The sequence below is a fragment of the Chrysoperla carnea genome, chromosome 1, assembly GCF_905475395.1.
Source record: "Chrysoperla carnea chromosome 1, inChrCarn1.1, whole genome shotgun sequence".
NCBI lineage: Eukaryota > Metazoa > Arthropoda > Insecta > Neuroptera > Chrysopidae > Chrysoperla > Chrysoperla carnea.
This window is the reverse complement of record NC_058337.1, coordinates 129931767-130003003: the sequence shown is the minus strand read 5'-3', so window position 1 is coordinate 130003003 and position 71237 is coordinate 129931767. Positions and strand designations below refer to the sequence as shown.

General features: G+C 29.8%; 9 protein-coding genes across 10 annotated transcripts; 4 read left to right on the top strand and 5 right to left on the bottom strand.

Moving 5' to 3' along the window:
* Positions 1 to 6105: 6105 nt before the first annotated feature.
* LOC123294935 (leucine-rich repeat-containing protein 4C-like) lies at positions 6106 to 8668 on the top strand (the record flags this gene model as incomplete). The annotated part of the gene is made up of 3 exons (XM_044876137.1): positions 6106 to 6370; positions 6542 to 6736; positions 7118 to 8668. Coding segments are annotated over 3 exons (1140 nt in total), but the record flags the coding sequence as incomplete, so codon positions are not given.
* Positions 8669 to 14526: 5858 nt separating this feature from the next.
* Positions 14527 to 20156, bottom strand: LOC123302223. 2 transcript variants are annotated; one of them, XM_044885077.1, is made up of 7 exons: positions 20020 to 20156; positions 19434 to 19759; positions 18967 to 19160; positions 17074 to 17197; positions 16832 to 17010; positions 16091 to 16316; positions 14527 to 14816 (listed from the first exon to the last, which is right to left on the bottom strand). In XM_044885077.1, the coding sequence occupies exons 2-7, from the start codon at positions 19747 to 19749 to the stop codon at positions 14626 to 14628; spliced, it is 1230 nt and encodes a 409-aa protein (XP_044741012.1). In that variant the 5' UTR covers positions 19750 to 19759; positions 20020 to 20156; the 3' UTR covers positions 14527 to 14625. The 2 variants fall into 2 exon arrangements, with proteins under 2 accessions (XP_044741012.1, XP_044741005.1); XM_044885070.1 differs by lacking the exon at positions 14527 to 14816 and adding an exon at positions 15114 to 15480 and having other exon boundaries at positions 20020 to 20118.
* Positions 20157 to 23713: 3557 nt separating this feature from the next.
* LOC123294910 (modular serine protease-like) lies at positions 23714 to 33623 on the top strand. Its single transcript, XM_044876102.1, has 14 exons — positions 23714 to 23747; positions 26082 to 26093; positions 27124 to 27169; positions 27244 to 27363; positions 27441 to 27572; positions 27635 to 27754; positions 28296 to 28442; positions 28674 to 29146; positions 30042 to 30251; positions 30665 to 30835; positions 31095 to 31216; positions 32574 to 32753; positions 32815 to 32974; positions 33415 to 33623. The coding sequence occupies exons 1-14, from the start codon at positions 23714 to 23716 to the stop codon at positions 33621 to 33623; spliced, it is 2136 nt and encodes a 711-aa protein (XP_044732037.1).
* A 1349-nt stretch (positions 33624 to 34972) lies between these two features.
* Positions 34973 to 40175, bottom strand: LOC123294901 (flap endonuclease GEN). The gene is made up of 9 exons (XM_044876091.1): positions 39597 to 40175; positions 39225 to 39432; positions 39074 to 39163; positions 38828 to 38972; positions 37892 to 38195; positions 37029 to 37194; positions 36799 to 36967; positions 36489 to 36704; positions 34973 to 35622 (listed from the first exon to the last, which is right to left on the bottom strand). Exons 1-9 carry the CDS (start codon positions 39752 to 39754, stop codon positions 34973 to 34975), a joined length of 2106 nt encoding a protein of 701 aa, XP_044732026.1. The 5' UTR covers positions 39755 to 40175.
* Positions 40176 to 41553: 1378 nt separating this feature from the next.
* On the bottom strand, positions 41554 to 44070 carry LOC123294892 (zinc finger protein 112-like). Its single transcript, XM_044876081.1, has 5 exons — positions 43428 to 44070; positions 43239 to 43382; positions 43050 to 43193; positions 42192 to 42956; positions 41554 to 41729 (listed from the first exon to the last, which is right to left on the bottom strand). The coding sequence occupies exons 1-5, from the start codon at positions 44068 to 44070 to the stop codon at positions 41554 to 41556; spliced, it is 1872 nt and encodes a 623-aa protein (XP_044732016.1).
* Positions 44071 to 46619: 2549 nt separating this feature from the next.
* LOC123294882 (zinc finger protein OZF-like) lies at positions 46620 to 48080 on the bottom strand. The gene is made up of 3 exons (XM_044876069.1): positions 47165 to 48080; positions 46847 to 47092; positions 46620 to 46750 (listed from the first exon to the last, which is right to left on the bottom strand). Exons 1-3 carry the CDS (start codon positions 48078 to 48080, stop codon positions 46620 to 46622), a joined length of 1293 nt encoding a protein of 430 aa, XP_044732004.1.
* Positions 48081 to 50391: 2311 nt separating this feature from the next.
* On the top strand, positions 50392 to 56393 carry LOC123298551 (V-type proton ATPase 21 kDa proteolipid subunit). Its single transcript, XM_044880585.1, has 6 exons — positions 50392 to 50566; positions 50655 to 50703; positions 50763 to 50846; positions 51866 to 52013; positions 52116 to 52367; positions 55145 to 56393. Exons 1-6 carry the CDS (start codon positions 50500 to 50502, stop codon positions 55175 to 55177), a joined length of 633 nt encoding a protein of 210 aa, XP_044736520.1. The 5' UTR covers positions 50392 to 50499; the 3' UTR covers positions 55178 to 56393.
* Positions 56394 to 60138: 3745 nt separating this feature from the next.
* Positions 60139 to 62112, bottom strand: LOC123305134 (translocon-associated protein subunit delta). Its single transcript, XM_044886760.1, has 3 exons — positions 61953 to 62112; positions 61619 to 61876; positions 60139 to 60426 (listed from the first exon to the last, which is right to left on the bottom strand). The coding sequence occupies exons 2-3, from the start codon at positions 61859 to 61861 to the stop codon at positions 60166 to 60168; spliced, it is 504 nt and encodes a 167-aa protein (XP_044742695.1). The 5' UTR covers positions 61862 to 61876; positions 61953 to 62112; the 3' UTR covers positions 60139 to 60165.
* Positions 62113 to 62354: 242 nt separating this feature from the next.
* Positions 62355 to 67927, top strand: LOC123302473 (DNA polymerase interacting tetratricopeptide repeat-containing, protein of 47 kDa). The gene is made up of 7 exons (XM_044885400.1): positions 62355 to 62609; positions 64484 to 64601; positions 64666 to 65030; positions 66481 to 66598; positions 66666 to 66828; positions 66897 to 67061; positions 67273 to 67927. The coding sequence occupies exons 1-7, from the start codon at positions 62448 to 62450 to the stop codon at positions 67355 to 67357; spliced, it is 1176 nt and encodes a 391-aa protein (XP_044741335.1). The 5' UTR covers positions 62355 to 62447; the 3' UTR covers positions 67358 to 67927.
* The last annotated feature ends 3310 nt before the right edge of the window (positions 67928 to 71237 follow it).

Below are 71237 nucleotides of genomic sequence, written 5' to 3'. Positions count from 1 at the left end.
TATGGAAAATAATGTCGAATTTTTATAAATAAATTTTGTCGTATGCACATGGCCTTCATTCAACTATGATATGCCAAACATTGACGTATTATTTTCAAATGTTTGATCAATTGTTTTTGATTTCACGTGTCACCAACTGAAATGCCGTGGGCTAAATAAGTTTAAGAGAATAACCGTAGCGGAAGTTTACTGGACATTTTAACTGAAAAAGTCTATTGATATTTAAACAGATTCCTTTCGTATAATTTAAAAAAACCGACTCAGTGGTCGTGTGGGCTAAAGCGAAATCGACTTTAAACGATTTGCTACTGACTGGGAGGTTGCGGGGCCGAATCCAAGCAGCGGAAGTCTGGCGAATCCAGGCAACGGCAGCTATAATTATAATTAATGGGATTGTAAATTGATCACATTGTCGTCGATTAGATAAGCGCGAAGTAACCGATTTCTACCACATCATAAAGTTAATTGTGTACATATGGATGTTATAGTTTAAAGTAAAATAAAAATTAAAAATAATGATGTGGGTGGCCTCTGTTATAGATGGATATCTGAAAAACGAAAGTTAAACCCCATTATTATTCTAATATAAAAATGTACAAGAAAGTTGTATATCTAAATCACAATTTTCATCACTCGTAAGGGACCATCCATAAATTACAATTTATGATTTATGATTTTTTATTCCCTCCCCTATTTTTGTCACTGGTGGTCACATTTGTGAAAGTCCCTCCCCCTTGGTAAGAGTCATAAATTTTTATAAAATTTAGAAATAATTAAATTAAAACAGTAGTTTCAAAATTTTTTTACTTTCGAAATTTGTATGAAACAGGTATTTATGTTTCATCGATGCAAACTAAACAGACATTATTTCAACATTCATAGTTTGTATTCTATGCAAAATGTGACCAAGTTTCAATTTCAGAGGAAGAAGACTTGATCTACGTTCTAAAATTGTTAATGGCGAGAAAAAAACTTGGAAAAGAGTGGCAAAATTCACTCAAATGAAAATTATGAAAAATCCGATCAAAACGAGTCACAGTTAAATAAAATGGGTCAAACCATCCATTTCTAATAGCAAAAAAAAAAAACACTGAATTTTCAAGTTTTACAAAAATCTATAGCGCCAGTAAAATATATATAAATTTTAAAAATTTATAATTGATTATGTAAAATGGGAATAAATTGCCATCTGTGAATGGGATATAAAACTATTGCTAAATTTTAGAACACAATCGCCACCTGTGAATGGAAATTGGAATTTTTCTTAATATAAGGCAAGAAAAATAAATTGGGTTGAGTTTCAAGTTTCGTAAAATTCCAATGCGATTACATCACGTACTTTTACCGATTCACTATCTGTATTTCTTTTTTCATTGATGTGTGTAAAGAAGCTTCACTTCAATAAATAAATTTGAACGAGTTGCAGTCTAAGTATGCATTAAGTATCTTTTCAAATGACAGTTCAATAAATACATTTCCCATCGCTTCCACAAAATTTCAAGTTTATGTTAAGCTACCTCTAAATAACCATAATGATTAAGTTACTTTGTTAAGCAAAGTAAATTTCTTTCTGCTTAGCTTTCTTCACCTTCGTTTTTTTACTGACGTAATCGAATTTAAAAGCAAATTCCTAGAATCGTTTTTTCTGCTATCAGCTTGGAATCAATCCGCATGATAACGTATGTTATTTGATAAAAGAATCTTAAATATTAATTCACTTGAGTTAATAATTACATTAATGTTGAATGCAATTTATTATTTAACATTTTTTGTTAACAATATATTATAAATAAAATAAATTATATTAAATATTTACATAAAACCAATAATACACTTTTATTTAGAAAGCGTTTAAATTTCAAATAATAATATAAAAAAAAATGATTAAACAAATTAAAAAAATAAATTGTATCAATTATTTATTTTAATATTCATAAAAATAAGTGTGTAACAATACATTTTTACGTATTCTAATCATTGGGAAACTTTGAATGAATTATCAAAAAAATTGTTATTTTTTTAGATTTTAAATAGCCTTGTATTATAAAACATTTAAATGAACGTATTTTTATCCAATTTTAAAACAAATAAAATTAACCAAATTTAAAAAAACCCCAACGTAAATCATCAAATCTTGAATTAAATTTTAATATTAATTTATTTCCTTGTACGAAGTTATGTAATCGTGAAAAAAATTCCATTAAAAAAAAGATTTCGACATTAATGTTCTTGGATTATGTAAAATTCTGGACTATACTGCGAGATTATCTTCTCTATCATTTTCCTGCTCTTGCCTTGGGAAGATGGACCCCGGTCTGAATTCAGTTGGCAGCAAAACACTCTTGATGATCTTAAACAGCTCCAAATGCTTATTGGTGTAGTAATCGGAAATGGGCCTATCCATTTTTTGTATCAAAACGGCATGTCTCACCTCAAGCCAGATACTCGAATCAAGCCTAATCTAATCTAGGAAAACGTTAATTTTTATTCGATTTTATCTCTAAAATGTCAGCGCTACGAATAAAAAAAATGTAAACAATACCTGTTTTTTAATTGCGATAGTTTTCCTATTTTTTATAATTTGAAATATATCAAGGTATAATAAGTTTAGCCCCAAGTTTACAACGCTTAAAAATATTGATGATACTAATAAAATTATGGTATAGGTATTCAGAAAATCTCCTAATTAGTTCATTTTCGATCGTCTGTCTGTCTGCCAACACGATAACTCAAAAACGAAATGATATATCTAGCTGAAATTTTTACAGCGTGCTCAGATCGTAAAAAGTGAGGTCGAGTTCGTAAATAAGCAACATAGGTCAATTGGGTCTTGAGTCCGTAGTTCGTATACATCACTGTTTTTTTTACAAACTGTTTACAACCTTATAAACAACTGTGGAAAATTTCAAAGATGCATTAATTTTTTTATTACCATGATATTCTATTTAATTTGATTAGACTATATGTGTATGGTTTACAAGATTGTAAACAACATTTCCGTTAAACATTATGTATCTATGCGAGCTATAATACATATAGTTCTTTTCGATAGATAGAGTTTATCGCTAGATAGAATCTTTCTTAGTACTAAATTTAAATAATAAAAAAGAATTAAGCAAAATCAAATCATTTGGGAAAAAAAAGAAACACTTTTTCTAGAAATTAACTTATCCGAGCACGTCCGAGCATTGCATCCAATATTGAGATAAAGACCTGATTAAGATATTGCGAACTGATGAATAAAAATTGATGCGTCATATATATTTATTTACTGTTATTTTCAATTCATGATTAATTTTATACAAAAAAAAAATAATAATAAATAAAAAATCACGTTGAACTTATTGAAATCAGATAAATTTGCATGAAAATAAAAACGCGAAAACAAGTTTTATATTAGATTTATTATCCTCTAGTGATTTTAATAAATAAATTATATCAATTAATCATCCAAAGTTTGTTTGGTTATATAAAGTAATAATTATCGGTCAATGATATTAAAAAAAAAATTTTTAATTCTCAATATTAACATTTAATTATTTTAATAATCGTAATTTTATTACCGATTTATTTAATAAAATCATAAAATTTATCATTAAAATGAAAAATCATTGCATTTACTGTATCAGGAAAAACAACGTGTCAGGAAAAATAATACGATTATGCCTGCTATAAAAATACAAAATGGGGCGTAAGTGTTCCAGTTCGCCTTTAAAAAATTACAAAGCTTATAAATAATTAATTAAAAATACGAGGAGGATTTTGTTTTTTGCAAATATCTCGAAAACTATTACAGATATCGGAAATTAGAAAAAAGGTTCTTATACAAGCGGAAATTTCCTAATAAAAGTCCTACTTCCGAAATTCTACTATCAATATTAATAATTTTAATTTTTATTAGATTAAGATATCCAAATAAACAAAAATTCGTTGGGAAATAAATTTTCTGCAATTTTTCAAATAATTGTGAAATTGTTTTTATATAAATTGGAATTTTAGATAAAATCCCTGATAAATTGCAAACTAAATACCAGAGATTTTTCCAATCTTTGGATCTATTTTTATAAAGCTATAAAAAAGATTTTCGTTGGAAAAATCCGTCATTTTAAGCTCCCAAAACCTGTATTAGCGAGTCGTTTTTCCCTCATCGATACCTCTATAAGCGACAGTCGAGCTTTATTTATTTATATTATTTAGGAAGAACTATAGCTACAATCATATTACATATTTACTGCATTCGTACTTGCTGTGGCTTGTTATTGCTGCGTACCTCTAAAAGAGAGAAAAGCCGCCCATGTACCTGCATTAGCGAGAAACTCGGGTTAGTGAGAACTCTATAAACGAGAATGAGATTGTGCTCCCTTGAACTCTCGCTTATCCAGGTTTGACTGTAATAAAAATGTTTTATTAAATATTTCATTTTTTATGGTTAGAAACTACAGAAAAATAAGTTTTTTACATTTTATACTCCATTTGTTTAAATAATTGTTACAAGCAAAATCATTATTTAGGTATTTTTAATATGAAAATAAACTTTTTATTTTTATTTCAATATTTTGTGTACTTAAATAAATCAAAGTCTCTCTATATGATAATTTGAATAACTTTTGTTATATTAACACATTATACCACTAAACATTTGAATGTAAGACTATACCACTTCAATGGAAAACGCTCATTACGTATTTTCGTTTGAACAAATAGAAAGAAACGAGAAAATTACACAGAAGCTGGGGCTCGAACTCGGGTATCCGATCTGGGATGTAAACAACTCCGTCAATCCTGATTTCTGTGTATGACCAATTGACGAACTCATTTACGAACCCGAACTCACTTTTTACGTCCTGAGCCCGCTATAAAAATATATATAATATGACGGAGGGACAGGCGGACAAAAACCTTTTTATGATAACCGATAACAAAATTTTGTTAAATCATCAATATTTCTAAGCGTTACAAACTTGGTACTAAAATTAGTATACTTTGATATGGAACTTTTACATTTTTGGTGTTGACCTTCCCTGCACCAACACCAAAAATACATGTCAAAAAACCAAAACAAGTCTGAACAATGAAAATCAATTTATGGCATATATCGGTTTTATCTTGCGCCAAAAACAGTAATCAACAAGAACTTCCCTAAGTTGGGAAGTTAATAATCCAGCACATATTTTAAATAGTTATTTGCAACTTTTTCAACTAAATTATGCTAAAGTAATAAAAATTTAACTTTTTGTTTGTTTCAGATATAAAATGAAAAATCTACGAAATCTACGCTTACCTATCTTCCTTGGCTACGTTTTGGCATTGTTTTTCCAGCCAGCAACATCATTAAATGACGCCCCACAATGTTCCGAATTCGAAATTGGATTTATAATATGTGACAAAGCAACATTGGATATATTTAAATCATTTTCAAAAACGTATTATCGTGATATACATACGGTTCATTTTATCAACAGTAACTTACCAAAAATTCCACCACATGCATTCTACGGTTTAAATTTAACAGCCTTGCAAATATTAAGTTTTGAAGGGAATCAAATAAACCTGGTTGAAAATAATGCATTTATGGAATTACCTAAGTTAAAAGAATTATATTTAAATAATAACGAATTAAAAACTTTAACAAATTTAACATTTAACAATTTAACAAATTTACAAGTTTTAGATTTATCATTTAATAGTTTAACAAATATTGAATTAAATACATTTCAGAATTTAACAAATTTACAACATTTAAAAATTGATCATAATGATTTTACATTATTAAAATCAAACATGTTTAATGGTTTAAAAGACGTTCAATATTTAGATTTATCAAATTTAAAAATTGTTAATTTTGAGCCAAATTGTTTTGAATCATTAGATAATGTAGAAATATTAAATTTAACCAACAATAAATTTGAAATACTTCCAAGTAACTTTTTAAATGGTTTAAAAAGTTTAACACACTTATATTTAAATAATAATCATATTCGAATTTTAGAAGATAAATGTTTCGAAAATATTCCAAATATCGAAGTAATTAACTTAGAAAATAATGATATTAAAACAATAAATAATTCATTATTTACAAATATCGAAAATAATTTAGTTGAATTAAATGTACAAAATAATCAAATTGAAACAATATCAGATTTTGCATTTGAAAATTTATTAAATTTAAAATTATTAAATTTATCAAATAATAATTTACAAACATACCATGAACAAACTTTTAAAGGTTTAGAAAATTTAAAAATTTTAGATTTAAATAATACGGGATTAAAACAATTCACACCAAAAGCATTTTTCCAACAAACTTTTGTCGATGAATTCTACGTTTCGAATAATAATATTCGAATAATAAATTCTAATTCATTTTTAGGTTTATCCCAGCTAAAAAATTTAAATTTAGATAATTTAGGTATACAAATTTTAGATAAAAATTCTTTTACTGGTTTAATTAATTTAGAAAATTTAATTTTAACAAATAATGAAATTATTAGTATTTCGAAAAGTGTTTTTACCGATGATTTAAAACAATTGAAATATTTAGATATTACAAATAATCCATCTTTAACGAGTATCGAAATCGGTGCTTTTCAATCGTTAAGTTCTTTAGAAACGTTAAAATTACCATCGAAAGTATATCATAATATCGAAAAAGGATTTTTTGATGGTTTAAGTTCGATAACAAATTTATCTTTAACGAATTGTTCCATTAAATATTTAAATACAGAAGCATTTTATGGTTTAAAGAACTTACAATCATTAAATTTAACATCAAATTCAATTGAAATATTAAATTCAAAAACATTTTCGGGTTTAGATAATTTACAAAAATTAGATTTACGTTTTAATCCGATTTTATTATTAAAATCTGATGTATTTTATGGTTTATTTAAATTAAATGAAATTTATTTACCACAAATGAAATTATTAACGTTAAAAACACGAACATTTAACGGTTTATCAAATATTAAACAATTAAATTTAACGAATTTTAATATACAACAAATTGAACATAATGCATTCTTTGGTTTAATACAATTAAATTATTTAGATTTAAGTAATAATTATTTAACATTTTTAGATGAATATATTTTACCAAATACTTTGCTAAAATTAAATTTAATGAATAATAATTTAACATCAATACATGTTAATGCATTTGAATCACTATCAGAGTTAACGGAGTTAAATTTATCGAATAATAATTTACAAGTTTTAAATTATACACACTTGGAACCATTAAATAGTCTTCAACATTTGGATTTACGAAAAAATAAATTTACGGATATTAACATCGAAACTTTAACTTGTTATTTTAGTCGAAACTTAAAGAGAATCCAATTAGAGAATAATAATTGGTCATGTGATCGATTATTAATGATTATAAAGCATTTAAGTGCGTTACATATTAATTTTGATCCAATTAATCCAGATCGAAGTTCACCGAATATAAATGGAATTTTATGTGATAATTCTACGTATCGTGTGGAACTAGTTCAAGAACTTGGGGATGATGTATGTAAAAATATCCCTAATCCAGGTCCTCCTGTACCATTTACAACACCATCGAGTATTGATATAATGGATCAAATTGATCATATGCAAGATGATTTACAAATGGTGAATGATCGATTAAATCGTGTTGGAATTATTAATACATTGTTAATAGTTGTTTTAGTTGGGTATTGTACATATTTTACGATTTATCAGATACGTAAGGCTAATGTTTATGCACGATTACGGCCGTATTTACAACGAAATCGTGATGCTCCAATTGATATTACGAATCCAACTGCGTGATTTTTAGTTTTTATTAAAAATATAAATAAGAAAAACACCCAACGAAATTCTACAACAAACTTTTTCGTGGGAATATATAGCTTTCGTTCAAATTCTCGATAAAATCTTCTTAATCCAAAAATTCCTAAGGAAAAATTGCTTATTTTTATTCTAAATTTATTCAAAAATACTACCATACGAATATTATGCCGAATGTAATCCCACGAAGGCGTATGTTATTACTTACGCTTGAGCTTCGACTCCAAATATATCAACTCGAATTTTTAGAACATGCTATTTGTTGCGATTTGATTTACTAATTAAGATCTGCTAGATAGTTTGTCCAAAAGCCATTTCCCATTACGAAAGCACATAGGTCCTTCTTTGTTAATAGATGTTTGAAATTTCGACACAAATCGGGCGATACTTTGCTAGGGAAGTCAAGTACATTTTTTTTTTTACTTTATTCGGTTAAATCAAATCAAACTTGATTTGAAATAAACTTTTTCGTGTGTGGTGTATGTACATATTTTTTATATGAGAATTTTCTTTGAATTCGCTTATTCGTGGAAACAATCATCCCCGAAGATGGTGATTAAAGTTGATCTAATGGAAGAATCTGTAAAATAATAAAATTTCGATAATCGCCAAAAATAGACCCAAAGCCCAGTTGGTTGAATTTGTCGACTATAGAGGAGATGGTTGGGTTCTGAAGTTCTTAGCCTTTGCGTTCAAAAATGGAACACAGAAATTTTTTTCGGTTTATCTTTTCCGAGTCTATTTTATCCGATCTATTTTCTCCTAAATCCAAAATTTCTTGCAAGATTTCAAGCAAAAATTGTTAATTTAGTTTGGCCACACAATGCCTTCCAAAATCATGGAGATTTAATAAAAAAAATTAATTTTTAGTAATTTATTTTCTGTGAAAAAATAAAAATATGATAAATATTTAAAAATAATGTAAACGCTTATTTTTTGTAATATATTTTAAAAAATTCTGTAAATTTTTATATTAAATCAACCAAAAAAAATTGTAAAATATATAATAAATTTTTTAAATAAGTTGACGTATAAAGCTTTTATTTTGGAACCTTTCACTCCAATTAATTTTCCAATAAGAATCCTGAATCAACTCAATTGAATGAAAAAATATAATTGGTTTTAAGAGAACTTCAAAAATAACAGGCAAAGGGATATGACAAGAATTACATCATCTGAGCATAGCCCATATAGCACTTGACCTTTTCGGAAGGATCGCAAGCATATCTATCATTTACTTGTCCAATACAATTTATACGAGTATTTGCGCAGTTACGTACCACAAACCATAAAATTTTAAGAATCGTTATTAACAATCTAAGCTACACTATTGATCAAGAAACTAATTGCTCCCTCTGCAGCTTAAACGAAAAAGAGAGTCTTGTTCATTTGCTTTGTATCTGCCCGGTTTATAATTACGAGCGTTTCATCTTTTTTCAAAAAGCTAGCTGCAACCAAACTGATCTGGAAAAGATGTTACATGACATGAGCATCGGACATATAAAAAGAGTTTTCTGGCTTGTTAGAACAATATTGTTGATACGTTCCTTCCTACTAGATCAATAGCGATTCCATCGATAACTTCTGGGCTGATCATGTTTCTCTTTTGCATGTAGAAATTAAATAATTAATTTTCGTTTTTCCCTCCTTCTTTTTAACATTGAGTTTGTTTTTTTCTTTTTTTCTTATTTCTAAAACTTGAATTTCCTTTATAAAGAATTGTAATATTCTTGTTAGAGTTCAAATCTTTCCGCCAAACTCGTCCGTCATATATTGATTGATCTAGTGATTAGAGTATTAGTTTTCCTTACTCTTTCTAATAGATATCTATCTCTATCTCTGTTTCTATGATACAGTATTGACATGTGTTCAATTTATATAATTTCTAATCTGTTTATATTAAATTAATCGTATCAAATAAAATTGTGTTTATCATTAATTATTTCTTATAAATAATAACTCCTTCCACTAACGCATAAACCTTAATAGGTTATGGGCCCAGTGGTCAGTTAATTATATGCAAAATTGTAGTGAGAAAATTGAGGTTACACTAACACGTGCCGTCAATTTATAAGAAATTAATTATGAGTATAATTAAGATCTGTGAGCTGAAAAAGGACAATTATGATTCCTGGAAAATTCATGCTCAAGCTTTGCTAGTGAAGAATGGTGTTTGGGGCTATGTTGATGGTACAAAAGTTATTCCATCATGCTCAACTGGAGCTGATGCCGCCACGAGGCAAATTGAACGTGATCAGTGGATTGAAAAAGACCAACTAGCAAAAGCAGATCTAATTTTGTCTATTGGAGCAGATGAATTGCATCATGTTGGAGATTGTGAGACTTCCAGAGAGGTTTGGCTTAAATTAGCTAGTGTTTTTGCACCTCAAGGTCCTTTGAAGAAGGTACAGTTATTGAAGACTTTGTTATTCACTAAACTTCAAGAAGGAGGTGATGTGAGAGAACACATTCGACGATTTTTCGGTGCCTTAGATAAGTTGGCTGCTATGAAAATTAATTTTCATCCAGATGTTGTGTCCATTGCATTGCTTTACAGCTTGCCTGCTAGTTTTGAGCAGTTTAGATTGGCAATAGAAGCTCGTGATGAATTGCCATCAGCTGATATTCTAAAAGCAAAAATCTTAGAACATGCTGACACACAAAATAGTGATGAAGTGGTACAAGCAGCAGGTGCTATGGCTAGCAGAAATAATAATAAGGCAACTAGGTTCAACAAGTTTAATAAGAGCAATAGTAAACCAAATAAAAATCGTGATATAAAGTGTTATAATTGTGGAGCTCCTGGTCACAAATCACCAGATTGTAAGGAACCAAGGAGAAATAATAATTCCAATAGACGTGGTCAGAGAAGTCAGGCAGCAAATACAGCAGATGAGTCATACGCTGTGTGCTTTGGAGCTGTTTCTCGAGTTAACAATCAATGCAAGTTAATATCAGATGAACCATGGATTTTAGATAGTGGGTGTACTAGTCATTTGTGTAATGACCGAACCAAGTTCGAAGATTGGAAAGAATCAGTCGGTGGACAACTACATTTAGCCAGTAATTCGTCAACAGATGTACAAGGGTCAGGAAAGGTTGTGATACCTTTGCATAATAATGGATATCCAAAGGTGGTAGAATTAAAACATACCTTATTTGTTCCTGATCTTAGATCTAATTTAGTATCAGTTGCAAAAATTACTGATAGTGGTCATAGTGTCACTTTTACCAAAGATTCTGCTGTAATTATGGATCAAGAAGGTAGGGTAAGACTCAGTGCAATTAGAAAGAATAATTTATATTTTCTTTCACAGAGTTCCCAGTTTGCTAAGGTATCTGCTCATGTTAGTCAAGATGATCTACGATCATGGCATGAGAAATTGGGTCACTTAAACTACAGAGATGTGACAAAAATAATCAAAGATACCATAGGTCTAGATGCTGGAAAGATTGAGATTCCTGAGTGTGACATTTGTATTAGAGGAAAGATGACCAGTCTACCATACACAAAGAGTAAATCACCATGCAGTGAGCTGTTAAAAATCGTACACTCAGATGTTGTTGGTAAAATGCGAGTGCAATCGCTAAATGGGGCTCAATATTTTGTTTCATTTATAGATGATGCCTCTAGATGGTCGGAAGTATACCTTCTAGGACGAAAGAGTGGAGTAATTTCGGCGTTTGACCAATATAAGAGTCATATGGAGAACCAGATTGGGAAAAGAATTAAATATCTCCAATCAGACAACGGTAAAGAGTACCTGAGTAATGAATTTGATGGTCTACTTAAGAGATATGGTATTCAACGTCGGCTTACGATTCCACATACGCCTCAACAAAATGGAGTCGCAGAGAGATTTAACCGTACTATTGTTGAGATGGCGAGATGTCTGTTACTGCAATCAAAACTTCCCCAGACATTTTGGGCTGATGCTGTAGCCACAGCTTGTTATATACGTAACAGATCGCCAACGTCTGCTCTGGGTGGAATGTCTCCATATGAGAAGTTGAAAGGAAGGAAACCCGATTTATCTGAATTACATATTTTTGGATCTCCGGTATATGTGTTAGACAAGCTTCCAACTAAAGATAAGCTTGCTCCGAGATCAACGAAAGGTATATTTATAGGTTATCCACGTGAAGCAAAAGGATTCCGGGTGTGGTTACCTGATGCCAGAAAAACTGTGATTGCTCGAGATGTTAAATTTGTAAAAGACAATTTAGAGTTGTCTAAAGAAGAAAAACTGGTAGATTTCGTCGATGATGAAGATGAAGATAGTGAAGATGCCTCATCAAGCAGTGATAATGTGATACAGTCTGTTGAGACTACAAATAAGCAGGGACTTAGCCCGAAGAAAAGTCCGAAGATAAGTAAATCAAGTAGCAGCCCGTCTAGTCAAACTAAAACACCAAGATCTGCACCATTAAATCAGCAACCTCCAAGGGGTCGTGGCAGACCTAGATTTTTACGTACAGGTTTCAGAGGCCGACCAAGAAAGATATTTAGCAAATCACAAACTAGTGATGGGGGTATTCCAGATGGTGAAGTTGGTGATGATAATGTTGATAATAATGATAATGATAATGATAATGATGAGCTATTTGCTGGTGTAGCAGAGGTTTCCATAAATGAAGCTTTAAATAGTGACGAAAAGGAAGCCTGGGAACGAGCAATTCAAGCTGAAGTAACGAGTTTGATCAAAAATGATACATTTAATATTGTCAAACACAACCAAGGACAAAATATAGTTGGATCTCGCGTTGTCCTCACAAAGAAGTATCTACCAAACGGTAATACAGATCGTTACAAAGCCAGGATAGTTGCTAAGGGGTACAGTCAAAGATTTGGAGTTGACTATCAACGTTTGCCCCAGTAGCAAGACTAGAGTCTATTCGTCTGTTAATGGCTATTTCCGCTAGATATGGCCTTCAGGTGCATCAAATTGATATAGTTACTGCTTATCTGAATGGTCAACTCGATGAAGAAGTTATTATGGAAATGCCAGATATGTTGGAACAAATGCTTCATCGAATTAATCAAGGTAATGATCAAAATATGAAGTTCAAAGCTAAGAAACTTTTAAAAGCTATAAAGGATGGTGGTGATGCCTGTAAACTCAACAAAGCTTTATATGGTCTTCGTCAAGGTGGAAGAAAATGGAATGAAGCTATTGATAAAAGGTTGAAAGAAATTGGATTAACTACAACGTGTGGCGAACCATGCCTTTATTATGCTCAACGCAATAGTGATGTATTGTTTCTACTATTGTATGTAGATGACATTTTAATTGCTTCAAAAGATGTCAGATGGATTGAAGAAATTAAACAAGGTCTAGGAGAAACATTTGAAGTTAAAGATCTTGGATTAGCAAAGTCATGTTTAGGACTTGAAATAACACAAACCAAAGATAAAGTGGTGCTACAACAAAGAAGCTACATCCTAGATATTCTTCAACGTTTTGGTATGAGCCAGTGCAATAAGGTTTCGACTCCGTCTGAATTAAAAGTATATGAAGATGTCGAAGAAGACTCAGCTGATAATTCTCAAGAAAAATTTCCTTATCGTGAACTTATTGGTGCTTTAATGTATTTATCAGTAGCTACAAGACCTGATATATCGAATACTGTAGCTAGATTGGCACAATTCACGACCTGTTTTAAAAGGTATCATGTTGTAAAGGCAAAAAGAGTCCTAAGATACCTAGCTGGAACCAAAGACTTGGGTTTAGTATATACTAAGTCAAATGATTCAATTGTTGGCTATTCTGATGCTGATTGGGGAAATGATCCTGCAGATCGTCGCTCATTTTCTGGATATAGTTTCATATTGAGCAACGCAGCTATTTCATGGAGATCTCAGAAGCAACAAACAGTTGCATTATCTACAGCAGAGGCTGAATATGTTAGCCTAGCAGAAGCTTTCAAAGAAGCTCTACATCTTCGAAGCTTAATGATTGAGATTGGTCTAAAAGAACTCAGCAATATCAGACTTTATACTGATAACAGAGGTGCTGAATGTATAGCCAATAATCCTATGTTTCATAAGAGGACGAAACACATTGATATAAGATATCATTTCATCAGGAGTGCAATAAAGAACAACTTAGTGGATGTTCAACATATTCCAACTCAAGAGATGACTGCGGATGTCTTAACTAAGCCATTATGTCGTACTAGTCATGAGAAATGTGTACAAAAATTAGGATTAAAACTAATTGACAGACTCTGATGACGTTCGATTTGAGAGGGGAGTGTTAGAGTTCAAATCTTTCCGCCAAACTCGTCCGTCATATATTGATTGATCTAGTGATTAGAGTATTAGTTTTCCTTACTCTTTCTAATAGATATCTATCTCTATCTCTGTTTCTATGATACAGTATTGACATGTGTTCAATTTATATAATTTCTAATCTGTTTATATTAAATTAATCGTATCAAATAAAATTGTGTTTATCATTAATTATTTCTTATAAATAATAACTCCTTCCACTAACGCATAAACCTTAATAATTCTAAATAAAGTATTATTATTAAAAAAAAAAAAAAAATTAAAAAACTCAATTTTGAAGAAAATATTATTTTTTTACGAAGTTTTCCCTTGAAATATACGATACACAATTTCAACTTTCTGGATTCTTTATTAACGAGTAAAATTTGGGATTTGAACAATCAGGCTGTCAAAGAATTCTCAAAATAAATCTTAAACTTAACATATTATTTATTATTCCAATAATACTATTTACAACAATTATTCTAAAACTTTTAAACAAAATTAACAATTAATCTAATCATCTCTATAATCAACTCTTATATATCTAAATATCCTTTTTTATCAAAATATGGCAATAAATTTGACATTGTAGCTCTGTACGCTGAATTATTATACATAAAATCCACAAATCCTTGATCCACATCATCACTAAAAATACCATCAAGTGAGGCATCGTCTCTGGGTGGTGCTCGAATTATTGGCATTATAACAGCCGACGCTACAACACCTAAAAAAGAATTCGAATACTTTAAACAATATTTTTTACCATTTTGACAATACCTAATAAGGTACAGGGTATGTGCGTTTTGTTATCGTCAAAGAACTTTTGATTATCCTTGGTCGAACTTCAGAAATGTTTACAAGTTAAAAAGTTTGGTAATTATTATTTTATTATATTCAATTCTGATGCAAAACGATTCCAAAAATGTTTACCAAAAATCTCAAAAAACCGGCTCCTACTTCCATTTGATGTGGCTATATATGAACACTCTCTCTTGCAGGAAAAAAGGAAAAAAGCACGCAATCATTCATTTATTTATATAAATTTTGTTTTAATATAAAGCGAGTGAAGTTTCACTTCTGTCTTTTTCTCAAGAACCCATTTATTTTTATTATTTTCCAAAAATACTAAATTACATCAATTCTTTGTGAACATATTAATTTAATTTAAAAGTGCGTCTTATAAAAATCGTGCGTGTCTTAAAAATCTAAATAGCCTTTCTTATCAAAATATGGTAGTAAATTAGACATTGTTTTTCTATACTCTGGAGCATTATACGTAGAATTTACAAATGTCTGATCCATATCAGCACTAATAATGCCTTCAATTGATGCATCTTCTCTGGGTGGTGCACGAATTATTGGCATTATAATGACCGAAGCTAAAACACCTAAAATAAGAGAGTACGTTAGATCTCTTGCCACTTTTTTGAAGTGCATAAACCATTCCATATTCATTTGATTTTAAAAAGTAAATAATTTTTATTTTAAAAGTTGATTTTAGGCAAATGCCCACCTCTGGGCCTTCTGCACCAGTTTATTCGTATGAGGTAATTTTCCAGGACTTTTCGCAAGCTTCAGGGAGTTATTTCAGCTATATTCTTAGCTTTTAGGTGCTCCAAAGTTGCGAGTTTTATTGATATAAACACGAATCTTAAGAAAACACACCTTACCCCGTCTTCAACGCTTAAAATTTACTCGAGATTTTGCACAATGATTCGAATTGTTCGGTCACTAGGAGAATTTAATTGGCTACAATCTTCCCGTAAAAATCTATACACAGTTCCTACGGAATTGCTACTTCTATATAACAAGTGAACAATTTAAGCGTTGAGCGTTAGTCAAGCGAAAGTTTCAAAGCATTCTAATTTACAGAGTTGCAAACATATAGGAAACTGAAATTGGATCACCATTTTTTAAGCCTTATATTTAAAAAGAAAAAGCCATTTTCCTTAGGATTAGTAAAAAATAATGAAAAAGATTACTTGATTTTAATCTTACCATAAAAGCCTCTTTTATGAAACTCTGCAACTAATTGATCATATGTAGGAACTCGTAATTCGTCCGGTGAACTTCCTAACTGAACAATCGTTTTAACTAAAGAAGAATGATAATGCTGTAAAAGTTTTTCCATATGATTGATGCGAACTTCTTCGGCTGGACTGGTGAATATGAAATAGTGTAAATCTATTACTGGTGATGTGAAAATACTCATTTGAAAATCAACCTGAAAAAGAATTTTATTTTTATCTGTGCACTTTCGGGGGGCCATAAATTCTCTTGGTCGAAGATTCTTTAGTTATGATTATAATTTAGTCGTTTTAAGAGAAAAAAAAAACACACACACACACAAATCAATGGTATACCCCAGCGGAAATCTGGTCTTCTGAACATTTATTTTTGATCTCCGACTAAAAGAGGGATGTTATAAGTTTAACGTGTTTATGTATCTGTGTGTCTGTCTGTGACATCCTACGTTCTAAGCTATGAACCGATTTGAATTTTTTATGTTTGGAAGGTAATTTGGTGGAATTGTTCTTAGCTATTTTACAAGTTAGATTTTAGCGTTCAGTATCCGATAACAAATAGAAAAGGGGTGATGATAATCTTCAAACAGCTGAGCAGCTTTTTTTAAAATATAGCTAAGAACACTCTCGATCAATTGATCGGACATGATTGTGTGTCGGGGGTTTCTTTAAGTTTTTAATTTATGTATTGTTATTAAACATTTTTTACGCTTACGAATTTCATTTTGACGGGAGTAACTTTATCTTCTGCATATTTAAACAACATATTATTAATCCATGTGTCTCCATGACATAATACATTAAATCCATTAGGATCCTTTTTTGTTAAGGCTATACCATGTTTAACAAATTTCGGTTGTATTTTTTTCAATTTTTCTACATATTTTTCAAATCCTGTAAAATCAAAATTACATTTAAGTAAAGCTATCTATTCTTTTTAACTCTTTTTTGTTTTACCAGGCCATTGTTCTGCAGCCATGATCAGCCCTTTAAATCCTTTGCTTATAAAAGTTTCAACAAAAGCTTTACCATGTTGATCGTTAAATAACCCAAAATCATAAAAATCCATTGTTTCTGGTTTCTATAAAACATTTAAATGAAATTAAAAAAATTATTATGCAAAACCATAAACTTTTTTTTGTGTCTGATTTCAAAATATCTAACATTAGGAAAATCATTTTGATATGCAACAACTGGTGTCTAAAAATAGAATCAGGATAATTAAAAGGGTTTCAACAGGCGTTAAATAAATAGAATGGTATTAAGAAACCATAGTAATTTACAACAATACTATTCAAATGTATAAATGAAGAGTCTATAAATGATAATTGCTGTATTTTTTAAGAACTAATTCTGCTTATGTCTGCCCTTCTGACTGCTTAATGTATTGATTTTTACAATTGAAATTCGAATCTTTTATTATTCCCTGCTCTTCCACTTGAATGATTTATATCGATTAAACTTGTTTCAAAATAAAAAATAATCGCAAAACGCCCATAAACTTATAGTACGAGATCCCGCTGCAGATTGGTGTACCCATCGACTTTTTGTTTAAAACCAAATTTTTATGTTTATTTATAGTTAAGAGAATATATATTTACTAGGGTGCCTATCAAAATTTGGCCGCCATTATTTTTAATTAAATTATTTTTAATTGATTTTTGGTAAAAAATTTCCCCTATTTATTTTTTAAATAAAATAACGTCTACATCACGGTAATTAATATGAAGATTCTAAAAAATCACGGTTGCCGTTGCGCACCTGGCCGCACCTCTTTGCAGCCAGGTGTAAACAGGTATGATTTCGATAAATTTATACCCCTATAACCTATTTTTATTAATTATATGTCAAATTGAAGCTAATTTTTTTCTATTAATTATCATATAAAGTTGCCTAATTAAATCTGGCCGCAAATAAGGGTTGCTGGCTGTTAAAGATAATAAATATTTAAGGTAGAGTGAAAGAGAGTTAGCGCGTAACATCATTTGTCAGACGAGGACAGCGATTGCCGGCTGTGCGACGCTTTTAAGCGTCTAATAGAGATATAATATTTAAGTTTGAATCATTCAAATAATTTGTAAATGGATTATTGCTTCATCAAAATGTTAAAAAAATCACCCTCTAAAAAATAAGGAGTTAGACAAATTGCTAACTAGATCGTCGATATATCAAATCAATATTAATTTTTTGTTGCAATTTTTAAATTTGTCATTTTGAAAAAAATTACATATTTTTTGGAGTATTTATTATAAGTCGTCTCTATTACTCCCCAGTGGTTGAGAACACTAACGTTCGACGCATGCGCAATGGCTTAAAAGCGTTGCACAGCCGGCAATCGCTGTCCTCGTCTGACAAATGATGTTACGCGCTAGCTCTCTTTCACTCTACCTTAAATATTTATTATCTTTAACAGCCAGCAACCCTTATTTGCGGCCAGATTTAATTAGGCAACTTTATATGATAATTAATAGAAAAAAATTAGCTTCAATTTGACATATAATTAATAAAAATAGGTTATAGGGGTATAAATTTATCGAAATCATACCTGTTTACACCTGGCTGCAAAGAGGTGCGGCCAGGTGCGCAACGGCAACCGTGATTTTTTAGAATCTTCATATTAATTACCGTGATGTAGACGTTATTTTATTTAAAAAATAAATAGGGGAAATTTTTTACCAAAAATCAATTAAAAATAATTTAATTAAAAATAATGGCGGCCAAATTTTGATAGGCACCCTAGTAAATATATATTCTCTTAACTATAAATAAACATAAAAATTTGGTTTTAAACAAAAAGTCGATGGGTACACCAATCTGCAGCGGGATCTTAGACTATTATTATATCTGTACCTCCTTGTATAATAACGCCGAAGCTGCATGTAGCTTTGCTAAATATTCCATAGCCATTAAGGAATGCTTCATATCCAAACCAATTTGACGATTTGCCATTCCAAATCCAAGTAATGATAAATCTTCCAAAATTATAACCGAATGTGTCTTAGTTTCAGCAAACAAGCATTGCGCTGATAAAGCTCTAATATCACCTACGGAAAGTTTTCATTTATATAATTACAGAGCTTATCGTTAAATTAAAATAAATTAGGGCCTATAAAAATAATCTGTAAGTTCTTATAAGAGGCCAACCCAACAATTTTCTCATTAAATAAATATTTCAATATCTGGAGTTATTTTATAAAGTTAGTTAGTTTCATAAAGTTATAACAAAATTAATCATCAAAGTTGAAACTTTGGTACAAATAGTTTCAACTCTTAGGCAAATTTAAAATTGCCTAGGTGTAAAATTAAATAATATTTACCTAATTTCTTGTTCAATTCTGGCAACATATCACGATACATTCGCATTTCTTTTTCAAAAATCAACATATCATTTGCAAAATCAGTTTTCAGGCCTTGATCAGGTACTAATTTAACAATTAACATCATTTTCTCACGAACACCATCTCCGGTGGTATAATCCACGCTTGCCCGATACATATCTGATGTAAAATTTTCACCAGCAGCTAACGCCGCCTTAATGTTGAACGAATTTAAAGCTATGCGATCATCTTTCAGATATGTTCGCAATGATTTTTCAAATAAGATTTTATCAATCCATTCTGGACAGTGACCCATTTTTACGATCCTGCAAGAAATTTATCTCAAACTATTATTTCCATAATACTAGCCGGCAAAAATTCGAAGCGACAAAGTTCAAAATTTTATAATAATATTCTCTTTTGTATTGTTTTTGACAAATTTCAAAGCTTTTTTTTAATTTTGGAAAAGTGGTTTACCTTTGAGGCATAAAATGGTGGATTTAAAAATATTTTAAATTCTAAACTTCTATTTTTAATTTGACCCTTTTATTTGCGCCGATCAATATTGAATATATTTCGCACTTACCTCTTTCTGGAAAAAACTTAAGAAAATATCCTAACTTCGCACGTATTTATTAAATAACTCAAAATACAACCACTAAATCAATAAATAACATAAAATCTTAAATAATTAACATTAAACATAGTAAAAATGGCTAAAATAACTAGGAGCTCGAATTTCTAATTTCGAGAAAACCACAATTTTTTTTAAACTCATAGCTAAAAATTCGTATTTTATATAGATTTAAAATCAAGGTTGGAGAAAAACTAAAACTATAAATTTTATTCTTCTTAATACAGAAAAAATTTCGCTAAGAATGGGATAATCAAACCATAAAGGGTCCATAAGTAAAAAGTTACCAAAATACTTACATTTTTATACCATGTATATATGAAATATACATAGTATATTAAGTTTAGTCCCAAGTTTGTAACGCTTAAAAATAATGATGCTAGGAAAAAAATTTTGTCATAGGTGTTCATAAAATCACCTAATTAGTCCATTTCCGGTTGTCCGTCCGTCTGTGGACACAATAACTCAAAAACGAAAAAAGATATCGAGCTGAAATTTTTACAGCGTACTCAGGACGTAAAAAGTGAGGCCAAGTTCGTAAATGAGCATCATAGGTCAATTGGGTCTTGGGTCCGTAGGACCCATCTTGTAAACCGTTAGGGATAGAACAAAAGTTTAAATGTAAAAAATGTTCCTTATCAATTAAACAACTTTTGTTTCAAACATTTTTTCGTAAACATCACTGTTTACCCGTGAGGGCGCCAATTAGGCGGAAATTTTATAATATGTACTATACTTGATTATCAGTTATATATGTGTCACATGTTTGTATGTGTTATGTGATAAAGAAATCAACACTGACTATGCATGGTATTTCAACAATTAACTCAGTCAATTGTTTGTTTTCACTTGTTTATCTTTTCTCCGAAAATTTTTTGGAGACAACATATCTTGATACGAAAATATGTTTTACTCTACAAAAAATTGATTCAAAAATTAAAGTATGTAATTTTTTTGTTTAAAAACATTCATTTTTTGTGTTTTTAGTGAAAAATTTCATCGTTAAGGGAATAAGAGGTCTTAAATACAAAGTTACTTTTTCAAACATTTTCCAATTTGTTTTATATAATTTGACCCTAGGTACAATTTACAATCAGAAATCCTGCATAGGGGAAGATATTCGAAGTTTAAATATACTCTCGAACACGATTTCTTTTTACATGTAGTGACAGTCACATTTGCATTTTGTTAAATAAATCATATATCAAAAATATACCAAGTTCTATGAGCAGATTTTTTTACTACAGGGGGATAAATATAGAATTATCATAAAACTATACTGAAACTGAAACCGTTAACATAATAGTATAATATGACGCAAAATTAAAAGCATTTTGGGTCAAATGTAGTGTCAGTCACATATTGAATCATCCTAATTGCTCATAAGGAAACTATTTACTTTAAAATAATTTTTTTCTTTTTTAGTTGCATTTTAATTTGCATGATTTTCAAATAAATATAAATGGTTCTTGATATTTTCTAGATAAATTTAAAATATGAAAATAATAAGTAAGTAATTACAGTTTACTAATAGTTAATTAGAATTTCATGTTTATAAAATTATGATAGATAAATGGCAGATTTGATCTGTCATTCCATATGTATTGAGAGTTTGTTATGGTATCGTATCATTAGATTATAATATGACTGACAATATTCGTTAAATGATTTTTATGCAGATACGTAATCACAATTTGGATAAAACTTCAATTTTTTTCATTGTGAAAAATTATTGAAAAGATAAATGCTAATTTAGGTTTAATAAGATATATTTTGTTCAAATACGATATCATGTGAATAAAATATCTAATTTTATCCAATTTTGATCAATCAAGTATGTAATTCTACTAATTTTGGGTCATACTTTTCAAATATTTGGTCAAATTTAACGTAGCTACAATAAAGCTACAATAAATTTCGAAAAAGCAGTAACATGATTTCCAGATTTGGTGTAAGGGCTAATATAAACGAATAACTACCACCAAAAATGAAAAATATGACCCAAAATTAGTGAGTTTCAAAAAAAAGTTCATTTAAATACGATATCATTTGGCCAAAATATCAAAAAAATTGATTTTTTGAAGTTTATGACGTCATTAAAATCCAAAAAATTTAATTTTGCGCTAACACACGCAAATATTATCCAATTTTGATCAATTAAGTATGAAATTCCACTAATTTTGGGCCGTTCTTTTCAAACATTTGGTCAAATTTAACCTATTTTCAATAAATTTTGAAAATTCAGTACCATGGTTTCCACAGTTGGTATATGGGCTAATATAAACGAATAACTGCGACAAAAATGAAAAATATGACCCAAAATTAGTGAGTTTCAAAAAAAATTTCATTCAAATACGATATCATTTGACCAAAATATCAAAAAAAATTGATTTTTTGAACTTTATGACGTCATAAAAAACCAAAAAAATTGAATTTTGCTCTAGCACATGCAAATTTTATCCAATATTGATCAATCAAGTGTGTAATCCCACTAATTTTGGGTCATACTTTTCAAATATTTTGTCAAATTTAACGTAGCTACAATAAATTTCGAAAAAGCAGTAACATGCCTTCCAGATTTGGTATAAGGGTTAATATAAACGAATAACTACGACCAAAAAGGAAAAATATGACCCAAAATTAGTGAGTTTCAAAAAAAATTTCATTCAAATACGATATCATTTGACCAAAATATCAAAAAAAATTGATTTTTTTAACTTTATGACGTCATAAAAATCCAAAAAATTTAATTTTGCTCTAGCACATGCAAATTTATCCAATTTTGATCGATTAAGTATGTACATCCACTAATTTTCTGCCGTTCTTTTCAAATATTTTGCCAAATTTAACGTAGCCCTAGTGGAAAATTATTTGAAAAAAGAATAAGTCTTAGGAAACTTTGAAAAAGTCTTAGAAACTTTAAAAAAGTATTAAGAACTCTGAATAACTCTGAATTAGACTAGCCCGAAAACGTTGAGAAATTCAAAGTTCCTAAGACTTTTTCAGAATTTCTTATTCTTACTACAAATGTTTTTTCCACCAGGGAGCTTCAATAAATTTCGAAAATTCAGTACCATGTTTTCCACATTTGGTATATGGGCTAATATAAACGAATAACTATTGCAAAAAATGAAAAATACGACCCAAAATTACTGGGTTTCAAAAAAAATTTCATTCAAATACGATATCATTTGAACAAAATATCTAAAAAATTGATTTTTGAACTTCATGACGTCATAAAAATCCAAAAAATTTGATTTTGCTCTACCACACGCAAATTTTATCTAATTTTGATCAATCAAGTATGTAATTCCACTAATTTTGGGCCGTACTTTTCAAATATTTGGTCAAATTTAAAGTAGTTTCAATAAATTTCAAAATACAGGAACGTGGTTTTAAAGTCGAGCCTGCAAAATCTAAACTTCCCCCTATATTTATTGTTACAAAAAAAAAAAAAAACCATATCATTGTTAAATATAATGCGTGATAATATGTTGTAAATAATTACCATATGCAAAGAGTTTTAAATATATATAATTTGTAAACGATTCTTATCAAATTTGATAAAATGATTACAAGTTATCATTTTTATACCCTGTGTATATATTTTAAAACACTTTATTATCCTTTACGAAATCATTTTATAATGACACAACGAATAGTACGATATCGTTTGAACTGTAAATCCTCTCAGCCTTTCATTTTTACAATAGAAGAGAATAATATACGTCAAAACTTAAAAAAAATATTTTTAATAAAAAAAAAGTAACAGTTAGAACGGAATCACTCGTATCTCTAAGGGATTTCAAGAATACAAAACTCATGGTTCCTGGTCCCTAAATTTGTACAATGGCAAACAAATATTAGCGAATTTATTAATTCATTTCATGTTGTATAATTATAGATGCATGTATAATTAAGACTATATGGAATTTTAAATGATTTATTATTTCAGGGACAATATAATTGAAATTCTTTTTAATACTACAATTTAAAACTCGTGTGATTACTTTGACAACCCCCTAAATGAATAAAAATATTCCCGAGTGATCAAAACATCCAAAAACGGAAAATTTTGTTACTCAAGGTACACTCTGGAATTACAGAGACTTAACTAGACGGGAAACAGTATTGCCTCATTACGGTTAGGTTCAATAAAAATTTTAGCTAAATAAATTGGCAGTACATAGTCGGTGTTTTACTGAAATCGTGTGAGATCGACCTCTGTAGTCCGCACGACTAATTTCCCAGAAGGGGAAAATCATTAAAAAAAGGTCTTGTTAGCCTTCATAGATTATTCTTTGAACATGTACTGCAGCTTATGTTGGAGCGATCATTATCTCCATAGATAAATGATGTGTTTTATCCACTTTTCAGATACTGTTTATTCAGTTTTTTTCCAATTTTTTTATTACCTATAAAAAACGGCTCAACTAATTCTGCTGAAAACTTCTTAAATACGCGATTACGCGTCGAATAAGAACAGTCACGTGTAAATATCGTAACTCATTCTCGAGATAATCGAGGCAAAAGAATCCTAACGAACATACGCACATACGTACACACACACACACACACACACAGACATCACATTGAAAAGGTTTGATTCGGATAATGCAGCCTTGAAACCTCGGGCTTTATTACATTAACTTCCTCTGGGAAAAATCTCAATTCAGGCGAATTTTGTGAACTTTGAACTAGTAGGTAGTATACTTAGACTTTTTAATTGATCTGTTATTAGACACAAAACAATTTAAAATAAATATATGACAACGTATAATTGAAATATAAAATGATAATTACAATAATTAACAATAAAATGTTTTGTTTTGTTATTAAATTTTATTCTATTCTGCAGTGACAATGAATGTGAAAAAGTTTTTTTTTTTTCTGGTAAAAGCTATCATTATTAAAACGCAATCTATACAATATTAGTAAATCACGTGTACATAGTAAATACTATAAACATTTACAACACGTGTGAATGAACAAAAATTGTTAAAATTATAAAAAAATTTCATCTAAAAATCTAAAAATGTTTATTATGTAATTTATAAAAATCTTCATTTACAGGGAAAAATTGTATTTTCTAACTTCCAAGACATTAAAATTTACTTTCTTGTCCTTTGAGTGTTAAATAAAGCTTGCCTTTAAATAAACAGTGCCTGGATGACCGAGTTTTGCTCGATATTTATTTTAAATAAAACCTTGCTAGATCGATTTTTCGCACTCGAAACCCCCTGCATACTAAATTTCATGAAAATCGTTGGACTCGTTCCGAGATTAAAGTTTCCGCAAAAAAAGACGTTTTCTTAAAATGAAACCTATCTAGACGAAAAATAAGAATAATATCTGCCTTGATTTTCGAAATATCGAAAGCTGAATAATTAAAGAAAATTTTCAACTTTTAATATTTTGAAAATTACCTCGAATATCGACAAATTTTATTCTTACTTTTCGTCTTGTATCGCTAAGTTATAACATTATTCACTATCAAAGTTGGGAAAATTTATTTTTATATATTTGTTTACCTGAAATTACTTGATTCATACACGCCCATACACCCTTAACACATACGATAAGTTTTGATCCCAAAAAATGTTAGGTTCCTGTGGAATTATCTAAAGAACTACAGGACGTACCCACTTGAAATATCGAATAGATGTATCTTATGGAACATTTTTCCGGGATTATAAGGAATAACTGGGAGGAAAAGTAAGGACAAGGGATGTGTAGGCTATAAAGCGATTGTCTTTATTTTTAAAGTTAAAATTGCCCAGCGAAGTGAGTGAGTAACTGCTAGTATTCTCTAAATATGTTTGCAATGTAAACAATTCGCTCGATTCCGGAAGTTAATAAACCGCACAAATTAATTTAATTAACGAAAAATTAAAAGATAATAAATAATTTTTAATAATAATTAGAAAAATTAGTTTCATATATTCTTTTATTTGAACTGATTATGCAGCTCAAGTTGTTTTGAAAAATGAAGAACAAATTAATTTCTTATTTTTTATTCACAAACGGTAAGTTTTACTAAATTAACTTACTTACTTTAAGTATTGGTTAGTATCGTCATCTAAAAATATAACTGTATGAAAATATTTGAGAATTCGTTTCAATTTTTGAGGGTGGATCGTCTGAGTGCAGTCAAAATTTCATTTATTCAAAACTTGTTGTAAGGAGAAAAACTCAACATCTAAATCCACAAGTAAAAAAACAAATTAAATAATTATAAACACAAAAACGTCAGGCTAATAATTTTCGACTTATGCTTTCCACTCAAACAGAAAATTATCCGGAAAAACCGACTGAATATTTCTAGTCTGTTTTAATCTTAGAATTCAGAAAACATTTTTTTGACAAACATGGATTATAATATAATTATAATTACTCGTTAAATATATCCTATAATTAAAGCGAACATTTAAGTTTGATTGGCATGAATCGATTATTTTTGTACAAAATCCTAAATAATTAAAAAACTAAGCCATAAAAACCAAGTTTTTATTATTATTTAATATTTATTGACATAAATCAATTATAGTGCATTCTACAAAATAAGGCAATAATAAGATACAATTTAAAAAAAATAAAGAAAAAGAAACAGACATAAATAAATCACTTTACAAAATAAATTAAACAGTTATACTTAACTTAAAAAAAATATAATTAAATAAATTTTAAAACTAAAAATAAAATGTAAAATAAAAAAGAAAAAAAAGATTGAGAAGAAAAAAAACAGAATATTATTCTATTGAAGAATTTACCGAATGAATCTTGGAAAATACAATAATTTATTTTTTCTAAACGAATTTTTTTTATCATCGCCATGAGTCTGCCTGCAAAACTTCAGCTCGATTGGATCACGGGAAAAGGATTAAAAATAGATCCAAAGTTTTTTGGCAGACAGCAGACAAGCAGACACTACGAATTAAAAAGTGTATAGGTTCAATCCCCGCCAAGAAGTGTTAATATCTTTATATCAAGAATAATTTTAGCAAGATAATTTATTCATGTTTGTGTTTCTAACAAAAATTTTTTTTTATTTTATAGCAATTTTTATAATTTTGGTAAATGACTGTCGAGCTGATGATTGCGGGTAAGTCGAATTATTTATACACATATTACCTAAATAAAAATTTCGAATAAATAATTATAAATTTAATACTATAGAAGTGATGAATTCAACTGTGGTAAATATTCGAAATGTCTACCTAACTCCGATCTGTGTAACGGAAAAATAGATTGTTCAACCAAAATAGATGAAACATTTGAAACATGTAAAGATCGGCGGTAAATATTAATACTTTTCCAACAAATTCTAGTGATTTTGACCAAAATATTTTACCCATTTCCTAATTTTTATACAGATGTAATACAAGCCAATTTAATTGTGCAAGTGGGGCATGCATACCACTTTCTCTAAAATGTAATACCGTACCAGATTGTTATGATGGTTCAGATGAAGCTGATTGTGATAATTTTAATACAAACGAATGTCTGTAAGTATAGTTATATAGAAAAATCTTTTCGAATATGCTCAAAATTTTGATCAATTTTACAGGGAAAATTGGCAAATTCGTTGTTTATCTGGAGAATGTATCAGGCAAGATCAAATATGCGATGGTATTAAAGATTGTGTAGATAACTCCGATGAAACTTATACAACCTGTTCAAATACCAGGTAAAATAATTCCATTTTAAAAGTATTCAAGTTTCTAAAACCTGCAGTTTTTTTAATAAGCTGGAGAAAATTGTTGAAAACCTATTGTTGAGATTAGTAATAAAAATTTCCACAGGTTCCTCAAAAAATACTGATTTATTTATATATTTCACGACATCAAACTCATTTTATACAAAAATCATACATTCATGTAATATGTATTGCCTATAAACTGATATAAAAAAGTTTAATAAATCAAAACACTAATTTTTCCAAATATTTTGATTTGGTTTCATGTCGTGTAAAGTCTCAACTTCGAACAACTGGAAAACATGTCATTACAGGTTTTGCTGGATCAATGATAACTTTTATTTAAAATCATAACAGAGTCAAAATTTGTGAAAGGAAATAAATGCTTTTGATGTGCTTGAAAATTTAAGTCAGACCCAAGAAAAAAATGTTTTAGAGATTACTAATTCGAAGAAATGAAAGGGAATAAATACTGTAGATTTTAAGCTTTAATTTTTCATGAAAATGTTTCTAATCTCAATTTTAAAACTAGATGTTCCAATACATTTCAATGTGATTATGGAGCATGTGTTGAATTGGAAGCAATATGTGATGGAAAACCAGATTGTGTTGATTACTCCGATGAATTATTACCAAAATGTAACACTGTTTTTAATGTAACGGACGAAACGATTTGTGGGTTAGTTTAATCTTTTATAATTTCTTTAGAATTTTGATAAAAAATGTATGTCTTCATTCAAAGAATTTTTTACCAAAATTGAATTTTGGTCTTGTATAAAGCTTAACGCATGGGATCCCATTGACAATGTAAAAACTACAACTAAAATTGAATAAAACATTGTTTGGTTCTAAGTTTATTTTTATATTTTACCCATAATATCTTTGATTTTTTATTTTTTTTTTATTCCAGAAAAAACCGTTTTAAATGTAACAGCGGTTTATGTATTAAAAAAGAAAATTTGTGCAATGGAATCAGAGATTGTGATGATGGATCCGATGAAACGTATCGGCAATGTCATAATTTTAATTGTGATACAACACAAAAGCAGTGCACATACGGAGCATGTGGAGTAAAATCATGCGTTAATGATTATTATACGGTTGATATTAGTATAACAACACCCAAATCTTGGACTACAAGTACCACTCCAAAGCTACCCCAGAGCATATTAATACCATGTCCATATCCTAATCAGCCAGAAAATGGTGAAGTGAGGACAAACAAGGGGAAGATTCCAACGCATTTGCCGTCCCCTGCTTCAGCTCCATATTGGACAGTTTTAATCTTTAAATGCAATCATGGGTATACATTGGGTATCGCAGAATCGACAATTGTTTGCAACGGAGAAGGCCAATGGACACATCCATTTCCGAATTGTATCAGTAAGGAATGACCACGAAATTACTGTGAAAACACATTTGTATTCTCGGGGCCCAATCTAGCTATTTTGCCGCTCCAGGCAAAAATAATATTTGCCGCCCTTTAGGCTCATATCATGTACAGGTGTCTTTCAAATTGACATATGGTTGAAACTCGAAAAATAAATTAAATCGAGGAAAATGCTTCAAACGAAAAATATTAGTTTCAAAGTGACACATCTTATACCGGCATCGAATTCGATTTGTAGTTTTCAGGTTCAATTAAAATCTCACTCTGATTCACAGCTAACAAACATTAGACGAACGCTTTAAATTGGAAAGTTGTTCTTTATAAATACGCAAACATTTTTGTTTGAAACATTTTTTTTTTAAACCGAATAGTTTAAACAGTAATTGATATAAAAAATCTAGGTTTTTGTGCGTTTGTTCATTGAATTTGCACAAAAATTATCTTTATAAAAACGAACCTTTTTATTGGATTTATTGGGAAGCATGCCTAGATTTTGCAGACACAATTATACGAAATAACAATTTTGATACGAAAAAACAATTTTGGGCAAAGCTTTTCAGTCAGATTTTACCTAAACTGTACGATTTGCGGAAAAAAGTTTCGAACAAAAATTGTTACCTTTTTAATCAATACATATAACCAACTTTTTTAAAATCGAGAAATTATTCTACTATTTGCCGTTGGGCGTGCCTTTTGAACTAGAGTGAGTAAAAAAAGCTGTACACAGCACTTCCTTTAAAGGATATATAAAGTCCACCAGGAAACATTCATTAATTCTCTTAACAAAGGTCCTTTAAAAATATTAAGTACATTCGCTTTCAAAATATAATGCATTCGGCAAACATTGAAAGCAAAAAATATGTACATTTTTATCGAAAATATTTTCAGAAACTTGTCCACCGCTAGTCTCTAAAATTCATGAAATTGAATGCTCATATGAAGGCTACAAAGTTCCATGTGATAAACCATTTGACGGTACCCTTGCAAACGTTAAGTGTAAAGAAGCTTTTGAAGTAAAAAATTTCTTATATCAACCATACAATGGAATGAAATGCCAAAATGGAAAGTGGTCACACAAGTTATTTGATTGTAATCCAGGTAAAAAAGCTTTAAACTTTTTATTTGTAGCACCTAGCATTATTAGAAAAAATTTCAAGTTTCAAATACTTATTATACCCACTCGCGTTAATATAGCATAACCTTATAGGCAACCTTACCAATATTGAATGTATGAGCAATAATTTACAAAATACTTATGAAATGAAAAAACCTACTGAAATATCCAACGCAAGAACATAGGTCGGCATAGGAGGTTTCACGCCCTGATATATATATATATCAGGGCGTGAAACCTCCTATGCCGACCTATAGCGTTTTCAATAGATTTCAATTGATTGAAAACAAAAGTCAGCCTGATACGCTGTACAAAGTACGCAACGATCGAGGACTAGACCTCGCCCAGATAGGCGCCTTCTTATAAGTTTCACGTCCTCATTTTTTACTTGTTTTAGAATGTGGTACATTAATAGCAAAAGCAGAACCTTTAATAACGAAAGGGTATACTGCACCAAAAACTGGATATCCATGGCACGCTGGAATTTATAAACATGATCCCACCTCAGATGAGTGTTACGAACATATTTGTGGTGGAACTTTAATATCAAATAGACTGGTTGTGTCAGGTACCTATATTTAAAATAAGCTCATATAAATTTTTTTTTACTAAAAGATTATGCTCCTTTACCTCTACACTCCATAATTGTAATGGGAAAAACGACCTTTCATTTTAAATTTTCATCCAATGAACGCTTACAATATCTAATTCAAATATGTTCAGATTTTCACATGAGTTTTTTCACTATTACAATTAGCACGAATTTGGTGAAAAACAGCCTGATTTTATCGAATATGTTCAAATTTTATCTTTAAAATAATTTATAGCTGCACACTGTTTTTGGTATGGGAATAAACCAGACAAAAATCCTCGAAACTATGCCGTTGCCGTGGGGAAATTTTACCGAACTTGGAAAAGTACTAAAGATAAATATGGTCAATACAAACAGGTAGGTACTCAAAAATTTCATTTAATCTCAATATGTAAATAAAAATCGTAAACGCACAAAAATAATTTGGATATCTTCAATAGTTTTTGCATGACGAAACAAGACATTATAGACTGTGGGACACGACGGTTTTTTTATATTATAATTACATACTTGAAACTTCGTTAGTGACTTCCTTTTGACAAGTCTACTAAACTTTCCTCTACGATTTTATTCGAAAAGGCTGCGTTTCCAAATGAGCATGATGACGCCATATTTGAGTTATCGTTCTGAAAAAAAGCAACAGGGAATTTGTCGGACATTATGACCACTTGATAACATCAATAATTATTAAACAATCATAAAATATTTTGTTCTACAAAAATACTGCACCGATGAGCTTGTCTGCCACCTCGATCATGCCGTATCTTTGATATCTTTTTTCGTTTCTGCGTTATCGTGTTAACGGACGGACAAGCAATCGGAATTGAACTTTTTAGGTGATTCTATGAACACCTATACCAAAATTTTGTTCGTAACATCAATATTTTTAAGCGTCACAAACTTGGGACTAAACTTTATATATACATGGTATGGTATATTTCATATATACATGGTATAAAAACCGTGGTGTCCCACTATTGGTCTATTATTCAAATACTTTATTAATTAGATTCATTATCTCTTTTTATACCATGTATATATGAAATATACATAGTATTATAAGTTTAGTCCCAAGTTTGTAACGCCTAAAAATATTGATGCTACAAAAAAAAAATTGGTATAGGTGTTCATAAAATCACCTAATTAATCCATTTCCGGTTGTCCGTCCGTCCGGCCGTCCGGCCGTCCGTCCGTCCGTCCGTCCGTCCGTCTGTGGTCACGATTACTCAAAAACGAAAAGAGATATCAAGCTGAAATTTTTACAGCGTGCTTAGGACGTAAAAAGTGAGGTCAAGTTCGTAAATGAGCAACATGGGTCAATTGGGTCATGGGTCCGTAGTACCCATCTTGTAAACCGTTAAAGATAGAATAAAAGTTTAAATGTAAAAAATGTTCCTTACAAAAAAATAAACAGCTTTTGTTTGAAACATTTTTTTGTAAACATCACTGTTTACCCACGAGGGCGTTAATTAGGTACAAATTTTATAGTATGTAATTAATATAGGAATATCAAAGTGAATATCTTTTGTTATTTACATGACGTCAAAAAAAAACAAACGATTGCGCATCAACACTTGCGCATTATATGAGAATATCAGTTAAATATGTTAGATATGTATGTATGTGAAATGTGACAGAGTTATCAACACTGCCTATACATGGTATTTCAACAATTAACTCAGTCAATTGTTTGTTTTCACTTGTTTGCAATTAGGTTCAAGAAATCAGCACGCACACTAAATTTCGAGCTGAAGAAAGTAGTTTCGCTAATGATATAGCCATTATAGTATTAAAATGTCCAGTTCGATTGACTAACATAGTACGTCCAATCTGCATTGATTGGAGTAATCAATTATATGAAGAAGTTTTAAAGCGAGGGAATTTTTCAGGAATAGTATGTATATTATCTAGAATCCGAAGTCTCGCAGAAATATATTGAAAGTTATTGTTTTTAGGTTTCTGGATGGGGTTTAACCGAAGAGTTTGGTTCGTTTTCTGAAGAATTACAATCTATAAAAATGCCTTATGTTGAATACAATTCTTGTTTGCAGGATTTACCAGTAGATTTTAGACCTGCCATTACTTACGATAAAATTTGTGCCGGTTTTCATAATGGTAAATAATACGATAATTGCCTGATGTCGAATTGGTCATATTCCGCATAAAAATGTAAAACTAGACTTGATACCATAACAAAATTTGAAAGTGAAATTAAAAATTGATCACAAAACGAAGAAGTTATAAGCATTCAAAGATTGTTGTACATCTCCTTTTAGCACAACAAAGTTTTATATATTTTTTATATGTATCTCTATGATGATATTGGACAATGACGTCACTAACCTATATCTTCCTCTTTGTTTAATTAGGAACTTTAAACGTTCATATTTTGCGTACTTCCAAAGATTTTCGAAAACAATTTTCTGCCCATGGGAATTCTTCATCTGAAGTGATAAAAAAAAATTTAGTCAACAAGCTTATTGTTGAGATCCATCCTCATATTTTTCCCACAATACACGTACATGAATGTTTCTGAACAAAATATTTAATTTTAGGTACAAGTGTATGTAATGGAGACAGCGGAGGTGGTTATATATTTAACTGGAAAAATAGACATTTTATATGTGGGATTGTAAGTGTAGGTCCATCAAAGTCAGGTTATCTACAAAGTACGTGTGATTCATATCAGTATGTTGCTTTTACTAGTTTTCCTAAACATTTGGATCTGATAAAAACTTATGAAAAGAAATTTGACAATAATTAATATTTCGATTATTAATAAATTTTAGAAAAATTATACTGGAAGTCTTTATTTCACTCCTATGTCTATGATGTATAATTTAGAAAATTTTTTTAAGAATACTTGATATCTGGAGTGAACTTTGGTAGAACTAGACAAGGTATGCTCTTTTGTAGGTAGGAGTAGGATGGAGGCATTCTTTCACTTTCTTGCACAGTACCCAGTCAGCGCCATATTGCTTATTTATTTATAGTGTAGGCGCTGAGTATGTTTTGAATACATTTACAGGTCCTACCGAACAAGGGGTGTATTTATTTTGTATCGACGTATTTTGACCCGCTGAATCTGAATTTTCAGCTTGCTCATAGCTAAAAGTGGGGGGAAATTTGTTATAAACAAATAAATTGTTTATACGGCCATAGCTCCTAAGTTATTGGAAATTTAGTATACAAATATTATTTTATTCAAACATGTAAAAAAAAATATTTCCTTTTTTTATTCGCCTTGGTAGGACCAATAGAACCGGAGATATTATTAAAATTGTAAACAAAAATGATAATGCATAAGATCGGCGCAAAGCGCTTGGTTTGAAACGGCCGTACATTGGCCAATTAAAATTATTTTTGGACTTTAAGGTACTCATTATAAAGGTCTATATTATAATGTTATGCACATAATAATACGTTTTATGAAATAACAACGAAATTAGCATTATTGTAAGTATTAAGTTTCATCATTTTTCCGGCCCATTATTAGTTTATAAGTCGATAGCGAGCCCTTAACGAAAGAAAATCCCACATAATTATATATGAGAAAATTGCAAATTTGTTCTAGTTTAAGAATCTTTTTGTAGGCACTCAGCGCCTTCACTATTCCATTTGAGCTGTCAAATTGGTCAATGTTTTGTTTACATATTAAAAATTGGAAAAATCTGAGGCGGAAAAAGTTCATTAATCATTAATTTTTTATTTATTGTCAGGAACTATTTTTCACACAAGGATTGTTCACACAAAAAGTATTCATGTTTTTTACAACATTTGAATCAGGAGTGGGAAAAAGCTAAAATGGCGTCGACTAGGTACATGCACCTACTGAACCAAAACTCGTCCTACATCGAGCATAGCTTGTCTAGTTTTACCAAGGAGTGAACCACACAAGATCAAAATCATGAAATTTTGTGAGAATACCTTTGTTCAGCAGAAAAATCGCTTTAAGGACAGAACTCAATCACAGCCAATCCCTGTCTTTCAGTTTCACTTTTTCATTTTCTATTGAGCGAACAAAATTTCAGTAAAATAATAAACTGAAATTTAAAACATGTACACAATAATTTCAAGTGCAAATAATTAAAAAAAAAATTATATTATTAAGTTTCATGCTTTATAAAGCTGTAGCAAATTTAAACTTCCTTTATTAACAATAGATTCAACAATTTCAGAAAGATTCAATTCAGAGTCTTCATCAAAATTTGAAAGATTTGAACAATTTAAATCTAAACTTTTACAATACTTTTCAGTCTTATCGTCATTTTCATGTTGATTATCAACATTTTCAGAGTTTCTCGACTCTAAAATAGGTTTTTCACAAACCGGAATACTTTTTACAAACTTAAACTTTCCAATTTGTTTTGTCGGTTTTTTTGGTTCGTTTGAAACACATAACTGACTCAGTGAGTCATTTAATTCATCAATGGATTCTTGAATATGATTTACTTCACTTGGAACAAGATTTTCCTTATCTGGAATATTATTTTCAAGATTATTTTTTAATAATGACTTTCTCAAAGATTTTTTAGTTTTCACAGATTTTGATGGTTTTTTTGAAACACAGAGTTGACCTAATGAAGTATTTAATTCATCAATCATTTCTGTGATAGGATTTTCATTATCGTTGTTCGGTGGCAACTTTCCAAAATACTCATTTATTTTTTTTACAGATTTTGTTGGTTTTTTTGAAACACATAAATGGTTCAATGAATCATTTAATTCATCGATATCCGATGCTTTAACCTTTTTTCTTTTTTCTGTAAAAAAGAAAATAAAACGTAAGTAAATGTTAACCAAAAAAATTTAATATTCTTTTAAAGGAATTGATTCCTCTTGGTCAATATGCGACGGTATTCAATCAGAAATATTCGTCATGCTGAGAGGTACCCCGATTTGTAAATGAAAGGTTATAGTGGGGCACAAATCAGTATATTCTCAGATAGTCAGGTTGCCCTTCGGGTCCTTGAGACGTCAAGATTTCAATCGAGGATGAACTTTAAATGATTCGAGGAACTGAAACGCCTGGCACTGAATAACTCAGTCAGATTGATCTGCGTATCGGGCCACTCTACCGTTAAAAAGAATGAAGCAACAGATTTGTTGGTACGAGAGGAGTCATGTCAACGCCCCTTTCACTTGAACCAATCATTATCATAGCAGGGAATGGCTACGACAAGCCCATCTTGATTACTGAGACTTCGCGCAGGGCATGCGCAGCCAAACTGTGTATAACCACAACTAGACCATTCGAATGTGCTCGTTTGAAACTCATTAGAGCACAGTTGAGAAGAGTGATGAGACTAGTGACAGGAGACTGTCGATTGAACTACCATCTTAATTACATGGGGATCTCTGTTGATCTGCAGGGTGTCAGATTTGGGTTCGAAAATTTAGATCCATCAATCCAGAGAGAAATCCCGGCGGAGAAGTCATGGGCTTTCTGTGTAGCGTGGGCCTAGGTAAAATCCTATAGTTTCGTCTGCTTAAAATAGCATATTTTTCCCGAAAACATCTCGCCTTCGAGTGACAGGTTTTTTCAAAGAGGGCACAGATGGTCCCTTGGGACTCCTTTGGAATACCCCTTTTAGGTATTATCATTATAATTAAATATTTTTATCAATACCTGGCTTCTTTTTCTTCTTTATTTTTGAATCTAAAAACGTTTGTACTAATTCTGGATAAGCTTTTACCACCCAATTTTCTGGTTCAACTGTAGACCAAATTTTTTGAGTATTCTCTTCTTTATTATGTTCCATCCATTCTTTGATTTGATGGTCCGGTATTAAATCTTGAAAATAATTATCTTTATCTTTCCAAACAATTTCGTAACTTACAATTCCTGGAAGTGATAAAATTATTAGGTTTATCATTTGACTAAAAATGGCTGCGCGCTTTCAATTAATCGAAGTAGAAAGTATTGTTTGAACAATTACCTTTAGGTCTACATTTTTTGGTAATAAAATCAGGAAATAAAACTCCTTTTAAATTTCGCGCATTATTTTTTACATATTCATAATTTAATAATTGCCATCGTGTTAGCAATGGTAAGAATTTTTCGATTGCGTATATTTCTGGCCAATCGATCATTTTCCCGACATATTTCTAAAAACAAGATAAATATTAACGAATTATCATAAATATTGTGATTTTTTTCCATACTTACAACAAAAGATACAAGGTTCGGTTGTCGCCATGATAAATCTAATGAAGTTGGCATTTCACCTTTACGAATTAAAAACTCATCTATCAATTCTTGATTCGGGAAATTATCGTCCAGTAATGCCTTGGATCGTATATTTAACTCATTTTTCATTAATAATCGCTTTTCTCTATAACAATAGAAAAACTTATTCTAAAATGCTAACGAATCCAGCAAAATGTGTAAGAAAAATAGACTTTCGTCAAAATTTAATATTTAAAATAAGAATACTTCTTGAATTTATTAAAACTACAACAAAAGTTCTCTAACTAAACACGATTTTTAACCCCCAAACCAAAAAAAGGAGTGTTATAAGTTTGACCGCTATATGTGTGTATGTGTCTGTCTGTTTATGACATCGTAGCGCCTAAACGAATGAACAAATATGATTTTTTTGTGTCGTTTGAAAGGTAATTTAATGGAGAGTGTTCTTAACTATTTTTCAAGTGCGCATTTAGAGTTCCGTACACGAACAACTAAAAAATAAACGATGAGCTTCAAAATCGGTACAGCTAGGAGAAGGGTCCATGGAAAAAGATAATTTAATGGAGGGTTTTCTTAGATATGTTTCGAGTGCGAATTTAGGTTTCCGTAAATTTCACTTGTTAGTAATAGAATTAGCTTCATGTCTTTTCTTTCTCTTAGATCTTTATAGTTTTCTCCTATTTTGAGAATTTAATCAAAAGCCGGGTGATAATTAGCCATGAAATTCCTTAAGTAAATGTCCAAAGTCATTGAAATGATTATTGGGTAGAACGAGGCCTCTAGAGGTCAATTTCTCTGTAAATTTGTCGTGGTCCTTCCTTTCTAATATTAAAACTGCTTACTTATAAGTCGAAGAATCACAGCCTCTAGGAGTTTTACATTCTAAACAACCATTTCTCGTATGTTTTTGAACTTTACCAGCATGTCCACAAGCCGTACAAATATCTGGTGAATTAATTTCTCGTTCTATTTGACGAAATTTTTCTGTGTCAGTTTTCCAACTTTTAATACGATCTAAAATAACATCATCTCCAAAACAATTTAAAAACTTCATTGTTGAATCACGGCCGATTCCATTTACACCGCCTGCATTATAATCACAGCCACATAATAAGGCAAGTGCAACCATTTTATTTCTACCCAAATCTGTAAAAAAATTCATAATAGGGAATATTCATGAAATTTAAATTTGATTCAAATATTTTACTTCCGTAATCTTAATGACTGGACATTTCAACTAAACCATTATTTTAGTAATTCATATCTTTTTAATTACTTAAAATTAATTAATAAAAGTACAAATTCAGTGAGAGCATTTAAAAATTTCTAAAACGGAAATTCAAATTTTTATACGGACATGACATCAAAGTACGGGCTTGTCAAAATTTGTTGACATACTGTATGATATTAATTACTTACATTTTATATGGTATTTCATTAAATTATACTATTCTACGGCTTTCTATTAGAAAACTTAATAATAACGAGTGTAAATTCTGTGTTGTAAATTCATTTTTTTAAAGTGTAAATTATACATTGAACTGTCACCAATTGACAGATCACGTACTTATACGTCATCAACAGAGAGCGCCAAAAAACTGCGTTTAAATATATCAAAATTATAATGTATTTTAAATAATTTAGGACACTTAAATACAGCATTTTTAAGCAGTATTTATATGTTTTATTTTGTTATAACGGTGTAAACAATGAATTAAAAATATAAAAATTAAGCGAACTCGAAATTAACAGAACCGAATACCGAACGTTATACTTACTTGGGACTTTTCGAATATCATAAACATCAACAGAACCTCCTTTATTAGCAGTAGCACCTTGTTGAGATAAAGAAAAATTCCTAAATACAATTTGAGCTCCATATACAAAACAATCTGAGTCTTGAGTTATACAACCATCTACAAACTATACAAAAATTTTGAGTTAACTTTTTTGGGCACTAAAAAAACAACATTCCAAAATGACTTTTAGTAAAATTACCCAATTTTATTGGAATATCAACTTACTTTATCTTCATTCAAATATGCACACATCGCTTCTGCTTCGCCCCAACCATGGACACATTTTATTCCCATAATATTAAATAATTCTTCACACTAAAAGTTTTTGAAAGAATCTATAATTATTTCTTTACCGAAAATAATTCAAATTTCTTACTTTTTTTAAAACTGAATTAAACCGTGAACGATCCTTTGGATCTTTTGCCACTTTATTTGCATTTGGTTTACGAGGTCGTGCTCCTTTAAATTGAATTTCATTTCGTGCTGCGATTGTATCATATTTTAATGTTGGTGCTTTTCCATCGAGAACAAATACCGGATGAACTCCAAGCAATAATAGATGATGAGTTCGAAAATATAGATTCCTTAAACATAGGTATTTTCAAAATTTCTCTACTTTTTCGTACATGTTTTTACGGAATATTTTCCCAGAACTACCTAACTGATTTTGACGAAGTAGAGCATTTTATTCTGCATATATTTAAGTGGCCCGATTAATTAAAAATAAAAGTTTTTAAAAATAGCTTACCGTACATAAAATCGTGGTTGTACGTTATATTCGACAACCGTTAAAGCTTCACAAACCCAACAAGCTAGATCAATTGCAATTGTTTTACCTTCTAATTCATATAAAGGTTTCTTCTCGCAAAAGGGTGTTAATAAACTCCATAATTCCTTCACCCCCATTTTATATTATTTCATTTCAAAACATTTCGTAAACAACTTTACAAGTTTTTGAAGTTTCATAACTTTCAAAAACGTTTGAATTAACTGTCAAATAATGCGCCGGCGCTACACCTACTTAACCTTAAGGAGGTTAGAGAGAAAACCCACTTAGATTCTAGTCCTTTACTTTACTGATATAGACTCTGCCAGAGAATATATCGGTTTCTGAACTCTGCCCTTACTAGAGGTAACACTCAATACCCGTTACCTTGAGATGGTACTTATGCAAAATATAGGGTTTGTGTAGTTCGCGAACAAACTAGTTCCAAGAGCATTCTTTTCGATGGACTGTGCGAACTAGTTCGTCGTAACATTCGCTCTTACTTCCTTAGATTTTATTTATAAACTTATTTTTATACCATGCGTATTTATTAAACATATTAAGGTACCATATGTTTAGTCCCAAGTTTGTAACGCTTAAAAATATTGATGCTAATAACAAAATTTTGATATAGGTGTTCATAAAATCGCACCTAAAAAGTTCAATTCCGATTGCTTGTCCGTCCGTTAACACAATAACGCAAAAACGAAAAGAGATGTCAAGCTGGAATTTGTATAGCGGGCTCAGTATGTAAAAAGTGAGGTTGAGTTCGTAAATGAAAAGCATAGGTCAATTGGGTCTTGGGTATGTATAACCCATAACCCACCTTGTAAAAAATATAAAAACAAGCTCTTTTTAAAAGAATAAACAACTTTTGTTTGAAAAATATTTTCTGATCATAATATTGTTACATGATAAAGTTAGCAATTCCGCTACGTTTCTTAAGAAACGTAGACAAGAATACGCGTTTTCATCGTTTAAATTCTGTCGATACTCCAAAGGTGGTGCTGAAATTGTTAAGGTTACCTTAAATAAATAAAAAAAACTTAATTTAAATCGATTTCAAAGTTGCAGTTATAAACAGCATAGCCTAAACTGAGTATCAATTGCTTCTCTTAGTCGTGGCAGAACATTTCTGCCATATTCCTGCCTCCCGACATCTATGGAAACGGATACGGAATTGGGATTTTTTGTATATAGGATGTAGAATAACGTGAGAGCGGGATTTCAATGGCTATTTTTTTAATTTAGGAACGAATAAAGCATAGAAATTATATGTAATATTTATTTAATTTAATAATATTATAAAGAAAAGCCCAAGTACATGAATATAAATTTTTTGTTTACGTTTGAATCAACCCAAAAAATCAATAAAAACAAGTGAAAACAAACAATTGACTGAGTTAATTGTTGAAATACCATGCATAGTCAGTGTTGATTTCTTTATCGCATTACATATACAAACATGTGACACATACATAACTGATAATCAAGTTTAGTACATATTGTAAAGTTTCCGCCTAATTGGCGCCTTCACGGGTAAACAGTGATGTTTACGAAAAAATGTTTCAAGCAAAAGTTGTTTATTTTTTGATAAGGAACATTTTTTATATTAAAACCTTTTTTTCTATCTCTAACGGTTTATAAGATGGATCCTACGGACCCAAGACCCAATTGACCTATGATGCTCATTTACGAATTTGACCTCACTTTTTACGTCCTGAGTACGCTGTAAAAATTTCAGCTCGATATCTTTTTTCGTTTTTGGGTTATCGTGTCCACAGACGGACGGACGGACAACCGGAAATGGACAAATTAGGTGATTATATGAACACCTATGACAAAATTTTTTTCCTAGCATCATTATTTTTAAGCGTTACAAACTTGGGACTAAACTTAATATACTATGTATATTTCATATATACATGGTATAAAAATATTAATCGTTTGCATGCTTTTTCTTATGTTTGACTAAATCTTGATTTTTGAAATATCTTTTATCACAAACATCGCATGCATAAGGTTTTTCACCCGTATGACTTCGTTTATGTTGAGTAACATGATGTTTTTGGCTAAATTTTTTATCACAAACATCACAGAAGAATGATTTTTTTCCTGTATGAACGAGTTTATGTGAATTTAAAGAATATAGTGTAGTAAATTTTCTATCACAAACATCACATGAAAACGGTTTTTCTCCTGTATGAAGTCGTTTGTGAGTAATTAAAGTGCCTTTTTTCCTAAATTTTTTTTCACAGAAATCACATGAAAATTTTTTGATTAATGATTCAGGAGTATGAGTTTGTTTATGTGCAATTAAAGTATAACGTCTAGAAAATTTTTTATCACAAACATCACACAAGAAAGTCTTTTCTCCTGTATGAGTAAATTTATGATCAATTAAAATATGCTTTTGAGCAAATTTTTTATTACAAATGTTACAAGAAAATGGTTTTTCTCCCGTATGAGTACGTTTATGGCGATTCAAGGCACATTTATAATTAAATTTTATATTACAAATATCACATGAGTAATATTTATGATTTTCTCCTGTATGAAAAAGTTTAATATGCATACTCAAAGTGTATTTTCCGGTATATTTTTTATCACAGATATTACAAGAAAAACGTTTTTCATCTGAATGAACCGAGTCGTCATGTTTCTCTAGTTGACTTTTTCGTAGAAATTTTTTACCACATTTATCACATAAAAATGGTCGTTCTTGATAATCGCCAGCATATGGTTTTTCTCCTTTATGAATTCTATAATGGTTACTTAAACCATATTTTGTGGTCAATTTTTTATTACATAAATGACAAGAAAAACATCCTTTTTGATCACGTTTTGGACTATTTAAATTACTTTGAATGGTTACTGTTTGCAGGTTATCCAGATCAGAATTTTCGTATGTTTTTTCAACGTCTTTATCTTTTATTTTTAATTCCTTACGTAACGATGATTCATTATTAATTCGTAGGTCATCATTTGTAGGACCTTTTGGAACACTTTCTTCTAAATCCTTATTAATTTCTTCTAATCCATGATTTTGTAAATTACTTTGATCGATAAAGGATTGTTCATCAACATTCGAATTATTATGATCTTCTTCAATATCTTCATCTTTTAAAATTAATTCCGTGTGTAACGATGATTCTCTTTTAATACAAGAATTACCACTTGCCAGATCCATTGGAATACTTTTTTCTAAATCCTTTTTAATTTCTAATCCATGATTTTGTAAATTACTTCGATCGATAACTGATTGTTCATCAACATTCGAATTATTATGATTGTCTTCAATATCTTCGTCTTTTAAAATTAATTCCGTGTGTAACGATGATTCTCTTTTAATACAAGAATTACCACTTGCCAGATCCATTTGAAAACTTTCTTTTAAATCCCTTTTAATTTCTAATCCATGATTTTGTAAATTACTTCGATCGATAACTGATTGTTCATCAACATTCGAATTATTATGATTGTCTTCAATATCTTCGTCTTTTAAAATTAATTCCGTGTGTAACGACGATTCTCTTTTAATACAAGAATTACCACTTGCCAGATCCATTTGAAAACTTTCTTTTAAATCCCTTTTAATTTCTAATCCATGATTTTGTAAATTACTTTGATCGATAACTGATCGTTCATCAACATTCGAATTATTATGATCTTCTTCAATATCTTCGTCTTTTAAAATTAATTCCGTGTGTAACGACGATTCTCTTTTAATACAAGAATTACCACTTGCCAGATCCATTTGAAAACTTTCTTTTAAATCCCTTTTAATTTCTAATCCATGATTTTGTAAATTACTTTGATCGATAACTGATCGTTCATCAACATTCGAATTATTATGATCTTCTTCAATATCTTCGTCTTTTAAAATTAATTCTGTGTGTAACGATGATTCTCTTTTAATACAAGAATTATCACTTGCCAGATCCATTGGAATACTTTTTTCTAAATCTTTTTTAATTTCTAATCCATGATTTTGTAAATTACTTCGATCGATAACTGATTGTTCATCAACATTCGAATTATTATGATTGTCTTCAATATCTTCGTCTTTTAAAATTAATTCCGTGTGTAACGATGATTCTCTTTTAATACAAGAATTACCACTTGCCAGATCCATTAGAAAACTTTCTTTTAAATCCCTTTTAATTTCTAGTCCTGTATGATTTTGTAAATTACTTTGATTGTAGATAAATGATTGTTCATCAACATTTTCATCTTTGATTATCAAATGATCTTGATCAATTTTCATATCGTCATCTTTAATTATCAAAGGATTATTGATAACGTGAATTACTTGAAATTCCATTGGAACATTTTCTACTTCAATTTCGTTTTTAATGATTAATTCAGTGTGTAATTTTTGTTCTGCAGTTTTAAAATCTTCATTTTTCATTCTCGAAGGTGTACTTAGCCCGGCATGAATTATTTGTTTTGCCATTGAACAACTTCTTCTAACATTTTATATTTAACAATGAATTAATTCTGTAGAATGTAATTTTTGTTTAATTTTTATCAATGAACACAGGATGAAAATTCTTAGATTACTAAACATTCATCACAAATGAAGCTAAACAAAAAAATTATCTCGTGGTTAGTATCAAGGTTAAAATTTTATCTAGATCTGATTTTGAAGGGAATTAGTTAATCTCCGACGCAAAAAGGAGGGGTGTTTTAAGTTTGAAGTAACTCTTAAGCTAATCAATGCTACGTCATCGACATCATCATCAACATGTTTTTGCTAAGTATATCTATCTGTATCTATCATAATATTTCTATATCTATCATATAATATTTCAACAGAGATACAGTGGAGCTCCGTATAGTTAGCAGATAAAATTGTTATTTTTCACTCAAACTATTTCCGTTCATTTGGGAATCGTTTTTGAGGATTTGGGAATATAATTTTAGAATTTGGGAATTATTAGTTTTCCTGTAATTAATGATTCTTTTTTCAGCGTATAGTTAGCAGGTAGGAAATTAAATCCACTTAATTTTTATGTTTTTCGAAAGGAAATCATTTGGGAATTACGATAAACAAGGTTTCAGAGTTTGGGAATGTATAATTAATTAATTACACCTATTTTTTAGTTGATTGATAGGTTATGTTAATTAACCGTACACCTGAACCATTAATTGTTATATAACAGTATGGCGCCAATATTCAAATATAACTGAATAATTTATTTTATAATTTATGTAAATGTTAAGTTTTATTTTGCCTTAAAACTGTTCTTATTCAATTGGGAATCGTTTGGGAAGATTTAGGAACATAATTTTATTATTTAGGACTGATTAGTTTTCATGTAATTAATTAGTTTTTCAAAGCGTATAATTAGAAGGTAAAAAATTAAATTTTCGCCATTTTTACGTTATTTGATAATAATTTACATGGAGACCAATCTAATTAATTTGGGAATCACATTAAACACGGTTTCATCATTTGGGACACTAAAATTATTTAATTAATTACATTTATTTTTTAGTTGATTTTTTGTGGTTATATTAATGGCGGCAATATTCAAATGTCACTTCATTTACAATAATTTTGTTTTTTCGTAATATTTCGTGTTTATCGTAATTCACAAATGATTTCCTTTCGAAAAACATAAAAATTAAGTGGATTTAATTTCCTACCTGCTAACTATACGCTGAAAAAAGAATCATTAATTACAGGAAAACTAATAATTCCCAAATTCTAAAATTATATTCCCAAATCCTCCCAAACGATTCCCAAATGAATGGAAATAGTTTGAGTGAAAAATAACAATTGTATCTGCTAAGAATACGGAGCTATACAGTGGCCTGATGGCAGCAGGCAGAGCAGGGAAAACCGATACCACAATCTTTGCACATAAATGGGTTTGTAAAACGTCCGCGCATTATAAAATAACGGCCACTCCTTTTGTGCATTTAGCATACTCTCATGCATTATCTATTTCTTAATATCTACAGCTAAAATATATAACTAGTGCTAAATGAGCAGAATTCTTCCTTGGTAAAAGTGGGAAAGAAGTAGAAAATTAACCAAATCCAAAGTAAAAAACCGAAATAAAAAAAAAATTTTCCCACCTTGTTGATCGAAATCAATAATGTAACGAATTTTTCGAAGATTAATCTTAGAAGGAAAGATTTAATGAGCAAATGTAATATTTAAAGAATATCACAAAAATGTGATATTTAAAGAAGACTCTTCATTCACATATCTCGGATAGCAGGTAAATAACGAAGGAAAAATTAGCACAGCGATAAAAGAAAGATTCCAGAGAGGCAATCGAGCATACTTTGCAAATGTGAAGCTCTTGAAAAGCAAGCTGATTACAAGGACAAAGTTGAAAATATACAAGAGTTTGGTTCGAACAGTAATAACATATGGGAGTGAAAACTGGACACTAACGATAGAAGATCAGGAGAAGATAAGAAGGTTCAAACGGAAAATAATCAGAGGAATCTATGGAGTGGTACAAATCAATGAGACAGAATGGCGTATCCGGAACAACAGGGAGATATTAGAAATCCTGGACGGTGAAGATATTGTTAAGTTCAACAAATCCCAAAGGCTCCGTTGGTTTGGGCACGTCCAGAGAATGGAAGACGCCAGGATGCCGAAGAAGATACTTAACGCCAAGATCTATGCTACCACGAAGAGAGGAAGACCAAGGCTCAGATGGATGGACCAGGTGCTGGATGATTTAAGGACAATGCGAGTCACTGGATGGGGAACCAAGACCCAGGACCGCAACGTCTGGAGGCGCATTGTGGAGTAGGCCAAAACCCACGTCGGGCTGTAGCGCCTATGGTTGTTGTTGATACAAAAAAATTTATAATAAGGTGAAAAAAATACTATGTAATATTTTATTTAAAAAATTTAATATGCATTAATAATAAAAAACCGTAAAAACATTTTTTTAAACTGAGTTGACTAAAATTAACTGTTAAATTCTCACATCAAAAAACAAACAGTTTGTTATTGAATGGTCAATGTTGAACCTAAATGGTTGCAATTTGTTCACCATGAAAGCGTTTATGATGTACATTAAAATTACTTAGCTGATTAAATGACTTATTACAAATTTCACATCGAAATGGCTTTTCCCCGGTGTGAATTAAAATATGTCTGACTAAATCATGTTGAATAGCAAATTTTTTATCACAAACATGACATGAAAATGATTTTTCTCCACTATGAACCCGTTTATGATGCACACTCAAATTACTTGGCTGATTAAATGACTTATTACAAATATCACATGGAAATGATTTTTCTTTCGTATGTCGAACTAAATTATGTTTTACTAAATAATCTTTTCTACTAAAGTTTTTCTTACAAATATCACATGAAAATGGTTTTTCACCACTGTGAATCATTTTGTGCCGTAGTAAATCATTTTGATAGGTAAACGATTTATTACAAACATCACACGAAAATGATTTTACTCCACTATGAATCTTTTGATGTACAACTAAAGCATAATGAAAAAGAAATTTTTTATTACAGACATCACAAGAAAATAGTTTTCCACCACTGTGAATACGTTTATGAACATCTAAATGATGTTTACTAGTAAATGTCCTATTACAAAGATCACAAGAAAATGGTTTTTCTTCACTGTGAATATGTTTATGTTGAGCTAACACATCTTTTCGATTAAAAGTTTTATTACAAACATCACATGAAAATGGTTTTTCACCACTATGATTACGTTTATGCACATTTAAACTACCCCGATCACTATATGTTTTATTACAAATGTCACATGAAAATGGTTTTTCTTTACTGTGAACACGTTTATGTCTGGATAAACAACTTAAGATATTATATGATTTATTACAAATGTTACAAGAAAATTGTTTTTCACCACTATGATCCCGTTTATGTAAAACTAAATTTTTTTTATCACTAAATGTTTTGTCACAAATATCACATGAAAATGATTTTAACTCGGTATGAATCCGTTTATGACGAACCAAATTTCTTTCTAAATTAAATTTTTTATTACAAATATCACAAGAAAGTAATTTTTCCTTGTTATGAATATGTTGATGTCGAATTAAATATCTTCGTTTATTAAATGTTTTATTACAAATATTGCAGGAAATTGATTGATCTTCATCATCAGCATGAATTTGTTGTGATTTTAAATCACTTTCATCTAATATTTCATTTTTAATTATCAATTCGGTATTTAAATCTTCAATCTTAACTGTGGAGAAATGTTCTTGATTTTCATAAATTGGTTCATTTTTAATATTGTCCAGAATTTTTTGTTCCAGTTCACCATCATTGCTATCTTCCGATATTTGATTTTTAATTTGTTCATCTTCAAATTCATCGTCTAATATTTCATTTTTAATTAGTACCAATTCAATATTTGGTTGTTTTTCTGATTTAATATTCTCTTCATAGATTAATATATGATTATTTATATTATTAAATGAATTATTTGCCATTTTGTTAAGCTTTGAAGATCACAAATTCACAAATACAATCTAAACCTAAACCATTTATGATTTAAAAACATTCGCACCAAAGAGTATAAGATAGAGGAGTGCTGAAAGGAATACCTGGCAATGTTAGAGGTCCAGTCATAAAAATGTAAAAACCCCGGGGATAACGCATTAAATTGAATTTAAATTTAAAAGCAGGAATGTGCCAAAACTAATAGGCCTTTTCAGCAATTTGCTTTTGATTCGGACAGTTGTCAAGAAACTATTCAATTAAAGAAAATCGAATATAGAAGATATGTGATGTCTGTATTTAATTGGCATCTATCCGAAACAAAAAAGAATCAATTTATTATATAACAAGTGAAAACAAACAATTGACTGAGTTAATTGTTGAAATACCATGCATAGTCAGTGTTGATTTCTTTATCACATTACACATACAAACATGTGACACATACATAACTGCTAATCAAGTATAGTACATATTATAAAATTTCCGCCTAATTGGCGCCCTCACGTTTGAAAAAATGTTTCAAACAAAAGTTGTTTAATTTTTGATAAGGAACATTTTTTACATTTAAACTTTTGTTCTATCTCTAACGGTTTACAAGATGTTTCCTACGGACCCAAGACCTAATTTAACTATGATGCTCATTTACGAACTTGACCTCACTTTTTACGTCCTGAGTACGCTGTAAAAACTTCAGCTCGATATCTTTTTTCGTTTTTGAGTTATCGTGTCCACAGACGGACGGACGGACGGACAACCGGAAATGGACTAATTAGGTGATTTTATGAACACCTATGACAAAATTTTTTCCTAGCATCATTATTTTTAAGCGTTACAAACTTGGGACTAAACTTAATATACTATGTATATTTCATATATACATGGTATAAAAAGTCTTGGTTTCACCTTAACAAATCTCCTTCAGGGCATCTTTAGGCTTTAATCAGTTTTTTCGAGTCAGACTTGAACCAACGACCTATAGATTACTATTGATTTTAGTGTCTTAAGTCCAACGCTGTACCAATCGGCTCAGTGGTCGTGCGATCTTAATTCGTCTTTAGAACGTTCGGCTACTGACTGGAAGGTTGCGGGTTCGAATCAAAGCAGAAGCGGATCAAATTTTAGCACGGATCTAGTAATTATACTAGGGATGTAGTATAAAGTCCTACTTTAGACGAGGGGAGTGTATCACTCAGGAGGGAAGCAATGTGTCTACTTTTGATTGGCTGCGGCTTTCATTTGCGGGAAATTCAAATTGAACGATAATATTTCGTGTTCTTTAGATTTTAATATTTCTATATCCATGGTTTTAGATTGTCTCAAGCAATATGCCTGCTTTTGATTGGCTGCGGCTGTAAGCACTCTCAATTGCGGGAAAATTTAAATGGGTAGCGGATTCTGCATGTGTTGTAGATTGGTCCGAGCAAAAAATCTTTCTATTTAAAGTAAAATCTTTTACCCTATAGAAAAAAATGTATTTTTTTAAGATAAAATTTAGAAATTAATTACAAATATAATATTTTTAACTAGTTACGCTTGGATGAAGGAATATACCTTTAATATTCATATGACCGACTAATTAACTAAAGAATATATCGTAAATAATTCGTAAAATAATAAAAATAAAACTTCACTTATTTAAATTAAGATTAGGTTCACGGGTACATAATTAAATACATAAATAAATAATAATTTCCCCAAATAAATTTTTACATTAATTTCATATTTTAAAAATTCTATAATACGTTGAAATTTAGTATTGAAAATTAATCGACGTATTTTCGAGACATTCTTAAGCCTTCTTTTGAATTTCATAAGTTAACTTATAATAGTTGTAACACTAGGATTGAAGATTGAATATTCACTAAATTGAATAGAATATTGTTGCGTTTAGATTACTTATATCGTTAAAAAAATTGTTTTAAAACATTGCAAATACTTCACGTATTTATTTTTCTTTACAAATTTTACTTTTCTTTTGAATATAAGATTATTTATTTATGTTGTCCACACACGTCAACCATATGTCAAACATGTTTCCATGCTTACAAACGAATCAAAAACACTTAAAGAAGGCTTTGAGCATACTTTCAGCATGCGCCTAGTTAACAGCTAATAGAAAGTAGGCACAATGATACCCTGCCTCTTCCCCCTGAGTGAGACTTACCCCATTCGGTTATACTCCATCCCTTTTAAAATATTCCTATATCCATGAATTTTAGTCTCCTCTGTTTTATACTCTTTGATTCTCATTAAATTTAGTGAGAAAAGTTAGTTTTGTATGTTGGATAGACTGATTCTAGTGAGTCAGGCGTAGTCCTTTAAAAAGTCAGCTGACAAGAGCTGTAGACCTGGGTAGAAATAAAAAAAAAATTGAGAGGATTTTCCTTTTCAAAATATTTCAATAATAAAATGGGGTTGAAAGCTGTTTTAGGTTACACTTTCTTCGGATTGTCGACCTTCGTCGTAATAGTACTGAGTACGTATTTTTAGATATAAATAGGTTAACTATTTTTAAACATGAATTTATTTCTAATCTTCAATATTACTTTGATTTTGTGGATTAGCTTTGTACTATGTGTTGACGGGGAAAGGAGAACAGATTTCCATTGGATGGTAAGTTTTCACAACAGAATTTGTAATTGCCAAAATATTTTTATTCGTTTTCGTTTTAGGTTCCTTGAAGAAACTTCGCCGTTTATGTGGGGCACTATTGGTATCGGAATGGCTGTAGCATTATCGGTTGTTGGAGCTGCTGGGTAATGCATTTTTAATGTTTATATTCTTGTTGTTATGAAAATTATTATAAAATTAGGAAACTCGGCTTCGTACAAGGACACATAAGATACTGTGAAATCCCCTTAAAGGGACGTTTGTAAAGACCGTAATTTGGGATAATTGTAGTAGAATAATCGATTTAGTGCTTATATTTCTTTCAAATTTTACGTGTGAGTAATTAATAGAAGGTTAAAATTAGATCCGGAGGTCGTAGTGTGATAATAGGGAATATTCATGAAATTTAAATTTGGTTCAAATATTTTTCTTCCGTAAGTTTAATGACTGGACATTTCAACTAAACCATTATTTTAGTAATTCATATCTTTGTAATTACTTAAAATTAATTAATAAAAGTACAAATTCAGTGAGGGCATTTAAAAATTTCTAAAACGGAAATTCAAATTTGTATACGGACGTGATGTCATAGTACGGGCTTGTCAAATTTGTTGACATACTGTATGATATTAATTACTTACATTTTATATGGTATTTCATTAAATTATATTATTCTACGGCTTTTTATTGGAAAACTTAATAATAACGAGTGTAAATTCTGTGTTGTAAATTCATTTTTTTAAAGTGTAAATTATACATTGAACTGTCACCAATTGACAGATCACGTATTTATACGTCATCAAGAGAGAGCGCCAAAAAACTGCGTTTAAATATCACAAAATTATAATGTATTTTAAATATTTTTTTACACTTAAATACAGTATTTTTAAGCAGTATTTATATTTTTTACTTTGTTATAACGGTGTAAACAATGAATTAAAAATATAAAAAAATACATGAGTATTCCCTATTATCCATCATTTATTATTATGTTATAATTCAATCAAGAATCCGCGCCCGTGTTGATCCAAAAAAATTAAAAAATCGGATTCATTTTATGATTGGTATGCGAAAATTGATATCTCGGATCGTTTGGTGACAATTTCGAATTGATTTTAGGAAATAAACATTTTTTAAATTTCTAATAATATTTTTGATTTTGCAGAGGAATTCATACAACTGGTGTTAGTATCGTTGGTGGAGGTGTAAAAGCACCACGAATCAAGACAAAGAATTTAATTTCAGTCATTTTCTGTGAAGCTGTCGCTATTTATGGTTTAATTATGGCAATTGTTTTATCTGGAATTTTAGATGTAAGTTGTTTTAAACAGAGTGGATCTTCTCGATAATTAACTCCACCCTTGACTTAAAAATTTGGTATTTTTAATAAATTTTTTTCATTTATGGCCTGATAGAATTTCACATTAGAGCACATGGAAAATAATCCTCAACTCAAAGGTGGTAACTGGATGGCTGGATATATCTTATTCGGTGCTGGACTTAGTGTTGGCTTGGTAAACTTGTTCTGTGGATTATGCGTTGGTTGCGTAGGATCTGGTGCAGCTTTAGCTGATGCAGCAAATTCATCATTGTTCGTGAAAATTTTAATTATTGAAATTTTCGGTAGTGCTATTGGTCTTTTTGGATTAATTGTTGGCATTTATATGGTAAGTAAATTTTTAGTCTTTCAAACAAAGCTGTTTGGTGGCTCAAATCAGAAAAAAATAAATAAATACGGACTTTTAATGTTGTTAAATTGGAAGAAAAAAAATTTGTTGTTGACAACAGCGTAACCTAACCTAACCTAACAGCGTCTTACATTTCTAAAATGAGTGCCGATCTAAAATGACATTATGATCAAACGCCACGCTGGTCGCTGTGTTTGACCTTAATCAATCTATCCGATCCCTACCGCACTTTATCAGAAATTCTGATCGAGCGTCGATTAAGTGCGGTAGGCCTAAATGAAAAATATATAAAGTTTTGCTACTTAAGAATATATCAATTTAATTACATGAAACTTTAATTGTATTTCAGCTTAATAAGGTAATTCAGAAAACATGCATAGAAATTCGGATTGGCTTATATTTCAGAATTTAAACATCCTTGATTGTATTTCAGGTTTCTCTACCCCAGCCGTCTAATTAAATGCTTCATTGAAAAAATGTTACACAGGACTTTTTTTTAAATAAAACCTGCATTTCGATGTGTAAAATGAAAAAAGAAATCGAAGTAATCAAATTTTATTTGTTTCTCACGCAACATTTTGCTGTTTGGAACTTCTCCCTCCTCGTCAAAAATTACTCTGAGGCAAAAATTAAAATAACTTTGGCAACGAGGCTCTCTCCTCTCTCCATGTCACAATAAAGAACACGCCTTCCCTCAATTTGCTGACGTATGTTATGAATAGTTCCAAATGTAGTGAGCCTCTATTCCATAAGTTCAGTGTGGAAGTTAATACTTTAATACGCATACATGTTTTTGATACTTCCTGTACCTGGTACAAGTATTGAGCGTTTATTGTACAACCTGTACACCCTACAACAAGGAAATGAACGTGTCGAAACAAGGGGTAACATCTCTTTTGTCGAGTAAAAATCAAAAGGTATCACTTAAGAAAACTGCAATAAATCAGTACAATTATTTGTTTGTTTTGAATTTGGATAAGAATATCATTTTTTAAAAGAGTAATATTATTTCTGAAATATTGCTCAAAATCGTATTCCGGGGCGATATTCCGAAGGCAGATAAATTCTAATTTTATCATTTTACCTCCTAAAAAAAGTTTTCCTGTTGTTTATCTATTCATCCTATAAATTTTGTCTTAATGTTTAACATAAATACTAACTTGACTATCGTCATTAATGAATGACCTTTATACTCGACTATACTCTCGGCTATAATTTTACACACAGAAATGAGAACTTCGTTAAGAACTACGTCCTATATAATACTTTTTCAATGTGGTGAACTAATTATGTTGAATAAAATATGGTAACAAAAATGTAATTTTTGTATAAATAAATAAATATCACAAATAAAAATAAAATTGTATCTTAAATAAAAATTAAAAAATTAAAACTTAAATAAAAAATAATAATAAATAATTATATTTTAAATATAACTTGTGAAAAAATGATCATAAATAAAATAATGTCACACATAAAAATATAAAATAAAATTGTATCTTAAATTTAAATTATACAATAAAATTGAAACTTAAATAATCAAATAAAATTGTATCTTTAATAAAATTTATAAAATAAAAAGATATGAATAAAAATTATAAAATAAAAAGATATATATAAAAATTTAAATTCAAAATATAATTTGTACAAAGTATGTAAAGAGAAGCTAATTTTAAATTTAGCATAAATGTTGTTATTAACTTCTAACTTTGATATTTCTAACGATATGAGACTTATTCAAATCAAGATGAGCATTTCTGTGGGCTGTATTATGCATTTTGTTAAAATATATCCCCTTCAGGACCCACAAGCTAGATTATAAAATTTTATAATCTAGCTAAATATTTTTATTGTGGGTCCTGAAGGGGATATATTTTAACAAAATGATATGAGACTATAATTTGGAAAAATAGATGGGTTTTTGTTTTACAGCATTTTTAATCACACATCTTTCTGTCCCACACTTACGAGCCCTTATGCCTTATCTTTGCCATTCCTATTTATTTAGCTTAAGAATAAGAATGGCAAAGACAAAATCGTACATATTTAGAAACAGACAACATACTTTGTTGATTTGTTATGTATCTTGCGGACAATAAAATTGCAACTAAGCTGTATATCAGATATATTTGGTGGTGTTAAAACACATATATTTTAATGAGTATTATTCAACCACCAAATATATCAGATGTGAGGCAAAATAGTCTTTGGGAACCTGTTAATCGATAAATAATTATCTAAATCCGAAACTCTCTATCAATTTTTTCTTTCTATCATAATGCCGATTACCTATTCCCTAATTCTGTTTATGTAAGTTAGTTATTGGCCTTTATTGACAATCTCCAGACCGGTGGCCGAACTGAACAATAAAAGAACCCGACCACTATTATAGGTATCGGTGCTCCGTCATTGTGAGTATCCGAGCTGATATCACAATAAAAAAACGACGGACAACTAAAATTACCGTATTCGACCTCCGTTTTCACTTATGTGGAAAGAGGAGGTAATTTCGAATTGTTTGGAATATTCGCTTAGTATAGAATCACCTTATCCCAAGGAATAGACCTGTATCGGGGACTTTACCTTATATCTATCACAAAAGCTATTTAAGAAAATTATATTTATTTTAATTTCACCTTGAAAACCTTGACAATTTACCAACAATAAAAGTTGAATTTATGATTTTTTGTAAATATTCGCATACTGGACTGAAAATATTATTGACCATTTTATTAATTTGTTTTCTTTTGTTTCAGACTTCCAAAGCATCTATGAAAGATAAAGAATAAAAATAGAAAATTTTAAGCACAAAATATTTTTTAGTTACTAAGTGAAAAAAAAACCCATTTCATGAATTTTCATTTTAACTCAGATATATTTTTAAATGTGTACAGTGTGTTATATAAAATATTGCGACGTTTCGTGAAGTTCACAAATATTAACGCTTCAAATCATGTAATTTTTAATGCCCCTCCATTGAAGATCATTTGTTTTCCAATTTTTCTTTTATTAAATTTTTTTTTTGGTACATTATTGTGAACTTTTAAAATTGAAATCGGGCGCATTTCTTGTAGATTTTATTTAGATTTCTAATTTTTCTTTTCTGAAATGTATCATCCTAACTTAGTTGTATCATCTACAGTAGGCTCAAGCGCGGTAGTTCCAAAAGTGGAGAGTGATTTAAAAGTTATTATACATTTTATGCTTAAACCAATTTTATTGTGCAATATGCTATTTTGATTTCCTCGTTCGGTTTTCGCAGCTCAAATTTTAAGAGCGTTGAAGACTCAAAATTTTAGTTAATTAGTATCCTAAATTTGCAAATGTATAGTGACTTTACAATCACTCTATTAATGTTATAAATTAAAAACTCCCGTTTATTTTCATATAATCGTCATCGCACATATTCGAATCGTAGATGAAAGTAATATATTTTCAAATTTACCGCGCTACTGCGCTGTTGGGTAATGTAGTACTTCACAGTTTTCAAAACAACCTAAAAAAACATAGGCGAAGCAAGCAGAATGTAATCATCAAAATGGTTGGATCTAGCTGAACTGAACGCTCGGCAGCGCTCAGTTAATGACGGCATTCCGTATATGGATAACCGATTTTTTCTTTAAAGGTGGTACCGATACTAATTGGACACTACCGAGCGTTTAGTTCGACTGGTCGCAGCCAATAATATCGATTTCATATTCAATATGAGCTTTCCTCCACTGAATTTTCTCGCAACTATCAATTCTGAATTAGTTTTTGAATTTGTATTTTATCTGAGCAAGTTTTTTATCTTACTCAAATCTTAAATATACTTCACGAGTAGTTAAGAATTGGTAGTTGCAAAATCACCGTTGAATAGTGCTGCCGCCTATGAATAAAAGTATTAATTTATACATAATTGTAATGTAAAAATAAATAAAAAAACATTGTTTATAATTTATGCGATAGAAATTAAGTAGTTTGTACATGGTTATTGGAATTTTGTTGTAAATACTTTTATCTTCTACGAAAATATATTTAAACATTCCAAATGAGAGATTATTGTTTTGTTTATCAAACGTATGGCCTTTTACGCCAAGGGGCTATCAATTTTAACACCTTTCCCCCAAATCAGATCCATGTGCAGGAATCATCCGAGGGGAGGGGGTGTTTCAACTTTTTTTTCGAGAAAGAGACAATTTTATTATTTTTTAATGTCCTACCAATGCGTTTCTTGCTCTGATTGATATTCTTATCATATTAACTTTAACAGCATCCTTATATTAACGTTTCGTATTCATTAATTTCAATGCGTGGTTTTTTACACAAAAAGCGACGAATATTCATGGTCAACAGTCTCAGGATCAAAAAGTTTACTTGCATGCAAAAGTCAATTTATTTCTTCTTGAGCATGATTTCAGCGGCATGAAAAATCATACGCGAATAGAACGAAGTTGAATTTTGGAACGCACTCAATGGAAGATGAAAAAGGCGCGAAAATTCAAAAGAAAAGGGCGTTAGATCGAGAAAGTACCTTACTTAATGAGTAGCAAGGAATATATTGTTCAATCTTTTCTTTCAACCCCCGTGCTAACGAACCTGTCCCAAAAACAAATTCCCAAAACAATTTATTAATTTTTCAATAAATACGGCTTGCGATTTGGAAGAAACAATTTTCTAAATTAAATTGTTTAAAAAAAAAAAAGAAAATTATAATTTAACGATTGACTAAGCCCGTATCATGTCACAAAATTATATTCTTTGGGCCCACATACTTAGTAGATATATTTATTATAATTTGATCGATTACCGAACCTTTTTTAAGTTCTAGCTACTTTGAGTCATATTTAATTGCACAAAGTTGATGAATACTATTTTAAATTACTCCTATTTGTCTTTTGAAAGCTATATTTTTAATTGTAATTATGAGTACCTTTACACCCACACTATTCTTAATTTACCGTCCCTGAACTTAAAACAGTATGAGGTCTGCTTTGTCTAGAAAATACGTAATTGGAATTAAATCATTAATTACATGAGAGTCAATAAACTTTTAAATAAGATGACATCATACTAAATTTTCTTGTGTAACTAAGGTTGTTAGTGTTAACATCAATTTTATTAAAAATAATAATCGATTATTCACAAATCAAATTTACAAAATTTAAAAAACTTCCAACAAATGCGACAATTCTCTTCAAACTAAACTCTTTTTCTTGAAATATAGCTAAGAGCGATCTTCATTAAATTACCTTCCAAAGAAAAAAAAGTTAGTAAAGAATCATGTAAAAGGCGCTCATTAATTTACATAAAGTCATAATTAAAGTTAATAAATTAAATTTTATTTGATAACACAGGCAAATTTGATCCGATCTTATTGGAATTTTTTTAAAACCCACTAATTTTGGGTCATTCTTTTCAGCTGTGATGTCAGTTTCTTGCTAGCTATCACATATGTGCCTAATTCCAGGACCAGACCTCCACAATCTTGAAACCTAATAAAGCTAGGTTAATTTTGACAAATTTGAAAAGTATGACCCAAATTTAGTAGAATTACATACTTGGTTTATCAAATTTGGATAAAATTTGGATGTGATAGAGCAAAATTAAAATTTTTGGTTTTTGATGACGTCATTAAGTTAAAAACTTCGATTTTTTGATAACATAGGCAAATTTGATCCGATCTTATTGGAATTTTTTTTGAAACCCACTAATTTTGGGTCATTCTTTTCAGCTGTGATATCAGTTTTACGCTAGCTATCACTTATGTGCTTCATTCCGTAACCACGACTCTAAATTCTTGAAATCTATTAGAGCTAAGTTAATTTTGATCGCAAATTTGAAAACTATGACCCAAATTTAGTAGAATTACATACTTGGTTTATCAAATTTGGATAAAATTTGGATGTGATAGAGCAAAATTAAAAATTTTGGATTTTGATGACGTCATTAAGTTAAAAATTTCGATTTTTTGATAACACAGGCAAATTTTATCCGATCTTATTGGAATTTTTTTTGAAACCCACTAATTTTGGGTCATTCTTTTCAGCTGTGATATCAGTTTTACGCTAGCTATCACTTATGTGCTTCATTCCGCAACCACGACTCTAAATTCTTGAAACCTATTAGAGCTAGGTTAATTTTGATGACAAATTTGAAAAGTATGACCCAAATTTAGTAGAATTACATGCTTGGTTTATCAAAATTGGATAAAATTTGGATGTGATAGAGCAAAATTAAAATTTTTGGTTTTTGATGACGTCATTAAGTTAAAAATTTCGATTTTTTGATAACATAGGCAAATTTGATCCGATCTTATTGGAATTTTTTTTGAAACCCACTAATTTTGGATCATTCTTTTCAGCTGTGATGTCAGTTTTTCGCTAGCTATCACATATGTGCTTAATTCCGGAACCAGGCCTCCACATTCTTGAAATCTAATAGAGCTAGGTTAATTTTGATCATAAATTTGAAAATTATGGCCCAAATTTAGTAGGATTACATACTTGGTTTATCAAAATTGGATAAAGTTTGGATTTGATACAGCGAAATTAAATTTTTTGGATTCTGATGACGTCATTAAGTTTAAAAATTCGATTTTTTTGATAACACAGGCAATTGTTATCCGATCTTATTGGAATTTTTTTTGAAACCCACTAATTTTGGGTCATTCTTTTCAGCTGTGATATCAGTTTTACGCTAGCTATCACTTATGTGCTTAATTCCGCAACCACGACTCGAAATTCTTGAAACCTATTAGAGCTAAGTTAATTTTGATCGCAAATTTGAAAAGTATGACCCAAATTTAGTAGGATTACATACTGGGTTTATCAAAATAGGATAACGTTTGGATATGATACATCGAAATTAAATTTTTTGGATTCTGATGACGTCATAAAGTTAAAAAATTTGATTTTTTTGATAACACGGGAAAATTTGATCCGATCTTGTTGGAATTTTTTTTGAAACCCAGTATCTTCGGGTCATTCTTTTCAGCTGTGATGTCAGTTTTCCGCTTGTTATTACTTCGAAACAACTGAGTAGGTAATTTTGATCCAAAAAGTACAAAAATCGGGTGCATTTGATTACTGGTCGAATAGTTTGTGAGATATGGACTAAAATCGATCCAAATATTGCGATATCTCAGAAACTCTGCTACCACTCATTTAATTAACCGGATTTTTGTACTTTTTGGATCAAAATTACCCCATCCACCGAGTTTCATCAAATTCCATAACAAAAAATTTTTTGCATTTTTCTCGATTTTTTCAAAGGGGTACCCCTTAAAAAAATAGCAAATTATCGAAAAATTTTTTTGATCTCCAATTTCGATAAAACTCAGTATATAAGGTAATTTTGACCCAAAAAGTACAAAAATCGGGTGCATTTGATGACTGGTCGAATAGTTTTTGAGATGTGGACTAAAATCGATCCAAATATTGCGATATCTCAGAAACTCTGCATCCAATCATTAAATTAACCTGATTTTTGTACTTTTTGGTTTGAAATTACCCCACCTACCGAGTTTTATCGAATTCCAAAAAAAAATTTTGTATGCCTCTTTTTCCAATTTCTCGAAAAAATCGAGAAATTGGAAACCAACAACCTTAATATTAGAAGGAAGATCAAATAAAAATAAACTGTTTACATTTTATACGTAAATTGTTGTTTATTTAAAAATTTATTACAAAATTAATAAAATTAAATAATTCAATTTACTGAAGTAGAATTTATTAAAACATATAAATAATCAAAAAAACAATCAAAAATTGATTACATAAATAATATTAATATTAATTTACGCTAATAATTTTGCTTTTGAACTGAAAGCAACATATGCTACGACAATTGATAAGACAGCGGCAATGAATTCACTCTTCAACCATGGTCCGTTGAAAGCACCTGGATGGTTCACTACAACAGTTACAAGTGGTTCAACAGCTGAGCTATCGTCACCAGATCGTAAAGTTTTACGTAATGTGGCATAACCTTCTTCATCGAAAATACGAATATTACGATCACCACGTTGGGCTTTCTTGATGTCTTCAGTCCAGCTAACCTATAATCAATAATTAGAATCATTAATCAGATTATTTTACAAAAATTTACTTAGTAAGTCAGTGTTATCACAAATAAATAGGTTTTTTATTATTTTTTTGTTTTCGAGTCTAATTCGCCATTGAATTTTCTTACACTTCTGAATAAAGTTATACTTCCGAACATTTGCGCCTTTTGGCTAACATATTACGGTTTCGAAGTGACATTTTAGTAGTTTAAATATACCCCAAATGAAGAAGGGAGGACAAAAACTAATATGTGTTTTGATAACGAGTTAAGAATTTGGGTCCCTAAGACTTCAAAATTCCTTTTGAACATTAAATCCTACAAAAAATTTGGCAGCGTGGCATTCAATAAAAAAAAAAATTAACCCGTGTGTCAATTAAAGCTAGGTTAAAATGGAAATAATGTAGCAATCTTGCTGGTACAAGAAAGATCGTTCCAAATAATATATCTTAGGATCAATCAGTGACAGATTAATCATTAGGCGGATTGAGCAACTGCCTAGGGTATCGTATAGGCTAGGAGAAAGATCAAAAGATAAAACGATCGCTACAAGGGGGCATTCAGGTTGATTTACAAAGGCTAAAAAAACAAAAAAGGGGGAAAGGTCAATTTTTATTAGAAGGATTACGTACAAGGACACTCCAAGATGATTTACGAAGACTAAACACTGGGGGCAAGAAATTCCTACCTCTAAGAGATAGATTACACTCAAGAAGAACACAAAGGTTATATAAATATAGGTGCTAAGGGACAATCCGGAAATTAATAAATCGTTTAAGATGATTTTTATCCAATTTTTTTTCTCGACCGCTGGTTCGTAAACAAACAAATACGCAAACGCGAGATTCAAAGCAGCTATTATACTTTAACAAAATGACGATTATTACTTACAAGACCAAGATTGCTTCCTAAATTATTTAAATAAAACGTACTAAAATGAGTGTCCTTAGATTCTTTTTGGAGTAAAATTCGTGTCTTAAAATTGAAAATTCCAATTTTCTCCGAGAAAACAGTGAATTATAAATGTTAACTCCAGATTTTCAAAGCATCCCAACAACATTTCTCAACGAAAAAATTATGATTCTCCTGATTTACAGAAGTTTAATTTTATATCAACACTGATTTCATTTTAGAAGAAAACATTTAATTACACTTTATAATACAATCATAGATAAAAAATAATTTACCTGGAATTTATCATCAATCTTGGCTACATATGTGATTAATCCATCGATATCAGCGTATAAGTTATCTGGAACTACACCATTGGAGCATTTCAATGAGAATTCAGCAACCAAAGCAATTTCTGAGACAACTGTTGCATCTTGTGTTGTAAATGATGTAGCTGAAACTTCCGCGGGTTTAATACAAACACCACCAAATACAGCGGTTGTGGTTAAAGCCAAAAAACAAATTAAATACGACAACATTTTTGTAATTTTAACCTAAAACAGCAATAATTTTCGGTTAATTAACCGAACAATACAGTTTTTTATTAATGAGCATTATATAATTACTTACAGTCTTCAAAGTTTCGAAGGAAATTTGATCCAATTTCTTGAGCAGAGCGATTTACACCACAGGCAGGTCACAACTTGACTGAACAAGTTTGAACACGTTGAAGAATGTAAGCCGCGATTCGTTTACGTATTTGACAAATTTCTGATGACGTTTAACATAAGTAACATATTACCAACATAAAATACAAATGTCATTGACCATACGGAGAAAATTTTATGAGAGATTAAGCTTAGGAAAACCTTTGAAAATAGTTGAATTCGATATAAAACATAAGTATTTTTAGCTACATACCAAAATAATTACCCAATAAAATGTTAACATTTTTGATAAAAAAGTTTTGTTTCTGTAAGTTGGCTATTCTGCTAAAACTTCAAAATTTCAAGTTTTCGGTAACACATGGATCAGAACAACATAATAAAATAAATAAAAATTTTAAATTACATCTAAAAATAGTTTGTATAAAATTATATTTGAAGAAACAAATGAGACTTGAAAATGGATGATAACAAAAGCGCATCAACTTCTAAATCACAGCCAATGACAGAAGAAGAACGATTGAAATTGGCTGAAAAATTAGACGCGGAATTAGATGAATTTATTAATGGTTTAGAGAAAAAACCGTATACTGATGGCTGGACTGAGGAAAATTGGCAAGAGGTACCGTTTATTACTTTTACTTATAATCTACAAAAGAATAAAGATTCGTCCTAAACAAAAAATTTTCAGTCGTCCGATGAATTATGTCGAATCATATTTGACGGTCATCATAAAATCTCGCTTATCGCTCGTCGCACATTGCTTTTGTGAGAATTCTATTACGTTTTATAGGCTTACTGTTTCTAGTTGCCAAATTTATAAAATTAAGAGTAGTTTATGTTAAGACTTCGATTTAAGTGAATTTGGCTGTCATAATTCTGTCTCCAGCAGCTTCAAAATATGTTACGTCCTGAATACGCTGTAAAAATTTCAGCTTGATATCTTTTTTCGTTTTTGAGTTATCGTGTGGCCAACAGACGGACAGGAAAATGGACTAATTAGGTGATTTTATAAACACCTATATCAAAATTTTGTTCATAGCATTAATATTTTTAAGCGTTACAAACTTGGGACTAAACTTAGTATACCTTGCATATTACATATATGCATGGTATAAAAATGCAGTTTGCATAACTGTAATACATATTGCCTATACTGTTTAATAAATGGCATTCAATTTTTCTTTTCTATTTCGCATATCTGTAAAATACTGTTACCGTATTGTCAAAAGGTCAAAGGTAGGGATTGAATCTTCGAGATACTTTAACTATTGAATAATCCATGATCAAAATATATACTGATTTCAGTAAGAATTTAAAATAGGAAAGTAGAAATGTTTTAACTATTGAACGATTCAATCGTATAAGCACTGAATTCCTCTTGGAAATATTATCATATCTCCTGTATGTATTCCCTTAACTTATCTGAAATCATACTGCGAGCCAGTATACACTACCAACATACCTGAGTAAATCAGTTACCTGAGTAGGCCAGTTGATTTCATAGTATTACTCTTCACAAGGATTTAATCTTAAAATGAAGAAGATTCATCATTACACGGAAAATTTATTCAGTATTTTTCACTGGAAAATTTATAGTAAATATAATTATATTTTATAATGTTTTTTTCCATAAAATTCTGGTAAATTTCCGTCCTTTTTACCATGCAAGGTTATTATTATTATTATTTTTTCCACATCATTACTCAAAATCTTTAAGTAAAAAGTTATGTACAATGCGTTTAATTTACATCTTGGCGTAAGCATCTCCCACGAGTATGACAGAGTACATACGTTAAGCAATGCGTGTAAGAAAGAGATGTTATAAGTGTTATATTTTTCTTGCTTGTAATATAGCTTCGATTCCCTTTAAACTGTACGATGGTTTTACTGCTGCTGTGTGTGCTGTGTATAACTCAACGCGTTTCGAAGCTACATTCAATTCATAGCAAGAAAACATGCCTATAACACCTCTTTCTTGTACGCATTGGTTAATGTTTACATACATACTCTCTCTTACTCGTGGGAGATGTACTATGCCAAGATGTAAATTAAACAACCAGTATACTAATATATAGAAAATCGAAAAAAATTTAGATGAGTAAAAAACGAGAATAATTTTTTTTAACTCCTCTTGTTTAACTCCCGAGTTAAACTACAGTGACCACTCATTCTGGGACTCAACTCAAGAAGCGGTACAATAGTGACATCGGATCGGATTCAATCGTTTAAGGCTAGGATAGGTTCCAATCCTGAATGCATGTGACCGATTCAAATACGTTAGAATTCTACTCCGATTCAATTCTTGCTAGATCAATGTCTGTTCTCATCGTTATGGATACTATAGTCGAAATGCTCTCTCGGAGAATTAAATTAAAGAAGGATTTAATCTTCAGATCCCTATCCATGCATTTTTTATTGATTAAAACCATTTAATTATTTTACCTTTAACTATTAATAGATTTAATTAATTTTAAACATATATTTTTTATTCAGGAATTTGAAAAACATCCATTTTTCATGAAAAATGCTCCCACTGGAAATGAAGAACTTTCACCTCTCATGGAAGGGTTACAAAAATTGAAATATGATCCAGAAGAAAATACTCCCGCAGGTAAATTAACTCTAAATTAATTTCTAAAGCATTTTTTTGACATTTAACAAATCTTAAATTTTAGAATTAGCCCAAGCTTACAAAGAGGACGGTAATTTTAATTTTAAATATAAAAAATATCGTTTGGCTATACTTGCATACACAGAAGGCCTAAGAGCAAAAAGTGGAAATGATGAAATTGATTCAACTTTATACAATAATCGGGCTGCTTGTCATTATTTTTTACAAAATTATCGTTCCAGTTTAAGAGATTGTCAGCAAGCGTTAAAATTAAAGCCAGGCTATACAAAAGCTATCATACGTGCAGCAAATTGTGCGTATAAGATAAATCAATATGATCGCTGTATTGAATACTGTGATGAAATTTTATTGGGAGCACCGGAAAATAAGGAAATTTTGGATTTACGTCATAAAGCGATTAGTGATAAGGTAGATAAGGCGGCTGAAAATGTCTTTAAACATTATGATCCTAAAACTATGCGATTTATACCTTAAATTAGTTTTAATTAGTACTTAATTATTGTAAATGCGAAAATTTTTTTAAAATAAAATTATTAAACCATGATCATAAAATTATCGACTTCAAAATTGAAAATTTATTATTTTCCGTGAAAATGCATTATTTTTTACACGATTTTTACTGTATAGAATTCCATTGTTAATCAGTTTAAAAAAAAATTATTTTTTATAGTTGTCTGTCTGTTATCTGTGTTTCTTTTTTGTAGCCATCTTTCTGTTATCGGTGTTTTTTTTTTTGTAGCAATCTCCCTTGGATGTCTGTCTGTTATCGGTGAATATTTATGTGGGAATCTACTCGGCCATCGGATATTGATAGTACCGGATTTAGCCTTAGGTCCGTGAGGCCTAAGTTAAATTGTTGATTTGATTTTAAAATTATGATCGAACTCCGTTTATAAAAGGCGCCTTGCGATGCCTTTGTAGGGCCTAGGGCCTGAGCTAAATACTTACAAAGCTTTTTTGAAAATATTGTCGGATATAATACGATTTCAAAGACGAAATTCTAAGCGGACTAAATTATAGTATCCTAGTATAATTCTATAGAAAAATTTATAGAGGATTTTTACCCTTCTCTTTTTAATGTATCAAAAAGTCGTGGAATATGTACGAAACAAAATTTTCCATTTTAGAACAAAGCAAAATATTGAGTATTGATAATTTCATTTTCGAATAAGCTAGATCATTCCGATCAAGAGGGAAAGTGTGTACAAACACTCGGAGTGTATGCAAACACTCGCTTTATAGATTTTATAAGAAGGGTTGTTTTTGCTGAATTTATTCCATTCTTTAGCTCGAAGTCTCTTATTTCCGTCCATGTAATCAGCGTCTTCAACTCGAGCGATTCGGTTGAGCAAAACTAAACCAACAATCCACTGTTTTGCATACTTTAATTTGAAGGATTGCGTGTGCTCATAACAACGAAGTGCTGAGTAAGTTTAGTACTTTTGAAATCCTAAAAGTATTACTTGACTTCCCCAATACGGTTCTGAACACGCCCAATAATCCAAAGACTTAAATTATTGTACTGTGTGTTTGAAGTAAATATAAATCTTGAAAAAGTGAATTTACAGTTAATAATTGTATTTGTATTACAAAATTTACACTTTCACGTCCTGTAACTCAATCTGAGACTTAAATTGGATCGTCCAAGATTCCACATTTCATAGCCAAAGAAACATTAATTTTATACTTTTTTACTCATAACTTACTATTTTTTGATAGAAAGTTTTATTTAATTTGGAAAGAAATATTACAATTGCACAATTCGTTTTTATTAAAAAAACAATTTTTGAATTACAATTGCTGGTTGAAAATTTTAAACTCATAATTTTTACAATTCTGTAATGTTTGAAATTTTTAGAAATTATTCGAAAGAGATATACGTAAAAAACAAGCTTTAGAGAAATCTCGAAAACTTGAAGAAACTAAATTATTAAACGAAATTGAAAAACGTGGATTTAAGATTGAAAGCACTAAAGGTATTTTGTGAATAATTTAGTGACCTTAACATTTCAGAATCAATTAAAACATATTTGACCATTTTAGGCACTAAAATATTTAATTTAGCTGAACTAGAACCAACATTTCCAGAAATTGCTCAACATCGTGTATATATTAATAACGAAGACAATTTAGTTTGGCCTGTAATTTTATTATATCCTGAATTTAAAACTATGGATTTTATTCAAGAATTTAATGAAACATCAACGTAAATTTTAAAATACAGAGTATACATTTTTACATAATTTATTTTTAAATTTATATTTGTTACTTTAGGTTTGAAGATCATCTGTCAGAAATTTTAATCATTCCACCAGAATGGGATTATGATCGAAAATATCATCTAAATAATATTCGAATTTATTTTGAAAATAAAGCGAAACAAAAAATGATCCATGTTGATTTGAAAAAAACGTTAAAGGCGGTTTTATTGCACAAAGAGTAAGTTGATATAATCCAGGATTTAATTTAGATCGATCGGTTTCTTGTTTATCAAAATTCTCAACAAATTTTTTATATTCGAAGTTCTACTTATCAAAATTTGAATGAACCGGGCTATCTTAACGTCTTTTACAAAAGAAAAACGATCGACTAATGTTTGAATCAAAACTGCACTTAAGTTTTACTAAGTTATTTTGAACTTTTGTTTTAGGTACATTATTACGGGTGGAGTACCGTCTTTTTTGATATTTGTTAAAGATTCGCCAGCTGAGAAAAAGTATTTAGAAAATAATTAAATTAAAAATCTTCAAAATTCCAACAACAACAAATTGTAGATACAAAATTTATAATTTACACAAGACGTGACTTGAAAATGTGGGGAAATTTTTAAGTGTGATTCTTTAGATCAAATTTTTCAGATTACAGAGTTTATAATCCGTACTAATCCTCATTCACACTCTCGCGGAGTATCCTCGCCAAAGTTAGTCGAAGTGAACACTCTCGTCTAACTTTGCAAGTATCTCATTTCTGCGGCTGACATCGAAGTGAAAACCGCTGCTACGGTAGCTCAAGTAATCACGAGAATGTGGAGATGATACTTGCCTGTATAATGCTCCATATTCTCGTTTTTCGTCCGATTTCCTGCTACTTCGATAAAGTGTGGAGGAGGCATGAGATTATTGCTACCCAAATCGATTTTGTTTAAAAATTGTGCAGGTCAATTAGTCAATTTTTGAAGAAAATCCATTGTAAAATTATAATAAATGATGATAAAAAAAGTCGCACTGTGGATTTTTCCCGTATTTTTAAGTGACACCAATTTTCCTGCAGCTTTGAACGTTTAGATCACAAAAATAAATTGTATAAATTATTTTTTAATAAAAGTTTTTTAATGTTGTTTAGAAGTTAAATTTGTTTATATTTATTTTCCAGCTTTTTGAATTTGAAAGGTAACCGATATTTTTGGCAAATTTTAGTGGCAGGAAAATGTACAATCTTCTAATATATAAATATTTCGTATCATGATGTTTGTGGTAACACTCCTCCGAAACGGCTCGACCGATGTTAATGAAACTTTTTTTTGTGTATTTGGTAGGTATAAGAATGGGTCGTAAAGTACTGGTGGGGGTGTAGAAAAATCATTCATTTTTGAATCCACTACTTAATCGATTTTAGACTATAGACTATATTTTATTTTCTAAAAAATTGGGGTTCCAAACCAAAAAATTAAATATCAAATGTGAACAAAAGGGGAAACAAGTGAGAATAGGTGAAGTGAAGAATATAGCGCGGTAGTCTTTGTTTATAAAGTTGAAATTGGCCAGTGAACACGACATCCATTGACTATTAGGCGGTATGAATTTCGCCGAGTGAGCTAGTGAAAATATAGACTACAAAAAAATTTCTTTTTATTAACTTCCTGCTACAAACTATACTACTATAAAAATAATTTAATATGAGAGAAGCAGCGCATAAATTAAATATTTCTGAAAACAGAAATTGCAAGAGGCTAAAATGATTATAAAATTTACTAAATGTATTTTATAAACCGACATGGTTGAAATTGAATGGTTAAAAATCGTGATACATGAGATAAATTATTAGTTTATAGGAATATTTTTAAAACAGACTTTTTTAATTGAAAGAAGAGGATTTTTCAATTGTTTGATATTTGAAAATTTTCAATTGTTATTTGTTTCACAAAACAATCGAAAAAATTTTCAAATTAAAACCATAGAGAATATACTATTTTGCTGCATAATATTTTATAAATGACAAATGACACTTGTATATACATAAACCATAGAGCTAAAACTCCTATTTAGTAATATTCATAACGTAAATAAATAAAGTCTCTATGGAGAATTTTTTATATACTACGTTTACATGTAAAACGATTTATAAATTTAATAAAAAAAATAATTTTATTAAAAATTAAGCATAAATTAATCAATTTAAATGAATTCAAGGCTTGAAATAATAGTTTTTTGTGGTTGTATTATATAGAAAAATAATTTTTCATAAAAAAAAGTGGGATAGTATATCGATAGTTTACATGTCATGTAAACATACTATTATAGCTTTTTAACAAGATGGCTACAGTGTATCATAGCTAATTTGGTGACTGTCTAATAGTCTTATTTTCTACAATAATAAAGACAAATATTCATTTAAAAGACTAATAAATTCATAAAATAAATATCGAATAAGTTTGTGAAGTGTATATAGTTTGTGATTTTCAATTAAATAATATAAAAAATAATAGTTTTAATTGAAATTATTTCAATACATGTTCGATTAAAAAATGTGAAATGTTCTTTGTTTAATCAACTGAGATGGCATAGTTATGATTAAGAAATATCAACAATATTCATTTTTAATTATTGTTTATTGATATTGTGTTGTATATTATTGGAAAAATTGGTGAGTTTCATTAAGAAAATTTCTAAATTTTTATATTTTTACACGCCTGTATGTATGTTTTTTTCTATACATCTCGTTTTTGGATGGGGTATATAGCTATGTTATTTTAATGGTGCTGGTCAGTCTACGTATAGAAAACTGTCTATTCGTATTAAACAAGAATGTTACTGGATATTTGATAATATTCCAAACTATTTTATATTAATTAGTTTATTTTAAGTGATTTATTTGTGTCCCGTTTTGTGAAGAAGCTTATCGTTTTTAATTGAAATTTTTATCAAACCGAAATTAAAAAAAAAATTTATTTTTTTTCTCCACAAAATATTAATTTATTTTTTTTTGGGGTCAAATTATTTTCGTTGTGTTCTGTTCTTTTATGGGCTGTGTCAAGTGCAAGTTTTGTTTATATTTTTTATTTAGTTTTATGATATAAAAATTGTTTTTTTTTTTTTTGATAAAATTAATTTGTTTTTTTGAATTAAAAAAAATAATAAAGGAAGTGCTTTGTAGTTTAAAAAATACTAAATTTGGAATTCTGTTTTTGTTATCGAATTATCAATTAGTGGTGCTTTATTATTTATCGGGTTTTTGGATTAATTATTCTGTTTATAGACCGATAGAATATTGTAATTTAATTACGTATTTTGGTGGAAAATCTATTTAAAGGTAAATACACAATTTTAGTTTTCAATTAAAATTTCATTTTAACGCCTCTGGTAGTTCATTTTTTAAAACTGAAACAAAATGAAATCTAACTGTATTTAAAAGTGATCGGAAAAATAGAAAAAATTGTATTGCATTACGAAAAAAAATTAAAAACGTTTTAATAAAAGTTTTTGAGATAAATGATACAACGGTGGTTTTGGAAAAATTTGATTTGTATTTGCCAATTTTAAAGAGCCATTTGGAATACAAGTAAAATACGATATATTTTAAAAATTTAGAAATATTTCGTCGCATTGTTTTGGATATTGCGCTGTTTTGAATTTTTATTCTTAGTTTCTGATTATAAAAAGCCAAAAACAATTTTTTTTAGTTATCCAAAACCATTTAAGACGTTATAAATTTTGACTCTTGTTTATTTTAAATTTAAGATTAAAAACGTGTGTAAAATTCGCCCATCTTTAGGTATGGGGCGTTATATAATTGCTTAAATAACATTTGCATTTAAAAATATTTCTTACTCTTTGTATTCCATTTTTTTGTTACCATTTCGGAAGTGGTAGGGAATTAAGAATAAATTTCCGATTGGAAATATTGTAAATTATTGCTACCGTTGAAGAATGAAAATTTTTATTGTTCAAAGAGCGCTTATTTGAAAATATCTTGTTGCCAGGAATAGGTGTAAAAAATTGTTTAATCATTCACTAAAAACCGGTTAAATTGTCTGTGCTTGTACCAATTTAAATTAATTTTGTTCATTATCGAATCACGATTGTTACAACAGAAATATCTCATAAGCTTTGGAAATTCAAAAAACTATAGAAAATAAAAATCTTTGAAAAAAAAATTGGGAATAAAGGCGAAAACGATATAATTTTAAGTCCTTTTTCAATTTGAGCTAGAAAAACTGAAAATAAACCTAGATTTAAATAGATATCCAATATTTTATGTTAATTTTGAAATGAAGGCAAATTTTAATTTTACATTTGATAGATTTTCGGATTAATTAATGGTAGTAATATTTTGCCGTTAACCCAAAATGGTGTACCCATAAAATTTTAATTTTTACAGTCTTTGGCGAAAATTTAA

Coding starts and splice junctions, on each gene's coding strand:
- LOC123294892 (XM_044876081.1), bottom strand. CDS start 44,070: ATGGCAAAACAAATAATTCATGCCGGGCTAAGTACACCTTCGAGAATG. Junction 43,194..43,238: donor ACGATCAGTTATCGATCAAA/GTAATTTACAAA, acceptor GGGATTTAAAAG/AAAGTTTTCAAATGGATCTG. Junction 42,957..43,049: donor ACAATCAGTTATCGATCGAA/GTAATTTACAAA, acceptor GTATTAAAAGAG/AATCATCGTTACACACGGAA.
- LOC123294882 (XM_044876069.1), bottom strand. CDS start 48,080: ATGGCAAATAATTCATTTAATAATATAAATAATCATATATTAATCTAT. Junction 47,093..47,164: donor TCATTTAGATGTTCATAAAC/GTATTCACAGTG, acceptor ATTATGCTTTAG/TTGTACATCAAAAGATTCAT. Junction 46,751..46,846: donor TAAGTCATTTAATCAGCCAA/GTAATTTGAGTG, acceptor AACATGATTTAG/TCAGACATATTTTAATTCAC.
- LOC123305134 (XM_044886760.1), bottom strand. CDS start 61,861: ATGTTGTCGTATTTAATTTGTTTTTTGGCTTTAACCACAACCGCTGTA. Junction 60,427..61,618: donor AGATTGATGATAAATTCCAG/GTAAATTATTTT, acceptor TATTGATTATAG/GTTAGCTGGACTGAAGACAT.
- LOC123302473 (XM_044885400.1), top strand. CDS start 62,448: ATGGATGATAACAAAAGCGCATCAACTTCTAAATCACAGCCAATGACA. Junction 66,599..66,665: donor TAAGATTGAAAGCACTAAAG/GTATTTTGTGAA, acceptor TGACCATTTTAG/GCACTAAAATATTTAATTTA. Junction 66,829..66,896: donor GAATTTAATGAAACATCAAC/GTAAATTTTAAA, acceptor TTGTTACTTTAG/GTTTGAAGATCATCTGTCAG.
- LOC123294910 (XM_044876102.1), top strand. CDS start 23,714: ATGACACAACGAATAGTACGATATCGTTTGAACT. Junction 27,573..27,634: donor TTTAATACAAACGAATGTCT/GTAAGTATAGTT, acceptor TCAATTTTACAG/GGAAAATTGGCAAATTCGTT. Junction 32,754..32,814: donor GAGGGAATTTTTCAGGAATA/GTATGTATATTA, acceptor TATTGTTTTTAG/GTTTCTGGATGGGGTTTAAC.
- LOC123302223 (XM_044885077.1), bottom strand. CDS start 19,749: ATGGGTCACTGTCCAGAATGGATTGATAAAATCTTATTTGAAAAATCA. Junction 17,198..18,966: donor CGGCGTTATTATACAAGGAG/GTACAGATATAA, acceptor AATGTTTTATAG/AAACCAGAAACAATGGATTT. Junction 17,011..17,073: donor GGCTGCAGAACAATGGCCTG/GTAAAACAAAAA, acceptor TTGATTTTACAG/GATTTGAAAAATATGTAGAA.
- LOC123298551 (XM_044880585.1), top strand. CDS start 50,500: ATGGGGTTGAAAGCTGTTTTAGGTTACACTTTCTTCGGATTGTCGACC. Junction 50,847..51,865: donor TCGGTTGTTGGAGCTGCTGG/GTAATGCATTTT, acceptor TTGATTTTGCAG/AGGAATTCATACAACTGGTG. Junction 52,014..52,115: donor TTTTATCTGGAATTTTAGAT/GTAAGTTGTTTT, acceptor ATGGCCTGATAG/AATTTCACATTAGAGCACAT.
- LOC123294901 (XM_044876091.1), bottom strand. CDS start 39,754: ATGGGGGTGAAGGAATTATGGAGTTTATTAACACCCTTTTGCGAGAAG. Junction 38,196..38,827: donor TGATATTCGAAAAGTCCCAA/GTAAGTATAACG, acceptor ATTTTTTTACAG/ATTTGGGTAGAAATAAAATG. Junction 35,623..36,488: donor AAAGAAGAAAAAGAAGCCAG/GTATTGATAAAA, acceptor TCTTTTTTACAG/AAAAAAGAAAAAAGGTTAAA.